We start from the raw sequence: 72,089 nt of genomic DNA, 5'->3' as shown, positions 1-72,089 counted from the left end.
AAATAATAATAAAAAAAATCCGATCCCTGATTTTTTTTCTCCCGATTCCGATCTTTTGAAAATCACGTGATCGGCTCCGATCCACGATCACGTGATCGGATCGGGACATCTCTAGTCGTGACACAGACTGGTTTGCAGACTGGTTTCAGACTCACCTACGCAGACCAGGTCCATGAAGCTGTACATGCCGTAGCAGATCTGGAAGAGCACGTCGCGGCGCTGCCACACGGCCTGCGGGCTGAGAGCCGACCACAGCAGCCAGGAGATGCTGGCCACCAGGAAGAGAGAGCCCAGGAACACGGCGATGATCTGCACCTTCTCCACCAGCGTGATGGTGATTGGCTGCCACTGAGAGAGAGAGAGATACACCTGAACGTCAGCAGGAGAGGACTCTTTAAAGTAGAGACCCTACATACTGATATACACCTGAACATCAGCAGGAGAGGACTCTTTAAAGTAGAGACACTACATACTGATATACACCTGAACATCAGCAGGAGAGGACTCTTTAAAGTAGAGACACTACACACTGATATACACCTGAACATCAGCAGGAGAGGACTCTTTAAAGTAGAGACACTACATACTGATATACACCTGAACATCAGCAGAGAGGACTCTTTAAAGTAGAGACACTACACACTGATATACACCTGAACATCATCAGGAGAGGACTCTTTAAAGTAGAGGACACACATACTGATATACAGACACCTGACCATCAGCAGGAGAGGACTCTTTAACAAGTAGAGACACTACATACTGAATACACCTGGACATCAGCAGGAGAGGACTCTTTAAAGTGGAGACACATCATACTGATATACACCTGAACATCAGCAGGAGAGGACTCTTTAAAGTAGAGACACTACACACTGATATACACCTGAACATCAGCAGGAGAGGACTCTTTAAAGTAGAGACACTACATACTGATATACACCTGAACATCAGCAGGAGAGGACTCCTTAAAGTAGAGACACATCATACTGATATACACCTGAACATCAGCAGGAGAGGACTCTTTAAAGTAGAGACACTACATACTGATATACACCTGAACATCAGCAGGAGAGGACTCTTTAAAGCCAAACAAGCTTAGAGTTAACTCAGAATCAGAACATTGTGGATTGTGAAGCTGCACGGAGAAAACTACTTTTAGGCAGAGGGTGTTTGTTCTTTCTGCCAGTGACTCAAGTTCCATCTGGAGCGAACAGACATGAAAAAGCCTGAATGTTCCTCAGATAATGAACCCATCCAGACATGTTGAGCTGCAGGAGGCTCCGTCTGTTCAGCCTTGGGAGGAAACAAGGACTGAAGGAATCCAAACTGAAGAGGAAACAGAAACACTGAGCGGGCCAACGCCACGCCTCCATCAAGAAAACAACCATCATGACTATAGATAGATGGCTTGATGGAAATGTATTCTTAACAGCATCTTTACTACTGATTTAGTAGAGTCCATTTTGTGCTAATGAAAATGGGGAGGGTCATAATTCAGAGGCGAAGTGCGTGAACTCAGAGATTTTAAACTGATGTCATTTTAAGACTTACATCACATTTAAAAAGGTTGAAATGTGGCGATTTATTTCCACATGTTCTGAGCAGTTAACCATTCAAAAGAAATATACAGATGCTATTATAAGGGTTTTAATGAAGAGGGAAGTTACGGCCGTTACGCAGGAAGTGCTCTGACAGCTCGTTACGGCCGCCGCCTCCCCGCTTAACTCTGTTTGCCTGTGTTCTATGTAAATGAGCTGTGCGGTTGCCCTGATGCCCGTGGCTGCTCATCTCCTGGCCCGCCCCCGAAGATTGTGATTGGAGGATGCCGGGCCCGACACGCTCCAATCCCAGCGCACATCCAGCATACAGCGATCAGTCGCGAGGCTCTGATGTGTGAACAGACGCCTCTCGCTACTTGCTTTTCGTTGTTGTGCTTAACTCGTGTGGTCCGTATTTAGTTGAGTGTTGATTAGATGTGTCTCGAGTAGCTTAGAATGACGTTGACTGTCGTCCTCTAGCTTAGCTGTGTTTTCTTACAGCCTCCTCTTGTTAGCTTGTACCACTTTAATAGTGAGGGTTGTTTTGTTGCTATTGTTGTTTACATTACATGACATGTCACTTACATGGGAAATCCCCGCAGGAGCCATTTGGGGTGAAGACGTCTCGGGGACACAACGACACGCTGACTGCAGTGGGGTTTGAACCCCGATCCGAACACCAACACACAACCCACTGCGCCACACACCTCCCTGTAGTATCTATTCCTTTGTGTTTGATTAGGCTCTCTTATTAGAGTCCTCCCTTTGTTGGTTGCTCCATTTTGTTATCCTAATAAACTCCTTTTCCAATTCCAACTGGTGTGTGTTGCTTTTCCTCTTCCCCTAGTTGGGACGTAACACAGATTTTGTGGCCGGTTTTCCCGCACTGTGAATATTTCTGAGCATAAATCAATGCACCAGAGAGACTGTAAAAACAATCATCTGTTAATGCCTCGATAATAATTCAGAGAGGATGCTCGGTGGGAGACAACGGTAACCTCAAACGGCTGTAAAAAGCCCACAGATCATATAATGGCAATGATTCCTAATTCATTATTTAAACATCCATTATCAACCAACCTGTTCCATGTTAAAGTGCATATTTGTACTTATTTATATAAATGTTTGATTGCATGCTCATTCATCGTAATTGTACATTAAATAAAGTACAATTATTAATGATTCCCCACCCCCCGCCCTCGGTGCTTTACCTGCCAGGGGTTCTTGGTGTTGATGGCGATGACGCTGAAGCGGTAGCAGCAGAGTTCACAGGTCCAGCAGCCGCGCTCGCTGATCCACTTCAGGAGGCAGGTCTGGTGGGTGTAGCGCACCGAGCCGTCGCAGCGGCACGGGTTCAGCAGGGCGCCCTGCAGCCGGTCAGAGGTCAGGGGTCAGATATTAACATATGATGATGGAGAGGGAATGTCTTTAATCGTTAACCTTTGTGTTTTTTGAAATGTGGGTGAACTTTGACCTGGGAAGACCACATATGTTCTGAATTTGGATAAAACACACATAGGTTTTTTGCAAATCTTCGTTTCTGTGGCAACTAAATAAAAGATTAGATGGGAGGACAACAACAAGGGTAACATGTGTATGTCACAAACACATAACAACTGATTAGGAAATGGAAGCTTCAAGACTTGATAAGCAATCAAATACAATCCAATTTACTTTTAGTGGAAGTGCATGTTTTTTAATTGGCAATCTGAAAAGCATTCAACGAACCCTGATTGTGATTTAAAAAAACCTTTATTGATCAATAAATAACAAACAAGTTTAGTCTCAAAAAGTCTGTATGTAAGGAGCCTTGTTCTTATTTTTGTAAATGCTCTTTGTCTTAAACACGCTTGCCTTCATGCCTCAGTTTGGCATTTCCTCCCAGCGGGTCATTCATCAAATAAAATCCACGCCTTGTTCACCAGCGTCGCTCAGATCAATGATCGTTGCTCTGCAGCTACAACACGTCCAGATGCAGCGCGACATAAATCATGAAAAACCATATCTATGCTTTCTTCCTGGAGGCATTCCTCAGGCGGCCATTACTGCCGGGCAGTGAGCGGAGTATTAAAAGTGTATTAAGGTCAGCGGTCAGGCAGATCGTTTTTCACCATGTCATATTAACCTTGTGGGTCGAAGAGCACCTCAGAGGCTTTCACTTGAATTAACTGAGTTAGGGCAGCTCTCCACTGAAGCTGTGAGGCTTTAAAGAGAAGGAGGATTGCAATGCTTCTGGATATCTGAGGGGACATTTGATGAACCATACAATTCCCTGGTTCCCGCCACAAAAAGGAGCCGTATGAGTGTTTCAGAAAATAATCTCAACGTTTATGATTCATAGACGTTTTGTTCAGCAGGAAAATATTCACATGTTAACACCACTTTATGATTTGTGAAGTAACAAGCTAATGTTGGGCTATAAAGAAACTACAGCACGGTCACATGAGTTCACATCACCACCGCTAAGCTAAAGGAGGCTAATGTTGGGCTATAAAGAAACTACAGCATGGTCACATGACTTCACGTCACCACAGCTAAGCTAAAGGTGGCTAATGTTGGGCTATAAAGAAACTACAGCATGGTCACATGACTTCACGTCACCACAGCTAAGCTAAAGGTGGCTAATGTTGGGCTATAAAGGAACTACAGCACGGTCACATGACTTCACGTCACCACTGCTAAGCTAAAGGAGGCTAATGTTGGGCTATAGAGGAACTACAGCACGGTCACATGACTTCACGTCACCACAGCTAAGCTAAAGGAGGCTAATGTTGAGCTATAAAGGAACTACAGCATGGTCACATGACTTCACGTCACCACAGCTAAGCTAAAGGAGGCTAATTTTGGGCTATAAAGGAACTACAGCACGGTCACATGACTTCACGTCACCACCACTAAGCTAAAGGCGGCTAATGTTGGGCTATAAAGGAACTACAGCACGGTCACATGACTTCACGTCACCACCACTAAGCTAAAGGAGGCTAATGTTGGGCTATAAAGGAACTACAGCACGGTCACATGACTTAATGTCATCACCGCTAAGCTAAAGGAGGCTAATGTTGGGCTATAAAGGAACTACAGCACGGTCACATGACTTCACTTCACCACCACTAAGCTAAAGGCGGCTAATGTTGGGCTATAAAGGAACTACAGCACGGTCACATGACTTCACATCACCACCGCTAAGCTAAAGGCGGCTAATGTTGGGCTATAAAGGAACCACAGCATGGTCACATGACTTCACATTAGGGCTGCACGATATTGAAAAAAACTGACATCGCGATTTCCCCCCCCCCCGGCGGTATATATTGCGGGTTTTTTAACCTGTTAAGCCCCAAAGTCCCGGCGGGTACTTTACTTTTTTGTTTCACGACACTGGATCTTAATATTTAAGAACCTATTAATGTGTTATACCAGATTAACGGAAATAATCTCAGCTAACTGACGATACAAACCATTTTTACCAAAACACAAGTCTCATAAGAAGCATCTAAATGACCCCTTAGCGAAAAATGCTAACGCACTTTGGCACAGAACTCAAGATAAAACATACCCTTATTGCTTGTCGTAGCTGCACATACAAGATATCCGATTATAGCTGAGGTTCTACAGATTATTTAGGTATATAGTATCATCACTGAGTGATCCGAACTCGGACAGGGGAAGCAAACACAGACATCACAACACGTACCTTTACGGAGCTTCTAGGGGAGATGTCTCACCGTAGCTGTCAATCTGATCAAAAGACGTGTTCAATGGCATTACAACGAGAAAAAACGCGGCTGAATCGGTTGATCCATAGGTTGATAATGTAGTTGTGGCTTTGAAGCAATTGTCACCAGAGTGGCTGCTGCTTCCGGTCTTGGCTATGCGGCAGTCCAGCGCACACACACATTACCAAATAAGGAGTGAGAGTGACGCTTAGCCAAAACCGGAAGCTGCATACACTCTGGTGGCTACCATTAGCAGCTAACTTTTGTGCTCCGACTTTTACATAAAAGTTGAATTATGGATTATAAACAATTGCTTCAAAGCCACAGCGACATTATCAACCTATGGATCAACCGATTCAGCCGCGTTTTTTCTCGTTTTAATGCCATTGAACACGTCTTTTGATCAGATTGACAGCTACGGTGAGACATCTCCCCGAGAAGCTCCGTAAAGGTACGTGTTGTGATGTCTGTGTTTACTTCCCCTGTCGCGAGTTCGGATCACTCAGTGAAGATACTATACCTAAATAATCTGTGGAACCTCAGCTTTAATCGGATATATTGTATGTCCAGTTTCGATAAGTGATAAGGGTATCTTTATTTAGAATTCTGTGCTAAAGTGCGTTAGCATTTTTTTTTTTTAAATGAATAAAACCGCACTTCCCTGCGGTGTGAATATCGTGCATGCGCATATCGCGGTTATCACCATGACATGGTATATCTTTCAGCCCTACTTCACATCACCACCGCTAAGCTAAAGGAGGCTAATGTTGGGCTATAAAGAAACTACAGCACGGTCACATGAGTTCACATCACCACCGCTAAGCAAAAGGAGGCTAATGTTGGGCTATAAAGAAACTACAGCACGGTCACATGACTTCACGTCACCACAGCTAAGCTAAAGGTGGCTAATGTTGGGCTATAAAGGAACTACAGTACGGTCACATGACTTCACATCACCACCGCTAAGCTAAAGGAGGCTAATGTTGGGCTATAAAGGAACTACAGCACGGTCACATGACTTCACGTCACCACCGCTAAGCTAAAGGCGGCTAATGTTGGGCTATAAAGGAACAACAGCACGGTCACATGACTTCACGTCACCACCGCTAAGCTAAAGGAGGCTAATGTTGGGCTATAAAAGTACTACAGCACGGTCACATGACTTCACGTCACCACCGCTAAGCTAAAGGCGGCTAATGTTGGGCTATAAAGGAACAACAGCACGGTCACATGACTTCACGTCACCACCGCTAAGCTAAAGCCGGCTAATGTTGGGCTATAAAGGAACTACAGCACGGTCACATGACTTCACGTCACCACCGCTAAGCTAAAGCCGGCTAATGTTGGGCTATAAAGGAACTACAGCACGGTCACATGACTTCACGTCACCACCGCTAAGCTAAAGGCGGCTAATGTTGGGCTATAAAGGAACAACAGCACGGTCACATGACTTCACGTCACCACCGCTAAGCTAAAGGCGGCTAATGTTGGGCTATAAAGGAACAACAGCACGGTCACATGACTTCACGTCACCACCGCTAAGCTAAAGCCGGCTAATGTTGGGCTATAAAGGAACTACAGCACGGTCACATGACTTATCATATTCTCAGTTCATCTGCATATTTAAATTAATGACCTTTTTTTGGGTGAAGTCTTCCTTTCCTTCAAGTTATTCAAAACATGACTCCATTGATGCTTATTTGCTGGACTTAGATAACATCTTACTCTGCTCATAAATGAATATTTACATTCTCCCTGATAACAGGTGGAGCTCGGCCTTCAAGATTTAAGATTAAAGGCTTCATCGTTACAGGAGCTACAGTGTAGTTATGTCTAGGGGTGCAACAACTAATCGACTTAATCGATTAAAATCGATTACCAAATTAGTTACCAACTAATTCAGTCATCGATTCGTTGGTGACGTCATCACGTGTGTTTTACACCCCGTTAAACTCTAACTTTATTGGTCTTTGTATCGGTACTGGAGACATTTAAAAAAGATATGTCATGTATTATTGCTACAAAGACATTATATCGCAGTCTTAGTGTCGCCAACTCGTTTCTAATATGCAAAAAGACAAACAAATGATGTATTTTCGATCTTTCTCTCCCCCGCCTGCTTGCGAGGGGGCGGGGCAGTTTACACACGGGCAGCTGCAACATGCAGCAACACACACACGTGGGAGATGGCGGAGAGAACGCGCTCCGAGGTGGTTAAACTTTACCCGACCTCGATGTGGAAAATGCTCGTTACCAAAAGTGGAATAAGAGTTTAGCATGTAAGGGCGGTAACACGAGCTATTTGTCTAAACATTTAGCAAAAGTGCTCCAGATCCAGACGGAGGAATGCACCGGGTTCCACTGTCTCTCTAGCAGCTCTGTAGCCCCGTCCACAGTAACGTTTCCACGTCAGGTGTTATGTATGCTAGCAGCAACACACGGAGCTAACTACATTATACAAACATAATGATTAGAGGTAACAGAGTTATTTGCGGACTTTTGGTGACAGAGCCTTCAGTGTGGCATCCCCCACCCTCTGGAACTCTCTCCCCCCCCAAAATCCGCAGCGCCCCAACCCTGGACATTTTCAAAAAAGCCCTCAAAACGCACCTTTTTACCAAGGCTTTCCCCACTGTATAGTTAGTTTAATAGGTTTATTTGTCCGCTACTTCCCCCCCCACCCCCTTAACCTGTCTGCCTTTTTTCCCCTACTTCCCCCCCTACCCGACTTGTAAAGCGACCTTGGGTTTCCTGAAAGGCACTATAAAAATATTATATATTATTATTATTTAGTTTGTTAAAGTTTCAGCTATTCTTATATTTACAGTTGTGTCATCAGATTATTTAATACGATTTGTTAAAACACTGTTGTTTCTTTTGATGTGAAATATTATTTATTTAATTTGAATAAAAAGCAATGTTAGTTTTGTTCACAATTTAAGTTATTTCAATAATATATTTATTTTGGAATCAAGTATTCATCTTTATTGTCTTCATTGTTAGTTTCCACATGCCTAAAACAACCTCAAGCTAAATCTAAAAGTTGATGGCTAAATAAGAGCGTTTGAGAAATTGTGCAAGGCATACAGTAATAGTCCGAATAGTCGATTAATCGTTTCATTAATCGATAGATTAATCGATTATCAAATTAGTCGTTTGTTGCAGCCCTAGTTATGTCAATGAAAATCTTAGGTCCCAGGCTCCTTCAATAATGCAACATGAATATATAAGACAAACAATATGAAACAGTGCAAGAGAATGTTGCAAGTCACCAATGTGCAGGTAAATGCGTGAGAAGGGATCTCTAAAATCCAGATATTAGTCTGGCCCCGGACGCAGAGATTAGAGTGCTAATAGGCTGTAGCCCACGTTCAGAGGACAGGATATTCACTTAGCGTTTACTGCCTGCTCTCCTTCCTGCAGGACGAGCCGTCCCTCATGCTGTCACCAGACAGAAAAGCACCCTGCAGAGTTTCAGGTTTCAGAGACGCGTGACCGTTTGTCTGTCCGCCGTCTGCAGGAGGACTCACAGACTGATGTTTCACCGAGACCGTGATTCAGGGATTTCCTCCACCTCTCATTGTGAATCCATTGGAGAACTGTAGTGTATGGGTATGTCTACTGTGTATATATCTAATTGTATTTAATTCAGTCCTTTTATTGCAGTCTTCTTGTTTTATTTTATTTTTTATTAGATATTACGTTTTAACTCCTTATGTTAATATAAATATACATTTTTAATTATATATTTTTATTGCGAACATATATTTAACCTCCTTTGTTTAAATATATGTTGTCTTATTGAACATTTTAATTGAATGTCTTGTGTTTATAGAAATATTTTAATTTTTTATTTTACTCCACGTCCAATATATTATTTTAAAAAACTTGTTTTGATTTAAGTTAATTTCACTTAGTTTTATTTCATTGTATGTTTGTTTATATAAATATATACATGTTATTTTAATAATTGCTATAGCATTCTTACTGAAGCTTCTTGCTTTAACTTCTTGTGTGTTTTTATTTAATTCAATCTGTCAATGGCCTTTAAATAAATATAAATTATAATTGTAAAAAAAAAATGTTGTTCTTCTTGTGTGTCAGTCATCCACACCAATCAGAAGTGCTGAGCTCCACATGTACCAGCCATTGTTAACCAATCAGAAGTGCTGAGCTCCACATGTACCAGCCATTGCTAACCAATCAGAAGTGCTGAGCTCCACATGTACCAGCCATTGCTAACCAATCAGAAGTGCTGAGCTCCACATGAACCAGCCATTGTTAACCAATCAGAAGTGCTGAGCTCCACATGTACCAGCCATTGTTAACCAATCAGAAGTGCTGAGCTCCACATGTACCAGCCATTGTTAACCAATCAGAAGTGTTGTGCTCCACATGTACCAGCCATTGTTAACCAATCAGAAGTGTTGTGCTCCACATGTACCAGCCATTGTTAACCAATCAGAAGTGGCCCATGATAGAAGGTGATTGACAGATTGATCCAATCACCTGCCAAGTATTTTTGAAATACTTTTCCAGATGGCTTCCAGTGGAGCTTCATATGGTGAAAGCATCTGAGTCAGGTTAGTGACGCTCCATCACGTGTTTCTATCACAGGGAGAATCTGAAACTGAAGCTCGACTTTAAAGCAACGGAAGTTGCATGTAAGTTTAGTTCTTTCACTCGTATCTCGGGCTGCGGGCTGCTAGAGACAGGAGCACGTTGATGCGACCTTCCTAGCCGGAGACATGGCCGCATTTTACAATAAACTTCCGTTGGGTCGCTTCAAAACAAATATCGCAAATCGAATCGCAATATTTGTCAGAAAAATCGCAATTCGATTATTTCCCCAAATCGTGCAGCCCTAATTCTTAACATATGTTATATATATATATATATATATATAGACCAGTGTTTTTCAAACTTTTTCATTCCAAGGACCACTTAAACCAATAAAAAAACACTCGCGGACCACCTAACTCCACAAATATCCAAAATCACATCGTTTTTCTAGAACAGATTACAAATCGCCTGAAAATAGAACAAACAAGTGGCAACATGTGTGACGAAGGTGTTGCGCTGGACTATATCAAGCAATCGAAAGTGAAACTTAAGCTCACTCTATTGCGGAGATATTCTCGCAAGAGTGCGGACAATTTAAATGTATTTATTTATTTCAAATGTGAAATGTTACCAATATACTCGCGGACCACTAGGGGGCGCTCACGGACCACCAATGGTCCGCGGACCACACTTTGAGAAGCACTGATATAGACGATAAGTGAGTTGTGCAAACATAGATTAAAGGTATACAATTAACACTATACATGTACTTGTACTCGGAACTGCTGTACTTGTACTTGATTACTTTCCACCGGTAGAAGCAGGTATGCTCTGTCCACGGCGCTGAAGTCAGCTCAAGGTCCTTCTCTGCACTTTAGCTCTTAATAACATTACAGATTTACATCTTCACATTCACATTGGATCTGTTCCTATTATTATCCATCCAATCAGAAACGTCTCCAGCATGACGTGAAAGCAGGTGAGTTGCAGCAGCAGCCAATCACCATGCAGCACCTTCATCCAATTAAAGCCAACTTTCACCTTTTCAAATCTTTAGATAAAGAAGTGAATTCAATGTTTAGAATGACTCTGCTACAGGTTAGCAAAGTGGGTTGAGCTGTTGGATTATAATTATTGATGTGTTTATCACTTTAATGTTGCAGCTAGTCGTAGTCGAGTTGTTCTTACTAAATACATATATATATATATCTATATATATATATATATCTATATATATAGAGATATATATATAGACAGGTAGCTTGTGACTTTCACCAAGGATCAATAAAGTTTATCCACACAACTAGCAGCTTTTGCTAAATGTGTGTCACACCTCTAAAGCCAACTACATGCCAACGTATCACTGCGAGCTGTTCTTTGTTCGGTTCTTATGGCCTTTAGTGTCAACAGACCTCATTTATACAAAACGAAAGAACATTGTTGAGTTAAAAATAGCTCAAATGTTCAATGTGTGTGAACATTTTAAAATCAGAGCAGCAGGACACAGACACATGTGGACGTTTAGTCAGGATTTAAATGTATGAACCCATGCATGTTTCCATCCCCTACTTATAACATAGGGATATAAGTGTATCTTGACACGATAAACTACGTGTTGATTATATTTTGTATTCTAAATACAATCTCCAAACTGAATCTGTCAGATAAATGTCCAGTAGTGGAGTTCGAAGTAAAACATGTGAAGTTAAGAGTAGCAGGAAGTACAAATACTCGAGTAGAAGTACATCCACAATGCACTTGAGTATACTTAGCTACTCTCCACCCTTCACACCGCCAGTACTTTGCCTGTGGCAGAAACAGCTGGTTGTACCTGCTCGGCTCCCTGGAAGCAGATCCTGCAGCTGGGGGTCGGGATGCAGGTCTCACTGCTGCTGTTTGAATGCATCGTCTGCTCCTTGCACGATTTCCCCCCCAAAACCCCCACTTCCTCCTCCTCTTCCTCGCGGGAGAAATGCCCCCCGTTGTTCCCCTCACATGCATCCCTGTAGCCCCGGGCCTCCTCTTCCTCACCCGGCTCTTCCTCCTTCTCTTCCCCGGGGTGCAGGCGTCTTTCCCCGCCACCGTGAGGCTCTCCTTCCCCCCAGGTGTGGCTGTGGGGGAGGGTTTCTCCCCCCTTCGCCTCCTCCCCTCCACGCGCCTCTCCCTCCTCTGTGCTCATGATCAAATGAAAAGTGGAGAATATAGCATCGATGCAACCCGACAGAGGATCCAGCGCCACCGCCGATGCTTCTGTGAGATGACGCCTGGGTTTGGACACCGAGCCGAGCCTCCCTCCTGCAGCCGAAGCTATGCTGTCTTTTCCTGGCGGTACAGATGGAAACCCGGACCCCCCCGGCGGTTCTGCGGATTTTGGACCCGCCTCATGAGCTCCGGAGACCCGGGGAGCGTCTCCTCACAGCCTCCGTGCATCGCAGCAGGATTCCCTCTTCCTCACTCCTCTTCCTCCCTCCTCCTCCTCCTCCTCCTCCTCCTCCTCCTCCTCCTCTTTTACCGAATCAGAATCAGAATCATGTTTATCACCAGGTAGGTTGACACGTACGAGGAATTTGACTTGGTGTCATCGTGCACATCAAAGTAAAACGAAAAACACAGATAGCGAACTATTTTAAGAACACTATCATAGTTCGCTATCTGTGTTTTTAAATTGTTGTTTTACTTGTATATGCACCAAGACAGCAAGGCTTTGCTGCCTCTTCTGCCGATGCAGCAATCTGGGGTTTAAGGGGTCCTCCTAAAGGGGTTTAAATGCTTCATCTGCAATATACTATAATTGATATAAATAGTTATCACCGCAATAAACCGTATTGAATTTAGTCTTAATGTACATTATTTAATTTCATATTCTGTTCTTGTACATATCATATTTACATGTATACTTCTTACACTACTTTTCATTTTGTATTTTTGCATTTTATTATATATGTTGCCTTGTTGGAGGAGCTCAGGTCAGAAGAATGTCATTGCCCTTTTACACTTTGAGCATATGATGATAAAACCTTTGAATTGAATGGCCCTGATCCTCCGCTGTCAGGGGTTAAATAAGTGTAAATTAGGTAGATCATTTGTTTATATATAATTTGTAAGTCAATAATATTTTTGTTTATCGATTCGATACTGCTTAAGTTTGTACAGTATCATAATTCTCTTGTTTCAAATCAAAACGCCGGCTTCCTCCTGCAGAGAACGCCTCTCCCCCTGCGGAGGAGGCCATTCTCCCGCATCATTGTCCCTCATCGTGATGGAGGAGCAGATTCACACACACCCACAAAAAGCGTCACCTGCTGGGCTTCAAATGCCATCGTTATGCAGGGCGGTGCCTTTAACCTTTTTCTACCAGCAGATATCAGCAGGACACTTCCCTGATGATCACTTTCTTTAAAGAGACCCTGATGTGCTTTCTGTGGTTTCCCCTCTCCTGTAGTTCTGTCGGTTTTAGTCAGCCCAGTCTCACAACGAAACGTGTAATAGCGACGTTTGTCCACAGGGCAACACGTAGTATAGTCACACATAACCCTCTGAAGACGTGACATGGTTTCCTATTTATTTCGTAGTACCCCTCAATGCAGTGCGCAATGCCTCAACGTCTCAACGTGGGCGGGAGCTCAACCTTTCTCAACTTTTAAGCACGTGACGTCCCGACTCCCGTGTTGTGTACTTACCCAGTCACAAAATTAACATATTATATCTTATATTATTAATATATATATAATGATACCGGTAATATAATGATACCTTGAGGTCTCTGTTACATTTGAGTTGCGAGTGATCTGTCGCCAGGGCAACGGCATTTAAAAATATAAAACTCAACTTAAACACATTAACAGCCTTCTGTTATGAACACGAACACATCATAAGGAGGGGAGGAGAAGATGAGGATTCAAAAAGGAAATGGAGAAAAAGAGAGAGTTTAAAGGGGAACTGATTAGAAGTGGCAAAAATAATACTAAGGGGAGAGATTTTTGGGTTTAGGTTCGGGAGGTAGGAAGATTAGGATGAGGTAAAAAGGTAGGGAGTGGTTGGGTTAGGATGGGGGGGAAGGGAAGGGTTAGATTGAAGGGAGGGAAGAGAACGGCTACCCGGGAAACAGGATGCAACGCGGCATCTGTGAAGCTCCGCCCACATTGAGCTCATTGAGGCATTGCGCACTGCATTGAGGGGCTTCTCTTCGTTTCTCATGCCCAGTGTCCATGTCACCTGATCGCAAACTTTCCCAGTGAGAAAAAAAAACATGGCGGACACTCAATTTATTTTGAGTGGAAAATCCTCAATTGGAGATAGTTTGGCTGTTAAAACGCTTTTTGATTACATTTCTAACTAAGTTTATATTGTACTTTTATAATCTACGTCCAGTGGATGTGTACGATCCATAGTTTGATTACGAAGATTATTTGAGCTCCATGTTTTTTTTTACAAAATATTGTATCCATGTAACGTCTTGAGAGGGTTATTTGTGATTATAAAACGGACAAGTCAAATCAAGCAATCTGATTGGTTATTAGCCGTGATATAATGAGCGTATATCACGGGTAGAATTGTAGTTACTTTTCACAACAAGTCAGTATCCCTCCGCGTCTGAGAAAAGCTACAACATTACGTCCGTTACGAAACGAACTAACTAACGGCCCGTCCACACAGCGGCGTGCGTTGAAAGCTTCACCGTTCACTTTGAATGGAGTGATGTCACTTTTCGCCGAACTGCATTGTGGGAAGCGACGCGGAGCTTTGCTGGCGTGGCTCGCTGCAAAAGTTGAGCAATGTTCAACTTTTGTCGCCTCGGCAGCCAATCTAATCATATGCCAGTACAAGCTAGCCAATCAAACCACTGCTTGTGTGTGTGTGTGTGTGTGTGTGTGTGTGTGTGTGTGTGTGTGTGTGTGTGTGTGTGTGTGTGTGTGTGTGTGTGTGTGTGTGTGTGTGTGTGTGTGTGTGTGTGTGTGTGTGTGTGTGTGTGTGTGTGTGTGTGTGTGTGTGTGTGTGTGTGTGTGTGTGTGTGTGTGTGTGTGTGTGTGTGTGTGTGTGTGTGGACTAGCATTACTATACTTGTGGGGACCTACATATGTTTACATAGTCACGTGTGGGGACTCGCCTCCCTTATGGGGACAAATTGTGTGTGTGTGTGTGTGTGTGTGTGTGTGTGTGTGTGTGTGTGTGTGTGTGTGTGTGTGTGTGTGTGTGTGTGTGTGTGTGTGTGTGTCTCCCCCCGATTGTCTCCCTTTTATGAGAAAGTTGTTTTGGTTTGTCGTAAGTTTGCGAATTGGCTGGTGAGCCCTCTTTACTTTTATTAATTAAAAGACCGTCTTGTGGTTTCACAAATCAGTTTCCTCTCCTATTTTCTCTCTCCTGGTTATTTTACATGTTGTTACTTCCCTTTGGTTCCCCTAGTCCAGGAGGGAACGTAACACATAGCCTACATAAATGATTGCTTTGATTATGTTGCAAGTGCCGGCTGTTTTAAATTGAACTCTTAACTTAATTTGATTATTAAGGCAATTCAAAATGTCTCTCGTTTTGCAAAAAAAATTCGGTTTATTTTTTTTTATTTGTATTTATTATCCAGTCCCGTATGTATCTATTTGGTGTTTAGGAGTTATTTCAAATATTAGTTTTTACTGTATAAATAACGACGTAATAAAGCGTTTGCATTCTGCCGATGGAAGCTAACGGGGTTCAAATGGAGTGAAACATGGCTTTAAAAATGATAAATAAGAGTGTGAAGTATTTCCTTCTCGTCTCTGATGGTAAACTCTGAATCATTTGTCGGAGCTTTTCCAAGTAGAATCTTTTTCTCTTTGAGGATGCTTCTGTGTTTCCGGGGTGCGGGCAGTAATGGACTCTAATGCAGCCGAGGAAACGATCCACTCTCGTCCAATCACCACCTACGAGGCCGATCAATAACCTGCTCCTCGGGGGGGGGGAGTCTGACCTTCTGTCTTAATACAAATAATAATAATACAAAAAGTACTCACTATACAGCAATATATATTCAATGTACTGCAAACAATACTCAGTGTACTTACTGTATGCAAAATATACTCAGTTTACTGCAAAAAACTCCAAATCAAAATATGTGTTACTTATTAGTGCATTCATTTTGATATCCCTCTCAGATTTGGATGTGTTGGTGTCTCATCTTCCCATGACATCATCAGTGATTCATAAATCTGTGACGCACCTGAAATAAACCACAGGGATGAAGACGAGGAGGTGAAATGCAAATGTCTTTTTCATATAGAAATCTGTCTCCAATCTCAGAATTCCAACTTTTTACTCAGCATTTTGTATTTTTTTCTCAGACTTCAAGATATTTTTTTTTCTGGTAATTTTGTGTCAGAATTCCGAATGTCTCCCCAGAATTCAGATTTTTTTTTTCCCTCAGAGTTCTTTTTTTATTCTTCTCAGAATTCTGTCTTTAAAATCAGAATTCAGACACTTCCCCCCCGAGTGCTGATTTTTGTTCTCAGAATTCCAACTTCTTTTCCCCCTCGGAATTTCCGGGAAGAAAAGAAGTCCAAGATCAAAGACAGAATTCCGACTTTTAAAAAAAAAAAATCACTTTTGGACAGATCTAAAAAAATCAAACACTTCCGTAGAAGTAGTTATTTGTGCAAGTCTAAAACATAACTGGAAATTGAACATGTTATGCAAGTTAAGATCAAGGGGAAACTATTTATTTTCACATTTATCAGTTTGATGTATGTCAGAAAAAATGTCACTCGACACCAGGTTGACAGCAAAAAACATCAGGCTTATATCGTCCGAAACACGGAGATAACAACAAAGTCGTAAATCGAGGTGGCGCTAATATCATCCGCGGGTGTCGGAAAGGTGTCGGGATCGTCTGCAACGTCTTCTGGAAAGAGTCACGTACTTCCTTCACGCCTCATAGCCAAGTGATATTGAGGAGACAGCAAGTCTGTCTCCTCATGAATATCAACAACATGAAATGCCCTGCCACCTGCCTCCTGCCTCCTGCCTCCTGCCTCCTGCCTCCTGCCTCCTGCCTCCTGCTTCCTGCCTCCTGCCTCCTGCCTCCTGCCTCCTGCCTCCTGCCTCCTATCACAAGAAGAGGCAGCTGCAAGGTCATACACAGTTCAGAGCCACACATGATATCAGTGCATTAAAACAACCCAAAGAGTGGAGAAAACAGTATTTCTCGAACAATGCATTACATGCAGAGTAGGTTTTGCAAGTGAACAGTCCAAACTATTGTCTTAATATCGATTTACTGCAGCTTTTAGTCAACACATAGTCTAATGAATGTGAGTCATGCACTTTTATCTCCACAGAGTTGTTGATTTTGCACTCGGTTGATTCTCAAAGCAGATTTACGGACAGTATTCAACACAGATTTCACTGAACATTTTATTTAACTGCTCTTGAGTTAAAGTACAGATTCTCCCTCACACACACAACACAGCTTCACTTGTTTCCACGTGTTAATGATGTCGTGCCACAGACCAGCGTTTCTGCAGATTGTTTTCTTGAGAAGAAGCATTTTTTTCTAAAAGTAAAATAGTGGTTACTTAATGTACCATTAATGTATTCAAAAGCTAAAGTGAATCCACCATAATGGTAATTAGTTTATACAAACGACTTCAGATGTGCTCAGATGTATTGGAGTATATTGTCCATCTGTTTTGGGGCATTTTGTTGATTTGAAACTAAAATGGATATATACAGACAACACTAAAGAGAAACCCCTACAACATGTTTAGTTTGTCTATTTGTTCTCCAGTCTCTATAAACTTCTACCAACATTTCTCCCAAATTTCAAATAGAAAATCCGATAATTCAGAGCATTTGTTTTTCAAAGAAGGGCAACTGGACAACATGGCGAAATGATGCATAGAAAACATCATATTCAGTTTAAAACATTTCAATACTTGACTTTTAACGTGAGAAAAGAGTAGGAATTAATATTAGGTGGAACATTCGCATCAATGAAGGCACAAGATAACCCAGCAGCAATGATGTCGTGTGGAGAGGATACCAACAAGCACGGAAGCTCTGATTGGAAATATATATCTATAATATTCCACCAAGATGTTGATCTCTAAACTCTGCCCGAGTTCAAACATAACAATGATGTTGTTTAGAAAATAATATGAGTTTCCTTGGCATTATTCGAGGTCTGAAACAACTGCACCCTTTTAGTTATTTGATTTGTTAATACATCTAAATGACATTTGTATAATAGAGAGAATAGTCAGGGGTCCCTTCAGCAGATCTAACAGGACATTGTTTTCTGATCCAGCTGACCTCCTTTCTGTGCCAACGTGCACTTCTGTAGCAACGCCTTTTGTGTTTCACTTCCTAAGAAAAGAAACTGAACCAGTTCCAGGATAACTCATCCCTAGATGAATGTGTTAACGCAAACTGCTTGTCAATAATTGTCATGCTAACTGTATTGACACAATTGAGATGAGTGCTTTGATGTCAAAAGCTCAACTGCAGCCATTTATTAGGCCAAGTGCTGCGAAACGAAAAAGATCATCTTTGATTTAAAACCTTGAAATACAGCACCCCCTTGTGGCTGTGAGACGGTGGTGAAAAGAACAATTGGAACTGTAACCCACTCAAATAATGCATTGAGTTGTTCACCCTGTAATAACCAGCAGCTCCCACTTGGGGCAGTGCTGGGGCAGCAGAGTCTGCATATGAGGGAGGAGAGGAAGAGCAGGCCAGGTGTGGTTGTTAATGAGGCTCAATGAGTGGCAGCCGGGTGTGGGCCCTGTGTGTGTGAGAGTCGAAGCAGTGTTCGAATTGTTTGATGCTGTGGGGAACCAGGAACTAGCAGAACTGCCGAAAGTTTTGGGAGCTGCAGTTTTTGTCTTTTCCTCTCCAGAGAAAGGACTCTAAAGGATTCCACTCTCCAGAGAAAGGACTCTAAAAGATTCCACTCTCCAGAGAAAGGTCATTGGATTACCAGAGAGAGAAACTACAGACTACCCGGGTTCGATTATTGTTGTTTTGTCCATGATAGCAGATTGGGTTTCACTGGGGTGGATGAGGGGTTTGTGAAAGTGTTGTATGAATGTTTAATAAAATGCCGGCTATATTAATTTGATATTGCTTTTTCTATTTATATAATCTACTACTCCTCATTGAAAGCAACCTAGTACATAGAAGTGTTACATTACTATATTCAGTACAGCATTATTCATAATTATTGAAGAGAAAATACTGACATTTTCAATTATTTCACAACTAGTTTTATTAACCAGACTCTTCTTGAATAGGCATAATATTTATCTGTAGATAGATACCCCCAAAGTTTTTTTCTTATTTAAAAGAAGACCTTAATCTGTTATTTAATGTTTAAATAAAGGTTAATTCGTTTTTCTGTTTTGCACCTCCTCCTATTAATATCTTTGTACATCCGGCACTAAACTGTTTTATTTTAGAGATCACTTATAGTATCTTCTTGATTTTTTATATTCTATATTTCTATCACAGACCTTCTACTTTTCCCCTATAAAAGTATGTACTCTTAATATTTGTTTTATCAAATATAACACATAAAAACAATAATTCAATAACGTGCTTTAACCACTAGGAGGTACACACAAGGTGCACACAGCCATAATAACTTTGTATTATTAGTGTGTATGTACAACATCTGAAGATGTGTAGTTTTATTCATGCTTTCACATAATTTTACAGCATATTGCTATACTATTTCAGACTCAGTATTTACATTCTTACATTAAAAGAAAATCAGTAATATCTTTAAAAACTACATTCCTTTTCTATCAGCTGTGCACCGTTATGGTGTAAATATAACCTATCTATGAATTAGATCAAATGTAAAAGTCAGCCGAATTAATGTTGATACTGCAAGGAGACGTATTGTGTGAAGAGAAATTGAAGATGTTGTTTAATTGTTGATATATTTATGATCCACGTCAAGTATTCAGTTTCGGCGGCATTTCTTCCAGTTTTTCCAAAGGTCTTCTCATCAGGGCTCTCTAAATAAAGAACTACGGCAGATCTGAAATATACAATGCAGCCGAACCGTGTATTACAATGCCGTTATGTGATGACTTTCAAAGAGAAAAGCAAGAGCACTCGGAATTAAGTATTTTATTCTTTTAAAATGTTTTCCGGATTTCATATGATATAAACACCAAATCCCAGCATGCATTGCGGCTGAAAACATCCAATCAGCGAGCTTAAACCATAGCTGAGGATCTTGGGTAATCATTGGAAATGCCTACCTCTGTTTCCGGTTATTTTTATTTTGAAATTCAGTTCCTGACGGACGCCAAAAAAGCCAGAGATTATGGAATTAAACCAATAAATAAAAGCAAGGATAATTGTGTGTTATTTTGAAAAGAATAACAAATTAGAAGGAAAAAAAGATTTAAAAATACAGATTTCAGTATCCCCATTTATTTTCCTCACAGACGGCAACAAAAGTCCGAAATTATACGATTTAAAATAAAAGCAATAACTGTGGCTTGATATTGAGTAAGAACATGTTTTTATGAACCACACAGCTTCCGGTCTTCCACGACAGGCACGAAACACATTACCAGTAGAAATGCATTGCTTTTAAAATCGTGCTGTGCAACACGAAAAAAGGGGGAAATCGTGTTGGTGAACACGAATCAATAGATTAAAAATCTTGTTGGTGAACACGAAATGCCGTGAGACTGGGTTGGAAAAACACACCCAGCACGTAACACGTAGTGACTTAAAACTTGTATTTCCCTGGGTGAAATTCCTGGGGTGGCGTTGTCGGACTTAGTGGTTTAATCAAACTTCATCTGCGGCTGCTGCCACTCAGGGAAGAGACGATATGACCACATCACACCTGTTCTGGCAGATCTTCACTGGCTTCCTGTCAGTTACAGGATCCAGTTCAAGTCCTTACTTGTTGTTTTTAAATCATTGCATAGACTGGCACCACACTACCTGTCTGGAGCTAGAGCATTGCGCTCAGCTCAGCAGAACATGTTGGTGGTTCCTCTGTCCAAGAAAAAAAACAGAGGTGACGGGGCTTTCACTGTTGCAGCCCCCAGACTGTGGAACAGCCTCCCAGTACATATCCGGCCGGCTGAGTCGACTGAACTTTTTAAATCTCAGCTAAAAACTCACCTCTTTGCTCTGGCTTTTAACCTCTTAAGCCCCAAGCCTGTTTTTCAGGTTTCAGGCTCGAAAATGACATGCCCAAAACAAAGGACTATAACTTAACTTCTAAAAGGGTTATATTAATAATTTCTTTTATCAAAGCAAGGTCACATCTGTGAGTTGGATGTAGAAGTGTCAGAATCAATAAAGATGTTTCAGTGTCAGAGTAAATCCAGATGGAACATAGTCAAAAAGTGTAAATTCTTGTCTCCGCCCAAATAAAACCCATTACTTATAGTGAAAACCACCCTTGAATGATGGGTTAGTAGCCTAAAAGCTTTAGGAATCCAAAGTATAACATATAATAAGTACCCTGTATCAAGATTGAGGCAAAACAAGTGAGAATTGACCTCTTTAGAGAGGTTTAGCAAAAAAAGGTCCAAGCGGACTAAGCTTTGGGCACATTTGGGTACATTTGGTTCCATCAGTGCCATTTAACCTTTTTCAGGTACCAGACTGTAAAAATCATTGTATAACATTTAATTATCACTATAGGTATTCATTCCATAAAAAAAATAAAAAATTATTATTATTATTATGAACAGAACAAGTGTAGCCTTTGTTAAATATGTATTCTTTATTTTTCTACATATCTGGTGTTTGACAGATATTATAAGAATGCTTTAAATGTAAAAAAAGGCCTATACAATCAATATTCACACAATTCAACAATAAAGAAACTCAGAAATGAACTAGAATGGAATTTATTTGAAGAAAACAAAAGACAGACGCTTCATGGATATTAACACAGTTACAGATGAGACTTGGATTGATAGCTAACAGCTGTGCTGCCCCTTCAGTGACTGCTGCTGTGTTTTAATGGTGTCACTGATCCAGTTACAGCATACAGTTGAGCGTCATTGTTCAGCTCCCTTTTCTGTCCCACAGTTTTTACAAACATGTGATAGGATTTGATTCAACTTCTTATTCAATGATTGCCTGAAATGATTCATACCCTTGATTGTCTCATCTTGTTATTATTCATGTAGCACCTGTTAATTATCGAGTCCTACTAGACGTTTTAGTCTACGGTAAACGTATAGAATCATCTTTACAACAAAGCCTATTATTATTACACATAAGGAAGGGCTGTTCTCAGCTTCCTTTCCGGCTCTATCATCCTGCTCTTTTTGATTTCCCCTGCTTTCCTCCTCAATTTCCCTTTCGCAGGTTTCATTTAAGTTATTCAACTTCTCCCTGTCTGACTCTGCTTCCTTTATTTGTTGCTCATACTTTTCCGATATTCTCTTCTCCAATTCCTCTTCCTCTTTGCGCATTTCCTCTTCTCTCTCTTTAAGGATTCTCTGTTTCTCCTCTTCTATGGCCCTCTCTGCCATCTGGAACATTGCAGTGGTGTAATGGCTTCCTCCGTTCTTCTCTGCTATGTTTCTGATCTTGTCGAGCAGCTCTCTGACCTGAGAACGATCCTTCAGGGCATTATTGAAGACGTGGTACTGCCCGTTACATCTGGCCACAAGTTCCTGCAGCTCTTTGCTACCCTTCAATAACTTTTCAATAGGTTTCCCTTTAAGCTGGTCACCGTGGGTAAAGAGAACCATGCTGTATCTGTCTGCTTGCTCTCCAAATACTTTCTGAATCTTCTGCACTGTCTGCTTTTCTTCATCTGTGAATCTGCCCAGTTTGATGACGACCAGGAAGACGTGGGGTCCATGAGAAGCAAAAACAACGCTCTGAACAATATATTTTCTGTTCTTCTCTTCATCAGTGCTGGTGTCAATTATCAAGGGTTGAACGTAGTCTTATGTGTGACCAAATAAAATATAACAACACATATCATTCAGTTAATAACCGATTAGTTAGACACCACTTAAACCCACTAAATACTTTTTACATGAATATCTGAGACACTCACAAGGTTATAAACACATGAATTAACCAATAATACATGAAATCACTCCAAACAAGAAAATCCAAAAAGTGACGATAAGGATGTGCAAAGAATCAGTCGGTCAAAGGTTTGGTAGATCTGCTGCAGTCCAGCAGCAGAAGGTCAGAGGCTCTCTCGTGCAATCCAGCGGACATGTTATTCTTTTATAAATAAATCTATAATATTGTACACCGTGATTTATTCTCTGCCTCTCTTCTGGCCCTTTCTTTCTCATCTTCTCTCATTCTCATTTTTTCCTCCTTAATCTCCCTATCGCGATCTTCCATCATCTTATACAACCTCTCCTTATCATCTTTCAAATCCTTAATTCTATCCTCGTACAGTTTCGCTATTATCTTTTCCAGTGCCTCTACCCGTTTGCGTATTTCCTCTTCTCTCTCTTTAAGGATCCGTTGTTTTGCCTCTTCTATGGCCTTCTCTGCCTTCTGGAACATGTTAGTGGTGTAATGGCTTCCTCCGTTCTTCTCTGTTATATTTCTGATCTTGCCGAGCAGCCCTCTGACCTGAGAACGATCCTTCACCTCATTATTGAAGACGTGGTACTGGCCGTGACATTTCTCCACAAGTTCCTGCAGATCTTCACTTTTCTTCAGGAACTCTTCGATAGGTTTCCCTTTGAGCTGATCACCGTGGGTAAAGAGAACCATGCTGTATCTGTCTGCATCTTTTCCAAACATTTCCTGAATCTTCTGCACCGTCTGCTTTTCTTCATCTTTGAATCTGCCCAGTCTGATGACGACCAGGAAGACGTGGGGTCCAGGAGAAGCATAAGCAATGCTCTGGTTAATACTGCCTCTGGTCTTCTCTTCATCAACCTTGGTGTCAAACAGACCCGGAGTGTCAATGACAGCAACTCTCTGTTCCTCCACTTCACCAAAGGCCTTCGCACAGGTAACCGTCAGAGAATCAGCAGAGAACTTTGATTCAAAGAACTCTTTTCCCAGAATGGTGTTTCCTGTGGCGCTCTTCCCAACTCCGGTCTTCCCCACCAACACAATCCGGAGCTCAGCATTATTGTGTGTGTTCGATTCTGATGGGGGAAAACACAACATATATTTTAAGTGCTTTTAGTACTCATATCTTAAGTTAATAATAACAATGGCAAGTGGGAAGAAGCTGTTCTGTTTTCTCCTAGTTGTACAGGTGACTGCATGTTGGTCCGTTAAAAACATTTAAGACTGTAAGTTGCATAATTTAGTTTCCACCTCAGGGTTTCTTAGATATTATTTGTTCTTAAATGTAGAATATGTAATTTGTCCCTGGGGTCTCTCAATCTAAACATTACCAAAAGAAGGAGTTTAGTGGCGTTATAAATATAATCAGTAAAATACTGAATAACGACTGACAATGGAGGCTTTAAGCCGATTGTAGGAGCCATTTTATGGGTGTTGTTGGTGTGTCAGTTTATTTAAGTGATATGTATAGTGCAATATTATTTATGAACACTGGGTGGCGGGGTTTAGCTGCACCGGGTATATATAAAGAGGACAGGAGAGGGAGGGACACAGAAGGAAGAGAGCATACCGATTCCACCAGCCCGGCAGATGCTCATCACAACAATTAGAACTGTACAATTAACCCTGGCCAATTTGCCACCCTAGGCAAGATTTTAGCTGGCGCCCCCCCCCCCCCCCCCCCCCCCAAATGCAGACACTCACTATGATTCACACGTGCATGGTTGTGGCATTACCACAAAAACAAAGATATTGACACAAGATGTGTGCAACTGTATTTAGTTTCCTATCCATTTGAACATGATTTAAGTGGGGGGGGGGGGGCTCCTCTAGGGGGGTCCGGGGGCATGCTCCCCCGGGAAGACTTTTTTTTAATATTGAAGTTAAAAGCATCAATCTGGTGCACTTTGAGAGCAACATTAGGAGATCTATGGATACATCTCTCAACACCCATATGAAACAGAACTGTAAGCAGATTTTCTTTATGGATATTTTACAAATCACTCCCCTTTCAAACTGTATTCTTGTTTATTAATAACAACTTTTTTGTACTGTCAGTATTTTATACCTGTTTTTCACCTGTTCTCTTATTTTTTTATAACTATAATGATCATATAAAGGTGTGCCTTTACCTCACTGAGCTGAGGTTATCAGAGCCTCTCAGTCTTTCAGGAGAGAGCTCTCTAACGCTCTCCCCCCACGGCCGCTTACACAGTAAATTCCAATGTTAATAAAAGCACACAGAAGCTGTGTACGTTTTTTGGGAGTTTGATTTATTTTAAATGAATACAAATACAAAATTAAAACCTATAATTGCACACTAAAACCATTATTTAAAAAAACAAACAATTTCACATAAACCCTTGGTTTTTACTGGGGCTGGGGCAGTTCAACTTGATTTGGGGGGGGGTGCCATAGTTTATGGGCGCTGTACGCAATATAGGCGTAGTTCTGTTAGTATAAGATAATAAGATGTACTTTGTTTGTCCATAAATCGTGAAATTGTGTTGTTATGAAATAAAAAAATATATATTTTTTTTTTATTTCTAACTTCTTTTTTTTCAATTTTCGGCGCCCCCTATGGGTTGATGCGCCCTTAGCATTTATGGGGGTTATTCCCTATCTTTATTCAAGAGCGTGGTATTTAAATTTGAGAGCATACTTTATGTATTTATTTCCCTCAAACTCTGTCCTCGCACTCAAATAGTGTCTGCTTGCACTTAGAGTAACCGCCCTTACGGGACGCTGTAATAAGTAAAGCGAACGCACCCGCAAGGACACCTGGCCTCCTATTGGTTGAGGGATTTTGACAGGATTGTTGCACAAAAGTTTCGAGTGCGCACAGAATAATTCTGAGAGCAGAAAAAGTTTCGAGCGCGCACAGAATAATTCTGAGCAGCAATATGCAAGTGCAAGCGTACAGTTTGAGCACAAGCAGAGCAAATCTAAGTGCAAGCAGCACTATTTGAGTGCGAGGACAGAGTTTGAGGGAAATAAATACATAAAGTATGCTCTCAAATTTAAATACCACGCTCTTGAATAAAGATAGGGAATAACCCCCATAAGCATTCGCCTATACTGCCTATGCCGAGGGCCGGCCCTGCCTGGTATGTAAAGCTGAATAAAACCTAATTATAAACTACAACAAAGGACCGGAAACTCATCTGTTTGTGTCTGCGTCTGGATCACTCTTCAGCCCTTCTGTGAAAGTAACGGCAAAAATATATAGGACATAGGAAAGGAAATTGCCATTACACCGATGCTTCCACCAACGTATGGTACACTTGTTCCTCTGATACTATCCAGTTCGTATGTTATCAAAGGATCTGTTTCTCCTAGTGGAAGCAGGAAGGTGGGTCTTTGAGCCAAAGGCTAAGCTCTGCATGTTTCCAGGCGTCTGATTACTAAAGGTTTGAAGTTAAAAAGGCACATACGATCATTCATATTTAATTCTAAAAAACAGTAAATGAAAAAGGGACTGCAATCCTTTGGTGAGGAGCTAGGAGGAACCCTCAGGAGCATTTTTGCATTGATTCGAGTAAAAAGTGTTTTGATGTTGTTGGAATGATTTCAGATTTGATGTGAATAGAGAAATAAAACAGGCTTTTAATGCTGACAGAGCCTATACCGATTAGACTGGTTTTAATAAAGGACATGATGAAAAGTAAACAGGAGAAATATCACAGATCACGAATAGAACAATTACTTCTATTGTATGAAGACAATTGTTTGTGCTCTTTTTTTGTTGTTGACATTTGAAACATACCTTTAACTAGATCTTAAATCAGAAAACAAATGTATACAATACTTTAGAGCGATGATCTTGAGTTTAACCTCTCATCAGTGTTCACTCCGGTGTGAAACTGCAGTAAGTATCAGATCAGCTGCAGCGTTCAATCAGTAACTGATATACAATAAGAACAATCAAACCGGAGTAGTGCTCCAGTGCTGCCATACTGCCCGCCCAGCAGAACCTTCTCAGATGAAGTTAACAAGGCATTTGGTTTTAAAAAATAATTCTGAAAGATCCACCCCCACCCACCCCTCGCCGATAAAACTGCAACAATATGAATGCAGTTTATTCACTTACCATTTGGGGCGGATATGCTGTTCATAGTTGGTTCTTGAGGAGCTGGTCTGCTGCTCAGCTGAGGAAGTGAAGTTAGTCTGCAGCAACACCTCCTTAAATACAGACTGCATCCAGCTAACCACACCCACACACTGCTGACATCACAGTCCATGGATGCCTTAAAATCAGCTATCAGTGGGATGACTCATAGATTAAAACATTACATTGCATTTAGCTGAGGCTTTTATCCAAAGCGACTCACACTAAGTGCGTTCGACCAACAAGATACAAACATTTCAAGTGCTACTCAACTGGCTTTAGGTAAGCCAGTCCCTTATTAGTATATAAGTGCTTTGTTAGCAAGTCTTTGTTAGTAATTCTATCGCTCGAAGTGGAGTCGAAAGAGATGAGTTCTCAGTCTCAGTTTCAGTCTCAGTAAAAAGCATCAAATCCTTCCTTGGCTTCTTTTATTTACAGACTATATTTTAATTGTAAGAGGCATGAATATTCACCTATTTCAAGGGTTACATTTTAAATGGACTGCATTTATATAGGGCTTTTCTTTGAGAGCCCTCAATGTGCTTTACATATTCAAGTCAGCTTTCACACATTCAACGCTTTATTCGTCCCAGATTGGGATATTATTTTTAAGTCACAGCAGCAGTGTTGAATAGAATTTGTTGTCACGAGTTAAACATATTTAAAATATACATTGAGACACAAATATAAGCAGCAAGTATCTAAATATTCACAATGGAAAGGACATATATCACTATAGTATCTACATAATATACAACATAACGGAAATATGAGTACTTTACAATATACAGTCTCACTAACCTACAGGAATATATAGAAATAGACTCATATCGGCATTGGATTATATATATATACATTTAAACTGACCATCTCTATATTTGTACTGCCATTTCTTTCTCCTCTCGGCGATCACGTTCATGTGATATGATTTTATCCAACCGCTGATTCAGGGACTCAAATGACCGACTCCCTTAATGTCCCATTAGAATGTCTTTTCCTTTCACTTTTAGATACCTGTCCTCAGTTAACCCTGCTCCCCCTCCCTTCAGCATTTACAAGAAATGCACTCTGTTCTTCTAAATGCCACAGAAACCTGCTGACTGTGGTCAGCACTATGAACTGCAGCTCTCAGTCTCTGTTCATAACAGGATGTCAGGTTATGCTCCACTCACAAGCTTGGAAACTTTCAAAACCTTCATCAGGGTTTTGAAATAAACACATTGTTCTTCAATCAACTTGATCTCACCAGAATGCGTGACTCCACCACGACTCCCTTAATGTCCCATTAGAATGTCTTTTCCTTTCACTTTTAGATAACTGTCCTCAGTAAACCCTGCTCCCCCCTCCCTTCAGCATTTACAAGAAATGCTCCCTGTTCTTCTAAATCCCACAAAAACCTGCAGACTGTGGTTAGCACTTGGAACTGCAGCTCTCAGTCTCTGTTCATTACATAAATCAATCAATCAATGTTTATTTATAGCCCAATATCACAAATGTTACATTTGTCTCAGTGGACTTCACAGTTTGTACAGAATATCAGTATGACAATACGACACCCTCTGTCCTTAGACCCTCTGTCCTTAGACCCTCTGTCCTCAGACCCTCTGTCCTTAGACCCTCTGTCCTTAGACCCTCTGTCCTTAGACCCTCACATCGTACAAGGAAAAACTTCCGGAGAAAACCCACAGTTAAAAGGGAACATGGAGAAACCTCAGGGAGAGCAGCAGAGGAGGGATCCCTCTCCCAGGACGGACAGACGTGCAATAGATGCCGTGTGTAAATTGAAAAGATAATACATTTGCAACATAGGTAGTCCAGATGTTTGGAAATGCATGTGTGTATAACAGGAAGATGAATCCACGAGGATATCCATCCAGGACCGATGATCCAGGACCACAGCCACGACTCAAGATCCAGCGCTCGCGATCCAGGACACAGGACTGCAGGACCATCCATGACTCCGGATCCCAGCGTATAGAGACACCAAAAAGAAAGAGATGTGGGGAAGCTGGGTTAATGGGAACATGAGAGTACACGGGTAGAGACAGAGAGAAGGAAGAAGTAAGATGTCCCCCGACAAACTAAGCCTATATCAGCAAAACTAGGGGCTGCATCTAATCAGCCCTAACTATAAGCTTTATCAAAAAGGAAGGTCTTAAGCGCACTCTTAAAAACGGATAGGGTGTTGTTTAGAGTATAGGTGAGGTCCTGATAATTTATTCCGGTAAATTACTCTGACCTCACTAATTGACCTGACCGAAGTTACTGAGTCTATGTAAGTTTACTGCTTGGCTCAGATCCACCAACGTCAGCAAGATCTCACCTCTATTAACTCCCCGAAGAACCAGGTTCAATTAACTGCTGTTTCTATTCAGACAACTCTTTTTAATCTGTTTAAGCGATCCCGAAGGATTTTGGTATCAGTAAATGGGGTGTGTTCCTACCTAAGCGTGTGTGTGGCAGGGTGCAGTCTTACCATTGAAGCAGGAGAGGAGAGCACAGATGTCCTTTAAGTTGTCCCAATCCAAAAGGTGGGATCAGTTTATTTGAAGAAAAATAGGTCCAAACTAATACAGGGTTTTTACCTTCTCTCTTTACAACATTATAATCATACTAAACAAAAAATGATGCTGTGATCATGTTCAAATATGAAACTTTAATTCACAGTCTTACATTTATTACCAAAATGTTTCACTTCAACTGCCCAATTCAGTTGTGACATTTAAAATCTCCCGATAGAATTTAGAGGCATTTCCTCATAAAAAGACCGGTGATAATAAAAAGCACATTCAACTTTTCATTCACGAAATCAATTCACATCGATTCCATACCTTTTTATTTTCCGTCACAGTCGGCGGGTACTAACATTCAAAAACCCATACCTGTCCCGCATGAATTCGGAGGAAGTTCCTCACGGAGGCGGGTACTAATACTCAAAAACCCATACCTGTCCCGCATGAATTCGAAGGAAGTTCCTCACGGAGGCGGGTACTAATACTCAAACGATACTCACAAACGCTTCTTCCATCAAATCATTCCATTCAGCATTCAAAGAAATTCACTCATTCAAAGAAATTCCCTCATTCAAAGAAATTCACTCAGCATTCCAACCAAGAAATTCAAGAGATATTTACCAAGTTTGAGAGAACCTTACCGAGAGCTATTAACCCAGCTCTGAAGGACAGAGCTTACCAGGAGAGAGTATACCAGGGGTTTCCCCCTCTCTCCCCCCCGAAATCCCCAAAAGCTAGTCTTTTTATGCTCAAAAAACCGGATAGAAAACCCACAAACACCTCCTCTATACCCAACCAACATATTCTATTGGCTCTGGCATAAGACACACCTTCCCAAGTTTGTGTAAAACAAAACATGACTAGACATATTCTATGACTATGACATAACCACCTTTTTGAGGCCTCAATGTGTTTCTCCTTAAGTCCGGAGCCCCCCTCCCTGCTGTGAGAGGAGAGGAAAGAACCTGCCTACTCTCTTATCAGAGAGTAAGGCATAAATCATAGGCCTTAAACTCAACTTAACAAACCACTTTGTTTTGTTTATTCTGTAAATATAGAAAAACCTAAAATATGAAGCATTTTCATTGTGGGTTATACAAGAATATAATTGATTATATTTGATTATAACTAACTTTCGTTTTAAGTATTGAACATACTATGAAGATCTCAACACCCTCTTTTTAAAACGCAAAGTTATCAAACAGCAACAACTAAAATTGTAAGCATACATATATATTCAAAAACCATCAAGAAGCATTCTCATTATGGGTTCATACAAGAATATGATTGATCATATATGATTTATAACTAACTTTCATTTTAAGTATTTACTTCATACTATGAAGCTCTCAACAGTGTCTGCCGACATATTCATAATATTTAATAAAGAAGTGCTAATTAATGGAAAAACTTCCTTCAACAGCTTAGTTGGAATTGGGTCTAACATGCACGTTGATGGTTTAGAAGAGAGAATCATTGAATGTAATTGTTCAAGGTTTATGGCTGAAAAGCATTCTAGTTTACTATCTAGTGTAATATTAGAACTTACGATTCCGGGAGCTGTTGATAACACTATACTGGTCAAAGGCAAGAGGTCATTAATTTTGTTTCTAAGAGTAACAATGTTATCGTTAAAAAAGCACATAAAATCATTACTACTGAGTGCTATGGGAATGGAAGGCTCAGTCGAGCTGTGGCTCTCTGTCAGCCTGGCTACAGTGCTGAAAAGAAATCTTGCATTATTCTTATTCTCATCTATTAATGAAGAGTAGTAGGCTGCTCTCGCTTTACGCAGTGCTTTCTTATATTCATTGAGAGTAATATGCCAAATTAAACGAGATTCTTCAAGTTTAGTGGAACGCCATATCCTTTCAAGTTGTCTAGACTTTTGCTTTATTTTGCGGGTTTCGGCATTATGCCATGGAGCATGGAGTATGTTGTTTTATTTTCTTCTTTTTCAAAGGAGCAACAGAGTCTAATTTTATTCGCAGCGCATCTATAGCACTATCAACAACATGATCAATTTGGGGTGGTGTACATTTTGTATAAGTTTCCTCCCCTACATGCAGACATGCTATCGAGTTAAGTATTGGTGGAATCTCTTCCTTAAATGTGGCTATAGCACTAACAGATAGGTTTCTGCTGCAAGAGCTTTTGACTAATGCTTTGTAGTCTAGTAACAGTACTTCAAAAGTTACTAAGAAATGGTCGGATAAAGCAGGATTATGCGGTTCGACTAATAGTTGCTCAATTTCAATACCATAAGTCAGAACAAGGTCGAGAGTGTGATTATAGCAGTGGGTTGGTTTATTTACACTCTGACAGAAACCAACAGAATCTAATATAGAGTTAAATGCAACAGTAAGGCTATTTTTATCATCGTCAACATGAATATTAAAGTCACCTACGATAATTACTTTGTCTGTTTTAAGAACCAAAGTTGATAAAAACTCAGAGAATTCTGATGGACCAATCCTTGGAGCTCCTCACACACCAGGATCCCTTGGCGTCACTATCAAACGCAGTGGGGGGACCTTTAGCGTTGAGCATAGAGCTCCCTGAATGTTGGTAATAGACGAGGTGGTATCGCAGAGAAACACTCACTGACCCCTAGATTCCGACGTGTCCATCTGCGTCGCGTTACGGCCGCGTTACGGCCGCGTTACGGCCGCGTTACGGCCACGTTATGGCCGTGTTACGGCCGCGTTACATCAAAGAATGCGATGCGGCCACTCTGGTCAATGGATGCTATTCCACCAGACGCGCTGCGGTACGGCTCAGAAGCGTCCCAGAAGCGTCTCGGCGCTGGGCTCTGCTCAAAATAGGATGCAAGTCCTATAGGTGGGGCTGTGGAAATGGTGACCAAACAATACTAGGGGGGTCTGGGGGGATTCTCCCCCGGTAAATACAATTGAGAAATTACCCCTTAAATGATGACTTCTGGTGATGTTAGAGGGGGGGGTAAGGACAAATTGAGGCTTAAAAATATGAGAAAACTGATCAATACCTCCATAATCTTCAGTGTGGTTAGCTATGAATCTTCCAAAACTTCCATTTAACCTGTTAAGGGACTTTTCCCCCCGTTTTTTTTCTCACGAAACTGTGTCTCAGGGCTTCTTAAAATGTAAAAAACTATTCATGTGTCATACACATTTAACGGGAAGAAACTCAGCTAACTGATGATATGAACAATTTTTACCGAAATAAAACACAATTCTCACAAGAAGCTAACCTTTTGCTAAATGAGCCCTGAGCGCAAAAATGCTAACGCACTGTAAAGATCGATCGATATACTTATCGGATATGCACAATCAAGCTTATGCTAACAACCTGAGATTCCACAGATTCTAGAAATATAAGCATCATCACTGAGCGATCAGAACTCGTGACAGGGGAAGCAAATACGGACATCACACGACGTAGCTTTAGGTAGCAAAACATGGGGATATGCTCACCTTAGCTGTTTTTCTGATCAAAAGTTGTGTTCAATGGAATTAAAATAAGAAAAACGTGGCTGAAGGTTAATCCATAGGTTAATCCAATGTGTCTGTTACTTTGAAACAATTATTGATAATCCATAATTCAATTTTTATGTCAAAAACTGAATTTTCATATTAGCTGCTAATGATAGCTTCCAGAGTGTATGACAGCTGCCTGTGTTGTCTCCTTGGATACGAGTCAAAACAACTCACAGACTGCCTTGGGACGGGCGCTGACATTTTAGCCCTTGGACCATCAGATCTGACGACGCTGATTGGCTGAAATTATGTTTCGGCGGCATAGTACTTTTCAGGTAGCAACAGTCAGCACTTGGTTGGCTGCTGTTGCACTTAGGGCTCTTTTCTTACCGCCCAGACGAGAGAGGGTAATGATACACGGGCAAAGATTTCTGCGGCCAGGCAGGAAACACATGACTTATCAGTAACTTTGGACATCGTAACACCATTTTAAGCGAGATTTTATTGTAGATTATACATTTTTCTGATACCAACTATATAATATGCACCTTGTTTATTAAAAATAAAAATGAAAATAAAAAATATATAATTTTTAAAAAATATATAATTTTTAAAAAATATTTTATTTTATTTTTAATGACAATCTAAAATGTGGGAAGAGGTGGGGTGGCGCCCCTAGTGCCCCTATGGGCCGGCAGCCACTGACCCTAACCCTAACCCGAATATCTAACACACCGCAAAGACTTCAGCCGACGGCCAAGTAGCACGTACGCACTGTGCATGCGTGAGTCGCAATAACTCTCCTTACCAGCAAGCGGCGGTAGTGTGTATTCGCCATTCAAAAGAGGCAACCAGAAGACAGACTGGTTAGTGCTAGATCATATAGAGAACCGCAGTGATGCGTCCTAAAACCCGGAAGTAAGTTAGCATTTTTACCACTTCCGGTTCCTTCGATAAAAAGCAATGCAATCTCTCCATAGGATTTTGGAAAATAGTTCCAAATAATGTCTGTGTTTGACACAAATGTAAGAGACGGATCACGTTTTGTTCTACGACATTAAATACATCAGCAGTGACCCCGCTGGTGATTTTTGAAGAGTTGACGTATCTGAAAAACGATGGTTGTTACCAAGTGGCTGAATAGGACTACAGAAGTTGTCCAGGCCGTTTTACGTCATTACACCGAACACGTAAAACACTCCCGCTACGTTTGTTTTCCCTGTTCAGCTTGAAAGCAAGTACCTGCCTCCTGCAAATTGTTAAAACAAACGCTTCAACTCGTTCCATTTAGAATCTATGTGTTTGAATATGGATCTTAAGTTGGCGTGACATTGAAGCAGTGACCCTGCTATAGTTCGTTGATAGCATAACGTTAGCATTTTGCTTCTGGCGACTAGATTTATGATTCGAAAATTATAAAAGTAGGGTAGACATGTGGATATTATCCGGCTGAACAAAACGTGATCCGTCTCTTAAATGTGTTTCAACCACAGACCTTATTTCCCGCTATTTTCCAAAATCCTATGGAGAAATCGCATTGCGTTTTTGAAGAAGGAACCGCAAGGAGTTTACATCCGGGTTTTAGGACGCGTCAATGCGGTCCTCTATACCTCCTGGGTTTTAGGCGGAAGTGACGTAACCTGCCATCCAGGACAAGAGACTAGCATGAATACATAATTTTTCCACAGAAATATCATAAATATAATATTTTGAGAATTCATAACTTTGGAGGACAGCAGGCTATTACTAATATTTAAAAAAAAATGACATCTCACAAGAAGAAAAGCACAGATGGGATTTAACACTCAGAAAGCCACGAGTGCGTTTGATTTCGGATTACAGTGACACACAGAGTACGAGGTTTATTTAAAAAAAGGGGGGAGATTTCTTTAGGAGTGTGCTCCCTCTCACTCCTGTTCACTGTCCTCCGGATGCCTGCAGGACTCCAGAGTCACGCAGAGCCCATGCTAAATTAAATTAAATGTGTCTACTTTTTTACCCTCTCTGAAGAACCAGCACCTTACCGTGGTAGAGAGGTTTGTGTGCCCTGATGAACCTGGGGGCTGTGTTGTCTGGAACCTTGTGTTCCTGGTAGGGTCTCCCATGGCAAATTGGTCTCAGGCAAGGGGCCAGACTAAGATTGGTTCAAAAGACCTCATGAAAGGAAAAACAAGAAGTGAGGATACCCGGCCCGGAGGAAGCCCGGGGTCCCCTTCTGGAGCCAGGCCCAGAAGGAGGACTCGTCGGCGAGCGTCTGGTGGCCGGGCTTGCCACGGAGCCCGGCCGGGCCCAGCCCGAAAAGGCAACGTGGGCAACACCTCCGCTTCTCCGTCCCGTGGGCCCACCACCTACAGGAAACATCGATGGGGTCGGGTGCGCTGCCAGACGGGTGGCAGTGAAAGCGGAGGGTCTCGACGGACCAGACCCGGGCGGCAGAAGCTGGCTTTGGGGACGTGGAACGTCACCTCTCTGGGGGGGAAGGAGCCGGAGCTTGTGCGGGAGGTGGAGCGGTACCAGTTGGATCTGGTTGGGCTCACCTCTACGCACAGCGTCGGCTCTGGAACCTTACTTCTGGATAGGGGTTGGACTCTATTCTTCTCCGGAGTTGCTCAAGGTGTGAGGCGCCGGGCGGGTGTGGGGATACTCACAAGTCCCCGGTTAGGTGCTTCGTTGTTGGAGTTTACCCCAGTGGACGAGAGGGTCGCCTCCCTACGCCTGCGGGTTATGGGGGGAAAACTCTGACTGTTGTGTGTGCTTATGCACCCAACAGCAGTTCAGAGTATTCGGCCTTCTTGGAGACCCTGGAAAGAGTCCTGTATGGGGCTCCTGAAGGGGACTCCTTAGTCTTGCTGGGAGACTTCAACGCACATGTGGGCAATGATGGAGACACTTGGAGGGGCGTGATTGGGAGGAACGGCCCCCCTGATCTGAACCGGAGTGGTGTTTTGTTACTGGACTTCTGTGCTAGTCATGGATTGGCCATAACAAACACCATGTTCGAACATAAGGATGCTCATAAGTGTACGTGGTACCAGAGCACCCTAGGCAGAAGGTCCATGATCGATTTCGTTATCGTATCATCGGACCTGAGGCCGTATGTTTTGGACACTCGGGTAAAGAGAGGGGCGGAGTTGTCAACTGATCACCATCTGGTGGTGAGTTGGGTCGAGTGGCGGGGGAAGCCTCTGGATAGACCTGGTAAGCCCAAACGTGTAGTTCGGGTGAACTGGGAACGTCTGGAGGAGGCCCAAGTTCAGGAGGCCTTCAACTCACACCTCCGGCGGAGCTTTTCGGGCATTCCTGTGGAGGTTGGGGACATTGAACCAGAGTGGTCGGTGTTCAAAGCCTCTATTGCCGAAGCCGCGGTGGGGAGCTGTGGTCTCAAGGTCTTAGGTGCCTCAAGGGGCGGTAACCCTCGAACCTCCTGGTGGACACCGGTGGTCAGGGAAGCCGTCCGACTGAAGAAGGAGGCCTTCAGGGATTTGTTATCCCGGGGGACTCCCGAGGCAGTTGCAAGGTACCGACAGGCCCGAAGGGCAGCAGCCTCATCCGTGGCCGAGGCAAAGCAGCGGGTGTGGGAGAAGTTCGGAGAAGACATGGAGAAGGACTTTCGGGCGGCACCAAAGTTGTTCTGGAAAACTGTCCGACACCTCAGGAGGGGGAAGCAGGGAACCATCCAAGCTGTGTACAGTAAGGATGGGACGTTGTTGACCTCAACTGATGGAGTGTTGGGACGTTGGAAGGAACACTTTGAGGAACTCCTGAACCCGACAACTCCGCCCTCTATGTTAGAGGCAGAGCTGGAGTATGACGAGGGATCAACACCAATCTCCCGGGGGGAGGTCACTGAGGTCGTCAAACAACTCCACAGTGGCAAAGCCCCGGGGGTGGATGAGATCCGCCCGGAAATGCTGAAGGCTCTGGGTGTTGAGGGACTGTCATGGTTGACACGTCTCATCAACGTTGCGTGGAAGTCGGAAACAGTACCGAAGGAGTGGCAGACCGGGGTGGTGGTCCCCCTTTTCAAAAAGGGGGATCAGAGGGTGTGTGCCAATTACAGAGCTATCACACTACTCAGCCTCCCCGGGAAAGTTTACTCCAAGGTACTCGAAAGGAGGGTCAGGCCGATTGTCGAACCTCAGATTGAGGAGGAACAATGCGGATTCCGTCCTGGTCGTGGAACGACGGATCAGCTCTTTACTCTCGCAAGGATCCTGGAGGGGGCCTGGGAGTACGCTTATCCGGTCTACATGTGTTTTGTAGACTTGGAGAAGGCGTATGACCGGGTTCCCAGGGAGTTACTGTGGGAGGTGCTGCGGGAGTATGGGGTGAGGGGGTCTCTACTCAGGGCCATCCAATCTCTGTACTCCCAAAGCGAGAGCTGTGTCCGGGTCCTCGGCAGTAAGTCGGACCCATTTCCGGTGAGGGTTGGCCTCCGCCAGGGCTGCGCTTTGTCACCAATCCTGTTTGTAATATACATGGATCGGATTTCGAGGCGTAGTCGTGGGGGGGGGGGGTCTGCAGTTCGGTGGACTAAGGATTGCACCACTGCTTTTTGCAGATGATGTGGCTTCATCGGTCTGCGACCTTCAGCACTCACTGGATCGGTTCGCAACCGAGTGTGAAGCGGCTGGGATGAGGATCAGCACCTCCAAATCTGAGGCCATGGTTCTCAGCAGGAAACCGATGGACTGTCCACTCCAAGTAGGGAATGAGTCCTTACCCCAAGTGAAGGAGTTCAAGTATCTCGGGGTCTTGTTCTCGAGTGAGGGATCAATGGAGCGTGAGATGGGCCGGAGAATCGGAGCAGCGGGAGCGGTATTGCAGTCGCTTTACCGCACCGTTGTGACGAAAAGGGAGCTGAGCCGGAAGGCAAAGCTCTCTGTCTACCGGGCCATTTTCGTTCCTACCCTCACCTATGGTCATGAAGGATGGGTCATGACCGAAAGAACGAGATCGCGGATACAAGCGGCCGAGATGGGTTTCCTCCGCCGGGTGGCTGGTGTCTCCCTTAGAGATAAGGTGAGAAGTTCGGTCATCAGGGAGGGACTCGGAGTTGAGCCGCTCCTCCTTCGCGTCGAAAGAAGCCAGTTGAGGTGGTTCGGGCACCTAGTTAGGATGCCACCTGGGCGCCTCCCTAGGGAGGTGTTCCAGGCACGTCCAGCTGGGAAGAGACCAAGGGGTAGACCTAGGACCAGGTGGAGGGATTATATCTCTTCGCTGGCCTGGGAGCGCCTTGGGATCCCCCAGTCAGAGCTGGTTGATGTCGCCAGGGAAAAGAAAGTTTGGGGCTCTCTGCTGGAACTGCTACCCCCGCGACCCGACCACGGATAAGCGGGAGAAGATGGATGGATGGATGGTGTCTACTTTTACTACCAGATGTGCTGTCAGTTGCTGCAAAAGTTGCCGACTTCTCATCCACGATTACGTCACTTCCGCCGCCTAAAACCCAGGAGGTATACGATCTAGCACTAACCAAGACAGACTGCGTGATATATACAAACAACAAATAGCTACATGCTACAGCTCGAGCCAAGCAGCACAGGGATGAACTACGCCAATATTTTTAACAGTATCGGTGCAATGCCTTTTCAGTGGGGCCAGATATAGCAAATATGTGTGCCTATCCTGCTATTTGTGTTTATTATTTTAATCACACAGCGTTAAGAACAAATAAAAATGTGCCTACATAACTGTCAGTTGCAGCCGTAGCATTATTATTGGTTTAACCACGAACAGTATATATTTAAAACATTTTAAAATGACCATCTTGAACAGCTACAACATTAAAATACTTCTAAGCAGATTGTGGACAGTAACAGAGTAAATCAGAGTGATTTCTATTGCCGACAGCCTCCGCAGCAGTGGCGGCCCAGTTTACTCATTGGCCCGCCCTGGTTAGGGAAAGCTTCGGTGTAACCTTAGAAAATCTTGAAATCTTGAAAGGGATGTGAAAAATAGTCATTATATACAGTCTTTAATTAACTATTAGTAGAGAATAACGAGTAATGAATATAATTTATAGGGATTCTATTACTATCTAATAATAAAAATAATAAAAATGCAATAACGCGCTATAACCACTAGGTGCCCGTTTCTTTCAGCTGTGCACCGTTATGGTGTAAATACAGTCAATCTACCAATTGGATCAGCCGAATTATTGTTGATACTGCAAGGAGGCGTATTGTGTGAAAAGAAATGTAAGATGTTGTTTAACTGCTGATATATTTAGGATCCACATCACGTTTTCAGTTTGGCGGCATTTCCTCCTGTTTGTCTCTACAAAGCCCTCATGTTTCTCATCAGGGCTCTATAAATATACAACCAAGGCAGATATTTCATATTTAATGCAGCCGAACCGTGTATTACAATGCCATTATGTGATGACTTTCAAAGAGAAAAGCAAGCACACTCGGAATAATGTATTATTTTATTTTTAAAATATGTTTTCTGATCTCATTTCACATCTTATAAACACCAAATCCCAGCGTGCTTTGCGACTAAATCGAGCTGAGGATCTTGCCTACGTCTGTTTCTGGTTTCGTATTTCGTAAGGATGTATTTTGTTATACACATATTCCTTCACATTTCAATTTTAATTTACATTAAAGTATTTTGTGAGGCCTTCTAACATGTTTTTAAATATAACTACGGTTGTAGTTGAAGAGTTTGTAAATTAACATGAACCGAAGCTGTTGCCTGGCAACGCAATCACACAACGTCACGTCCGTTAATTCCACATCCACCTGGATTAACAACGATTTAATACATTAATGTAGCCTTTGTTTCTGCTAAAAGAGGCGTCGACCAGCTGGGGCCACAAGAAAATGTTCACAAAACCTATAAATGTCGTTTAATCAACCAGTATAATCTGGTGTTTTTGAGTCGATGAGTAGTGCAGATATCACTGTCAAATCAATTGACAGTAAGGGGAATACTTACTTCCTGGTGTACAATTCTCCGTTATCCAATGGGAATGGACGCTCACATTGCCTTTAACTGCCTTTAACAGCTGCCGACCGAAACGGATGCTGTGGTTCCACGAGCGTCAAATACCGACGCCGATGGGAATACATTGCAATCAGTTGAAAGCTATTTGCGTCCCTTTATGAAGCTGAAGGAGCCTCAGAGCGTCCCAACTGCATGCCACGGGACCCTGACCGATTTTTACAACAAGTCCTCCAACTCATACGACCAAATGGGTCGATTGTTTAAGCCCATATTACGACCAAATATGTCGTTTGTTCAAGCGCTTAATACGACCTATAATTACGTTTGAAAATTGTTGGCCTCGAGTGCTCCCGTTGAATGCAAACGTTACAGAGGGTTGTTTATTCACAAATAACCCTCTCTGTAAAATCCTAAATTGTAGGATAGTTTGGCCATTAAAACGCGTTATGATTAGATTTCTAGCGAGAAGTATATATTGTACTTTTAGAATCCACGTCCAGTCGATATGTAGGATCTATAGTTGATGATTTGAGATTTCGTCAGGAGAACGTGTATATGCGGCAAGCTTCCATGTAAAGTTACGGGTTGAAAACAGTATTTCCGGTCTCGCCGTTTTCATAATAAAACCAATGATCAAATGATTTAACAGTGATATCTACACTACTCATCCACTAAAAAACATCAGTTTATCCTAGTTAATTATACGACATTAATTGGTTTAAATTGTGTACAATGCTTTTGTGTTTTTCCCATAGGTTTTTCTCTTTCGATTCTGAGACACGTTTCTTTTTTCAGAGGTTTTGATAGGCTAAAATCACGCCGCAATGCACGTCGGGATATGGTGTTTATGTTATATGAAATCGGAAAACATTAAAAAAAAAAATAATAATACTTTATTCCGAGTGTTCTTGCTTTTCTCTTTGAAAGTCATCACATAACGGCATTGTAATACACGGTTCGGCTGCATTAAATATTACATACCTGCCCTAGATATGTATTTATAGAGCCCTGATCAGAAGACCTTTTGACAAACTGGAAGAGATGCCGCCAAAACTGAAAACGTGACGTGGACCATAAATATATCAACAATTAAACAACATCTTCCATTTCTTTTCACACAATACGTCTCCTTGCAGTATCAACACTAATTCGGCTGACTTTTATATTTGATCCAATTAGTAGATAGTCTGTATTTACACAGCTGACAGAAAGGGACTTTTTTGTAGTTTTTAAAGATATTACTGATTTTCTGAACTACCTTTCCAACTCCTCATGCTGTTACAGGTCTATACAGGTTCATGGTACAATGCATAAGCTTCACATCGAGAGAATGAAACTGTATTTTCCTTTACCGTTCTGTTTTAAACTCACAATAAAGTGAATAGTCATATTATGTACGATATTATTATGTTTTATTAACTAGACCACTGGTCTAAACCGCACCTCCTAGTGGTTAAAGCACGTTATTGAATGTAGTTGTTGAATAAGTTATATTTATTTAGTTATTGATGAAAACATTTAAATATTAAGAGTAGCCTACATACAAAATAGGCGTCAATGATAGAAATATAGAATGGAAAATATCTAGAAGATACTGTAGTGATCTCTACAATAAAACAGTTTAGTGCAGGACGTCCAAAGATATTAACAGGAGGATGTGCAAAACAGACAAACTGATAAGGCTGCATTTTACTCAGGTGTAACTAAAGTCTTATTTAAGGGTTGTTTATATTTCACATCATTAATCAGAATCTGCAAAGTAACACAAATAAATGTAGTAGAGTAAAAATACCAGGTTAACCTCTGAATTGTAGTGGAGTAGAACAAAGTAGTACATGCTGCTGTAACAAAAACATTTCCCAACTTGGGATCAATAAAGTATCTTATCTTAAGATGATCGATGGCTACTGCCATATTTGCTAAATGTGCATCTGAACCTTGACAAGTGCATGTTTCAGGCTTATCAATTAACAACAGACATAAGACCATAAGACACAGACATAAGACCAGCTGGCATGTGGTATTAATGACAGCTGGTCATTAATACCACATGACCCTGTATTAATGACCAGCCGTAAACCTCCAGGGATGTATACAGTTTAATACTGGCAACTTCTAATTGTGGGAAATACGAAAACGTCTTTTAAAACTACATTTCCCAGTAGAGACGTGCCATAGAACATGTTGCGAAACACACAATAGCCAGCAAGTGTAATTCTGGGGGGGAGGGCCGGGCTGGACCCGTCCAAGTCCAGTTTTGGATAGTCTGGCGTGGTTCCATTCCATTTCAAAGAGCTTTGACGCTCAGCGTAACCTTGTCGCACTGCCACTCCAATATCCAATCACAGAGCTTGAGGGCTAATCACGGGGTTTGTAAAGCAAGGCGGATGTTGTAGTCCCAAACGATAGCTGGGGATTCTGGGTAGTGTAGTGTCTTCGGAAACTCTGTAGTGTCTAAACTCCGAAAAAACAATTTGTTTCTCCGAATCGAAGGTTAAAAACACAAAAGCATTGTACACAATTTAAACCAATCAATATTGTGTAATTAACAAGGATAAACTGATGTTTTTTAGTGGATCAGTAATGGAGATATCACTGCGTAATCATTTGACAGTGTGGGGAATACTTCCGGTTTTATTATGAAAACTTCGAGACCGGAAATACTGTTTTCACCCACGCTAACTTTACATGGAAGTTGCCCCATATACAGTACACGTTCTCCTGGCGAGACCTCAAATCATGTTCGTATATCTATCAAACTGTAGATCCTACACATCCACTGGACGTGGATTATAAAAGTACAATATACACTTCTCGCTAGAAATCTAATAAAAAAGCATTTTAATGGCCAAACTATTCCACAATTTAGGATTTTCCAGAGAGGGTTATTTGTGAATAAACGACCCTCCGGAGCGTTTGCAATCGACAGGAGCATGTTGTTTCTTATACGACCACTAGAGGCGCTACACTTTAAAATGTGTCTCTGGCTCGTATTTAGCTGCTGAACAATCGACCTATATGGTCGTTTTTTGTAGGAGGACAGGCTGCATTTTTAAATGATTTTTGGTCGAGCCAAAGTGCTTTACATATAATAAAAATACCCTACAGTAAAGACACTTTACAGCAAATACAACAGCACAGTTTGTGTGGAATATCAGTATGACAATACGACACCCTCTGTCCTTAGACACTCTGTCCTTAGACCCTCACATCGTACAAGGAAACACTTCCAGAGAAAACCCACAGTTTAAAGGGGAACATGGGATAAACGGCTGAAGTCTTTGCGGTGTGTTAGATACTCCGGTTAGGGTTAGGGTCAGTGGCGGCCGGCCCATAGGGGCACTAGGGGCGCCGCCCCACCTCTTCCCACATTTTAGATTGTCATTAAAAATAAAATATTTAAAAATATATATTTTTTTTTTTTTCATTTTTTTTTTAAATAAATAAGGTGCATATTATATAGTTGGTATCAGAAAAATGTATAATCTACAATAAAATCTCGCTTAAAATGGTGTTACGATGTCTAAAGTTACTGATAAGTCATGTGTTTCCTGCCTGGCCGTAGAAATCTTTGCCCGTGTATCATTACCCTCTCTCGTCTGGGTGGTAAGAAAAGAGCCATAAGTGCAGCAGCAGCCAACCAAGTGCTGACTGTTGCTACCTGAAAAGTACTATGCCGCCGAAACATAATTTCAGCCAATCAGCATCGTCAGATCTGATGGTCCAAAGGCTAAAATGTCAGCGCCCGTCCCAAGGCAGTCTGTGAGTTTTTTTGACTGGTATCCAAGGAGACAACACAGGGAGCTGTCATACACTCTGGAAGCTATCATTAGCAGCTAATATGAAAATTCGTAACGCGGCCGTAACGCAACACAGATGGACACGTCGGAATCTAGGGGTCAGTGAGTATTTCTCCGCGATCCCACCTCGTCTATTACCAACGTTCAGGGAGCTCTATGCTCAACGCTAAAGGTCCCCCCACTGCGTTTGATAGTGACGCCAAGGGATCCTGGTGTGTGAGGAGCTCCAAGGATTGGTCCATTTGGACCAATAGGGCCAAGGGGTCGTCGTTAGGTCACTTGGTTCCCGGAAGAAACAAATGGAAAAAGAGAAATCCCCAACGAGGCGTTCTGGGGCAGAATAGACAGGTCTTTTCTGTGTTTTACTCGCTACAGGGTGTACTTTGAGGGTTTTGACTCTGCAGACCGTTTTCATGCAGAAAAACCTTCATAACACACAAGGGGGCGGGTAATAACCAGAAAAGCATGACATGGGAACACATTTCCAGCACCTAGATACAAATTCTGAACTCTTGCATGATCTGAAATAGTAATGGGATCAATTTCACATTCTTTTACCCTATGCATGTATTTTTGAGGGAATACAAAAATTATATATTCTAGAATAAGAGTTGTGGACATTTGAAAAGAAAGTATAATCTTTGACATCCTGATTTAGTTGACGCCATACATCAATAAGGCCACATTCTGCACAAAGACCCTGAAGGACCTTTGAGGATTTAAGATTATGGCTCTTGGACTGGTTCGATTTATAACTCCCTCTGTTTAGTTATTATTTCCTTCTCTGGATTTAAACTATTTAGTTTACTTTGTTTTTTTGTATTAATAGTTTATTTTGTTTATTCCAGTGTGCATCTAGACCAGGTGACGACACTACCTATTGACGCAGCAACCACTGCAAGTTATATTCTTGTTTAATTAGACTTCTCTGTTTCATTTATTCTACTCTGTATAATTGTTCTGTAGTTATTGTAGCTAAAACGGCGCTTTTGAGAGATTTTAAATCTCAGATCTGCTCAAGTTAACCTGTTACACAGCTCTGAGTGGGGGCACTCAACCCTGCATTACAATATAGGCAGGGACACTCTGCTGTCGCCCATCAGCTGTAGAGAGGTAACTAATTAGAGGGGTGTGGCCCCAGAGCTGTGAGAACTCAGCAAACAGGCGTCCATTTTAGGTAGCTCTTTCCCGGAGCGTCAGCTTCAGTGTCAGACAGCTGAAGACAATAGAGTCCTGCGGGAGTCACGAGGGAGGCAAAGAGGAGGCAAATCCTACTCTGATTGCGCTAATTACCGCTGGTGTTTTATTTTATTTTATTTAGTTCTCTAGCCCCTCATGCTATAATCATGTATATTTTCCCCATTCCTGTTCATGTGTCTTCTCGCAATTATCACTCGCGCCGTGGATCTCCTAATCGCTATAACCGGCCTGCTCTCGTCTATCCCACGTGCTCTACTGAGATCCAACATCTAGTTTCAGGTGGCCTGTGGAACTGCCAGTCAGCTGTTCCTAAGGCTGACTTCATCTCTGGCTCCGCCTCCCTGCAGACTCTGGATCTCCTTGCTCTCACTGAGACCTGGATTACTCCATCCAACACATCCACCCCAGCAGCTCTCTCCACAGCATATTCCTTCTCCCATACACCCAGACCCACTGGCAGAAGAGGTGGCACTGGTCTCCTGCTCTCTCCCAAATGGAGCTTCTCTCTCTTCAAGCTACCTAACTTCACTCCTTCCACCTTTGAATTCCATGCCGTCACAGTAACCCATCCTATACAACTAACCATTGTTGTTCTCTACCGTCCACCAGGCGCCTTGGGGGACTTCTTGGAGGACTTAGATCATCTCCTCTCACACATCCCTGAAACTGGCCCTCCCGCTGTACTTCTCGGAGACTTCAACCTCCAGACAGGGAAGATAGACGAACTAACATCTCTGTTAACCACCTTTGCTTTCTCACTGTCTCCGTCCCCACCAACTCATAAAGCTGGCAATGTCCTTGATCTCATATTCTCAAGGAACTGCACTACTTCTAACCTCTCTGTAAACCCGCTCCACACCTCCGATCACTTCTTCATTTCATTCTCTTTACCCCTTTCCAAACATAACGAACTAATCTCTTCTCATCCTGCACCTGTCCGCCGTAACCTCCGTTCCCTCTCCCCCTCTACCTTTGCCTCATCGGTGCTCTCAGCCCTCCCTTCCTCTGACTCGTTCCAACTCCTGCCTCCAAACTCTGCTGCCGATACTCTCCTCTCTACTCTCTCATCCTCTCTGGACTCTCTCTGTCCTCTCACATCTCGGCAGGCTCGTCAGTCCCCTCCTGCTCCCTGGCTAAATGACACACTGCGTGCTAATAGAACCGTGCTTAGGGCAGCAGAGCGGAAACGGTGGAAATGCAAACACCATGACAACCTCCTAACCTATCAGGCTCTCCTCTCCTCTTTCTCTGCTTCGATCTCTCAGGCAAAAAGCACTTTCTTTTAAGAGAAGATCCAATCTTCCTATTCCAATCCCAAAAAACTATTTTCCATCTTCTCCTCCCTCTTGGACCCCCCCAAAGCCCCTCCCCCTCCTCCCTTCTGTCAAGCGACTTTGTTAACCACTTTGAAAAAAAGGTGGATGATATTCGCTCTTCTTTTTCTGACTCACCTTTACTCACCGCTGGGTCACCAGACCCTCCTTTCACCCACACACTGACCTCCTTTTCCCCTCTCTCTCCAAGTGAGGTTCTTACCCTCATTACCTCTGCCCGCCCTACCACCTGTCCTCTGGACCCTATCCCTTCAAACCTCCTTCAGACTATCGCTCCTGATATTCTACCGTTTCTCACCCATTTCATCAACACTTCTCTAACTTCTGGTCACTTTCCAAACAGTCTCAAGGAGGCGAGAGTAAACCCTCTCCTAAAGAAACCCACTCTCAACCCGTCTGATGTTATAAACTACAGGCCTGTCTCTCTCCTCCCGTTCCTGTCTAAAATACTTGAATGCGCTGTCTTTAAACAACTCTCCTGTTATCTCCATCAGAACAACCTTCTGGATCCGCACCAGTCTGGTTTCAAGGCAGGTCACTCCACAGAAACTTCCCTCCTTGCTGTCAGTGAGGAACTGCACACTGCTAAAGCAGCCTCCCTCTCCTCTGTCCTCATCCTGTTGGACCTGTCTGCTGCATTCGACACGGTGAACCATCAGATCCTCCTTCGCACTCTCCAAGAACTTGGAGTTTCAGGCTCTGCACTTTCCCTCCTCACCTCATACCTCAAAGACCGTACCTACAGGGTAACTTGGAGAGGGTCCGAGTCCGACCCTTGTCAATTAACTACAGGGGTCCCTCAGGGCTCTGTTCTTGGTCCCCTCCTCTTCTCCCTGTACACAAACTCGCTCGGATCAGTCATTAGCCCGCATAGTTTTTCATACCACTGCTACGCTGTCGACACCCAATTAATTCTGTCCTTTCCCCGCTCAGAGACCCAGGTCGTCGCACGCATCTCTGCTTGTCTAGCTGACATCTCTCAGTGGATGTCTGCTCATCACCTCAAGCTCAACCTTGACAAGACTGAACTGCTTTTCCTTCCAGGAAAAGATTGTCCCACTCTTGACCTGACTATCAACATCGGCACCTCTGTTGTTTCCCCGACTCAGACTGCAAGGAATCTGGGTGTGACCCTAGATAACAACCTGTCCTTCACTGCAAACATCGCTGCTACAACCCGCTGCTGCAGATACACGCTTTACAACATCAGGAAGATACGTCCCCAGCTGACCCAGAAAGCCACGCTGGTTCTGGTCCAGGCTCTCGTCATCTCACGCTTAGACTACTGCAACTCCCTCCTGGCTGGTCTACCTGCATGTGCCACCCGACCTCTGCAGTTCATCCAGAATGCAGCGGCTCGTCTGGTCTTCAACCTTCCTACATTTTCCCACACCACGCCGCTCCTCCGCTCCCTCCACTGGCTTCCGGTAACTGCTAGAATCCACTTCAAGACACTGGTACTTGTATACCATGCTCCGAATGGATCTGGCCCTTCCTATATCCAGGACATGGTTAAACTGTACACCCCAGCATGTGCACTACGCTCTGCATCAGCCAAACGACTCGCTGCACCCTCGCTGCGAGGGGGACCCAAGTTCCCATCAGCAAAAAACACGTGGGTTTGCTATCCTGGCTCCAAAATGGTGGAATGAGCTCCCCATTGACATCAGGACCGCAGAAAGCTTACACACCTTCCGGGGCAGTCTGAAAACTCATCTCTTTCGACTCCACCTCGAGCGATAGAATTATTAAACAAAGAACTGCTAACAGAGCACTTATATACTAATAAAGGACTGGCTCCTCTAAAGCCAGTTGAGTAGCACTTGAAACGATTGGCTCTATGAAACCTGATGTACTTTATGATTCTGTTTTCTTCAAGGTTGTGTCTTCCTGGTCGAATGTACTTATTGTAAGTCGCTTTGGATAAAAGCGTCAGCTAAATGCAATGTAATGTAATTCCTATTTTCTTTCGTGATTTGCTTTCTTTACTTTTGGCTTATTTACATCTAGTGTCGATATATCTTTGGTTAATTCATTTTTGTTTATTGATGAAAACTGTTTTGGTTTAGGTTTTCATCCTTTGCTTTTTTTATAGCTTTCTTTATGCCGCATGATTGCCCGCACGTCTGCGGCTAATATTGCTTTATTTAATTTTGAGTTATTCTGTGCTTTTGCCCCCGACTCATTGTGTTTTCACTTTTTCCCTGTTTTAGTTACTGAGAGCTGAAGGTGGTGGTGTTGGTGTCCGAGGTGGTGGCTCCCCCGGGTTTTTGGATCTTTTCTCCGTGTGAATGTGTGAGTGTGGAACACGTGTGACCAGGGTGACTGAGGTTTGTTTTTGCAGGATCCCTCCACTCATTCGTTGACCCTCTCCCTCAGTAAGCCTCAGCCCCTTGTTAGTTTTCCCCTTTGGATATAGCCCTGTGTAACTGTTTTTAAATTGCATTTTTACTATTGTACAAAATAAACTGTTCTATTTTTGATAATTGAAACACGTCTCTTGTTCCATTAGTAACCGAACCTGTGTGTCGTAGTGACTTAAATCTTGTTGTATTTCACTGGGTGAAATTCCTGGGGCGGCGTTGTCGGACTTAGTGGTTTAATCAAACTTCAAACTTCACCTTACAGGATGCAGTTCAAGTATTTACTTGTTGTTTTTAAATCATTGCATGTACTGGCACCACACTACCTGTCTGGAGCTAGAGCATTGCGCTCAGCTCAGCAGAAGGTGTTGGTGGTTCCTCTGTCCAAGGAAAAAACCAGAGGTGACAGGGCTTACCCAGTACATATCCGGCCAGCTGAGTCGACTGAACTTTTTAAATCTCAGCTAAAAACTCACCTCTTTGCTCTGGCTTTTAATCCTAGTTGAACATAACGTTTTTACATTTGTATGTGTTTTTATATGTCTCTAGTTATAGTTATTGTGCTTTTCATCGTGTTTTTAATTATTGTTTTATTATTTTACTCCCATTGAGTTATTCTATATTGTATGTGTTCCCTGTTCAGCACTTTGGTCAACTGAGGTTGTTTTAAATGTGCTATATAAATAAATAAAGATTGAGATTGAGATTGATGATACTCCTAGTAGCAAAGCAGCCCTCAGTGTATTTGCAAACAATAATCATGAGTATTATATTTATTGTTTAAAATGAGGATACTGCTAACCTATGTTAGGGATGTTATTTTTTTATTTCTGTATTTGTTGTTGTTGTCAGCTATCATGTGTTGGGTTAATTTGACCCCAGCAGTAGCAAAGAGGGCAACATGTGAACAGAATACAGGGGTTGCATTAAGTCTTTACACTGTAACCTAATCATTTACATTGTAGGGATTATAATTTGTAGGGATTATAATTTTGTCTCTAAAGAAAAGGCAAGTCCCCGCGTGTGACTCTCTGTACTCATGGGCCCCACAACATCACTAATACAGGTACACAGACACACACTGATTTGAAAGAAATAGAGCCACAGACTGAGCTAAAATATTTGAACTAAATAAAAGTACATTTTGTAAATGCATTTTTTTACGTTTAGTTAAATGCATGGAAATGACTTATGGAATAAGCCTGAACTCTTTTTCAGAGGTTGGAACATTTCTTTGTCACATTCAGATATTAAATGTGAGCTCATCATCCATTTCTTTTTTCACCATCCGCCCTCTGGAACATTTCAGCTTCTTCCTTCTTCTCTGTTTTATTTCTGATCTTGTTAAACAGATCGTTGAGGAGTTTATTATCCAAGCTCACGAGACTGCTGGAGATTTGAGAAATGTTCAACTTGTTCTCTTTCCCCGTCACTACGCTGTTTCTATCTGTTCATTGTGAGCTTTGAAAAGCTACATATCTTTATATAAATATGTCATTAGTTGAATTGCACTCAACACTAGAAATATGAATTATTGACCCAACATTTTTAGCACATTTTCTCCTCAAATACAGACTTCATGCAACAAACCTCACCTTCACCACTGCTGACATCGCAGTGTATTGATGTCTTACGTTAAGCTACAGTGCGACGCTTCATCAACTAAAAGCTATGACAAATCCCCTGCCTTGAACAGATCAAGTGTAGCCTTTGTTAAATATGTATTCTTTATTTTTCTACATATCTGGTGTTTGACAGATATTATAAGAATGTTTGAAATGTAAAAACGGCCAATTCAATCAATATTCACACATTTCAAAAGTGACCATAAAGAAACTCAGAAATGAACTAGAATTCACGAATGGAATTTATTTGAAGAAAACAAAAGACAGACGCTTCATGGATATTAACACAGTTACAGATGAGACATGGATTGATAGCTAACAGCTGTGCTGCCCCTTCAGTGACTGCTGCTGTGTTTTAATGTTGTCACTGATCCAGTTACAGCATACAGTTGAGCGTCATTGTTCAGCTCCCTTTTCTTTCCCACAGTTTTTACAAACATGTGATAGGATTTGATTCAACTTCTTATTCAATGATTGCCTGAAATGATTCACACCCTTGATTGTCCCATCTTATTTTTATTCATGTGCATGTTGATTATCGAGTCCTGCTGCAGGTTTTCGTTTACTGAAATAGTTTTGAATCATCACAAAAAAGTCTCTTATCTTTTCAAATATGGAAGAGCTGATCTCAACTTCATGTCTGGCTCTCTCCTCCTGTTCCCTTCTAATTCCCCTGCTTCTCTCCTCAATTTCCCTTTTGCAGGTTTCATTTAAGTTATTCACCCTCTCATTGTCTGACTCTGCTTCCTTAATTAGTTTCTCATACTTTTCCGATATTTTCTTCTTCATTTCCTCTTCCTCTTTGCGTATTTTCTCTTCTTTCTCTTGAAGGATTCTCTGTTTCTCCTCTTCCAGCTCCCTCTTTGCCTCCTGGAACATCTCAGTGGTGTAATGGCTTCCTCCGTTCTTCTCTGCTATGTTTCTGATCTTGTCGAGCAGCTCTCTGACCTGAGAACGATCCTCCTCCTCATTATTGAAGACGTGGTACTGCCCGTTACATCTGTTCACAAGTTCCTTCAGCTCTTCACTTTCCTCCAAGAACTCTTCAATAGGTTTTCCTTTGAGCAGATCACCGTGGGTAAAGAGAACCATGCTGTATCTGTCTGCTTGCTCTCCAAAGATTTCCCGAATCGTCTGCACTGTCTGCTTTTCTTCATCTGTGAATCTGCCCAGTTGCATGACGACCAGGAAGACGTGGGGTCCAGAAGAAGCAAAAACAATGCTCTGAACAATAGATGTTCTGTTCTTTTCTTCATCAGTTCTGGTGTCAAACAGACCTGGAGTGTCAATAACAGCAACCTTTTGTCCATCCACCTCACCAAAGGCCTCCTTGCAGTCTACAGTCAGAGGATCCGGAGAGAACTCTGATTCAAAGGACTCTTTTCCCAGAATGGTGTTTCCTGTGGCGCTCTTCCCAACTCCGGTCTTCCCCACCAACACAATCCGGAGAACCTCGTTATTGTATGTGTTTGATCCTGATGAGAACAAATATATATATATTTTTAGCTCTAGGTATTTATAACATGGTGCAACAACAAGATGGCTTTACAAATCTAGTTCATAAAATGATCAAGTCATTCATTATTATTATTGAGTTCACTTGTGTAGACACTATGAGAGTCCCCTGACTAACCCTAACCCACTGAGCACCAGACCAAGCATGTGTTAGTTGAATGGCAGGTTCAGTTAAAAAGGTAGTGGCTATGTAAATGTTAGGTGCACCACAAATAGACATTTTACCAGAGCAAGAGAGAGGCATTATGACGAACAAACATGTTTGCTTTTGAACTGGAAACTACAATAAACTAAATGTTAATCTTGCCTGGATGTTTGACTTCTTAACAGCCTGTCTATCAACTTTGGTTCTTAAAACAGACAAAGTAATTATCGTAGGTGACTTTAATATTCATGTTGACGATGATAAAAATAGCCTTACTGTTGCATTTAACTCTATATTAGATTCTGTTGGTTTCTGTCAGAGTGTAAATAAACCAACCCACTGTTATAATCACACTCTTGACCTTGTTCTGACTTATGGTATTGAAATTGAGCAACTATTAGTCGAACCGCATAATCCTGCTTTATCCGACCATTTCTTAGTAACATTTGAAGTACTGTTACTAGACTACAAAGCATTAGTCAAAAGCTCTTGCAGCAGAAACCTATCTGTTAGTGCTATAGCCACATTTAAGGAAGAGATTCAACCAATACTTAACTCGATAGCATGTCTGCATGTAGGGGAGGAAACTTATACAAAATGTACACCACCCCAAATTGATCATGTTGTTGATAGTGCTATAGATGCGCTGTGAATAAAATTAGACTCTGTTGCTCCTTTGAAAAAGAAGAAAATAAAACAACATAGATTAGCTCCATGGCATAATGCCGAAACCCGCAAAATAAAGCAAAAGTCTAGACAACTTGAAAGGATATGGCGTTCCACTAAACTTGAAGAATCTCGTTTAATTTGGCATATTACTCTCAATGAATATAAGAAAGCACTGCGTAAAGCGAGAGCAGCCTACTACTCTTCATTAATAGATGAGAATAAGAGTAATGCAAGATTTCTTTTCAGCACTGTAGCCAGGCTGACAGAGAGCCACAGCTCCATTGAGCCTTCTATTCCCTTAGCACTCAGTAGTAATGATTTTATGTGCTTTTTTAACGATAAAATTGTTACTCTTAGAAACAAAATTAATGACCTCTTGCCTTCGACCAGTATAGTGTTATCAACAGCTCCCGGAATCGTAAGTTCTAATATTACACTAGATAGTAAACTAGAATGCTTTTCAGCCATTAACCTTGAACAATTACATTCAATGATTCTCTCTTCTAAACCATCAACGTGCATGTTAGACCCAATTCCAACTAAGCTGTTGAAGGAAGTTGTTCCATTAATTAGCACTTCTTTATTAAATATTATGAATATGTCTTTATTATCAGGCTATGTTCCACAATCATTCAAAGTAGCAGTGATAAAACCGCTTCTTAAAAAGCACAACCTCGATCCAGAGGTTTTAGCCAACTATAGACCTATTTCTAACTTTCCGTTCCTCTCAAAAATTCTTGAGAAAGCGGTCGCAAAACAGTTGTGTGATTACTTAAAAAACAATGATTTATTTGAAGATGTTCAGTCTGGCTTTAGAACACATCATAGCACAGAGACAGCTCTGGTTAAAGTCACAAATGATATTCTAATAGCCTCAGACAAGGGACTTGTCTCTATTCTTGTTTTGCTCGATCTTAGTGCTGCATTTGATACTATCGACCATGATATCCTATTGCAAAGACTAGAGCACTTAGTTGGCATACAGGGAACTGCTTTAGGCTGGTTTAGGTCCTATCTATCTGAACGCTCTCAGTTTGTACGTGTTAACGATGAATCTTCCACGCAAACCAAAGTTAGCCATGGAGTGCCACAGGGCTCAGTGCTCGGACCTATTTTGTTCACATTATATATGCTTCCGTTAGGCAATATTATAAGGAATCATTCTGTAAACTTTCATTGTTATGCGGATGATACTCAACTATATTTATCAATCAAGCCTGATGAAATTAATCATCTAAATAAAATTCAAGACTGCCTTAAGGACTTAAAAACGTGGATGACCTTAAACTTTTTGATGTTAAACACGACCAAAAGTTATTGTACTTGGCCTGAAGAATCTACGAAACAAATTATCTAAAGACATACTAACTATGGATGGCATTAATTTGGCCTCCAGTAAGACTGTAAGGAATCTTGGTGTTATATTTGATCAGGATTTATCCTTTAACGCCCACATAAAATCAATTTCAAGGACCGCCTACTTCCATCTACGTAACATTGCAAAAATCAGGCATATCTTGCCTCAAAACGATGCAGAGAAACTAGTCCATGCATTTGTTACTTCTAGGCTGGATTATTGTAACTCTTTATTATCAGGGAGTACTAAGAAGTCAATCAAGTCGCTTCAGCTGATTCAAAATGCTGCGGCTCGTGTACTAACCAGAGTTAGGAAAAGGGACCACATTACTCCTGTTCTGGCTACCTTACACTGGCTCCCTATCGAACACAGGATAGAATTTAAAATTCTTCTTCTCGCCTACAAAGCCCTTAATGGGCAGGCGCCATCTTACCTTAAAGAACTCATTATACCCTACTGTCCTACTAGGGCATTGCGTTCCAAGAATGCAGGGTTGTTGGTTGTTCCTAGAATCTTTAAAAGTACAATGGGAGCCAGAGCCTTTTCTTATCAAGCTCCACATTTGTGGAATCAGCTTCCAGTTTGTGTTCGGGCGGCAGACACCCTATCCGTTTTTAAGAGTGCGCTTAAGACCTTCCTTTTTGATAAAGCTTATAGTTAGGGCTGATTAGATTCAGCCCCTAGTTTTGCTGATATAGGCTTAGTTTGTCGGGGGACATCTTACTTCTTCCTTCTCTCTGTCTATACCCGTGTACACTCATGTTCCGATTAACCCAGCTTCCCCAAATGTCTTTCTTTTTGGTGTCTATATACGCCGGGATCCGGAGTCATGGATGATCCTGCGGTCCTGTGTCCTGGATCGCGAGCGCTGGATCTTGAGTCGTGGCTGTGGTCCTGGATCATAGGTCCTCGATGGATATCCTCGTGGATTCATCTTCCTATTATACACACATGCATTTCCAAACATTTGGACTACCTATGTTGCAAATGTATTATCTTTTCAATTTACACACGGCATCTATTGCACGTCTGTCCGTCCTGGGAGAGGGATCCCTCCTCTGTTGCTCTCCCTGAGGTTTCTCCCATTTTTCCCTTTAAACTGGGTTTTCTTTGGAGGTCTTTCCTTGTACGATGTGAGGGTCTAAGGACAGAGGGTGTCGTATTGTCATACTGATATTCTGTACACACTGTGAAGACCACTGAGACAAATGTAACATTTGTGATATTGGGCTATATAAATAAACATTGATTGATTGATGATTGATTGATTGATTGATTGATTGATTGATTGATTGATTGATTGATTGATTGATTGATTGATTGATTGATTGATTGTCTACAAGCTGAACAGACATGGTGCAGCAGTGGCCTCTAGCTGTACATTTATTTTAATGAGAAAACCTTTTTGACAACAAGTCACAACAACATGTTTAGTTTATATCTTTCCAGCTTTTCTCCATTGTGGGCCTAAACAAATTGTTTACGGGTATACCGGTAATTTTCCTGTTTATTGATTCTCATCTGCTGCTACATTATGAACCATCCAGAACTCTCAGGTCTTCTGGTCTGCTCTCTGTCCCCAGAGTCAGACCTAAACGCGGTAAAGCAGCGTTTAGTTATTATGCTCCAAACATCTGGACCAAACTCCCAGAAACCTGCAGGTCCTTTTAAATCCAGGCTGAAGACTTTTCTTTTTGCCGCTGCTTTTAATTGAACTATTCATATCTTACACTGCACTCTTTGATTCATTTATTTTATACATGATCTTGTTTTATATTTATTTTATTCTCTTCGCTTTTCAGTGACTGCTTTTAAATGTTTTATACGTCATTTTATATTGTGATTACATTGCACTTTTGATGCTCTTAATGTTTTTTATTTTTGTAAAGCACTTTGAATTGCCTTGCGTTGAAGCATGCTTTATAAACAGACTTGCCTTGCGTAAAGACATGATCCCACACAAACCTTCACGTAGCCTTTTGAATAGATAATAAAATCAAGTAAAAGTAATGTTGAATCCCCAACATTGGGAGTGTATCACCGAGGCTCTCAAAATGTATTGGAATTTAAGAAATATCATTTTTGTATTAACTTTTTCCCTTTCTCTTTTACTGGACTGTTTTGATCTGTTCATTATTATTATAACATATGGAAAGCCACCTATCCATCTATACATATGTACAGGGTTGGGTTGTAACGGAATACATGTAACGGCGTTACGTAATCAGAATACAAAAATCAAGTAACTGTATTCAGCTCGCGTTACATTTGAAAAACGAGTAATCTGTACGGTGGCCCTGAAGTGCAAGACACCACAGCATTTCAGAAAACACCACAGCATTTCACAAAACGCCGCAGCATTTCAGAAAACACCACAGCATTTCACATTGGACGGAAAGGGTATTCCTTTAGGGAGAACACTTCTTGTTTGTGATTGGACAGAGCCAGCCAGAGAAGCACTGCTGTGATTGGTTGTTTTTGCTGCCAGTCAAGAAATGACGCTTCGTGATTAGCCCAACACATCAGCCGTTAGCTGTTAGCATGGTGAATACAGTCGCTGCTTTATTTATGTCTGTATGACGTTGTTGTGAGTGTGGACGGAGCAGCTACAGGTTAGTTTAGCCTGATGGATCCGATTCCGATAGGATTTACATGGAGATACGGCCCGCCCCCTCTCCAGCGTCTTGTTTGAATGACAGGAGTAAACACAGAATGAATGCTTTATTAATTCATGGTTTTTAAGGGGCTTATCTCCATGTAAATACTATGGTAGACCACCCAATATTCGCATCGCTCTAATCGCTCGAGTTTCACCGCGGCTGTCAGCTGTGTTTGCTCCTGTCAATGCTGTCATTCAAACAAGAGGCGCTGGAGAGGGGACGGGGCGTATCTCCATGTAAATCCTACAACAAAATGAACATATTTGACCGTGATTTAATTGTAATACACGTTTCAAAGTGGTGCCGAAGTAACTACATACTGATAGCAGTTAGTAAAAACCATGAATTAACGCTTTGACAAGTCTGCAGACAAGACGACAGGCGAAAAGCTTTTAAAATGCGTGTTTTCTGAATCGGACCCATCAGGCTAAACTAACCTGTAGCTGCTCCGTCCACACTCACAACAACATCATACAGACATAAATAAAGCAGCGACTGTATTCGCCATGACATAGACAGTCTGTGGTTTGTACATGTTTAACTTTTGTCCAGTTTCTGAACAGATATGAGGAGCTGTGAGATCTGAGTGTGTGCTAACGGCTGATGTGTTGGGACCATACGTTGTGGGACCATGGTTGGGACATATTTCGCTGTCAGGTGTTGACCAATCACGAAGCGTCATTTCTTGACTGGCAGCAAAAACAACCAATCACAGCAGTGCTTCTCTGGCTGGCTCTGTCCAATCACAAACAAGAAGTGTTCTCCCTAAAGGAATACCCTTTCCGTCCAATGTGAAATGCTGTGGTGTTTTGTGAAATGCTGTAGTGTTTTGTGAAATGCTGTGGTGTTTTCTGAAATGCTGTGGCGTTTTGTGAAATGCTGTGGTGTCTTGCACTTCAGGGCCACCGTAAATCTGATTACAGTTACTTTCGTAAACCTGAAGTGAATACATTTTGGATTACTTATTGGAATTATTGGTGGAAGATTTCCTCTCAACATTTAATATTCATTACTAAAGGTACAGACGAATCATCACAGTGCACAAAACCTATTACCGCGCAGATGGACCAAAAAAGCGTTTGAAAAAAAATCGCGGGTCCGCTCGCTCTGAAACAATAACAACGAAACATGGAGGAACACAAGTCTGCGTTTAAATCGCGTGTGTGTGTATATATATAGGTGTGTGTGGTTAAAACATCAGCCTGCGGTCGCTCTTTCGTCTTTAGCCTTACTAATGATTATTTCTGAAGGTATACACAGTGAAGGCGGTGCGAAAGGCGGTGCGTGAAAGGCACTGCGCGGCACGCTCGTCTTCTCAGAGGCTGAGTTAACCCTCCCGCTGCCTCCTGGCGCTGCAGAGAGTTCATGAAGTGAAGGAGGTTTTCCTTCTATAAAACAGCTGCGGGCAGCAGACACTGTGAGTGTCCCGGACATTCATAGATCAAGGCAGACTGCTGCACACACTCTCCTGTTTTGCCAATCCGGTGCTTAAACTATAGCTCTACACCCCTGGACGAAATGTCCTTAAAATGAAGTCCGAGTTCGACATTTTAATTCATGTCCTGCCGACACTGGCAGGACAGAAGGCGACACGCCCGTTCTAAGCCGTGTCCCTCACTCCTCACATCCCAAGCTGCATCCCCAACAAGTGTATTATGTTGTTACATCGTTTCAGATGTGATGTTTCAGTTGTGCTCTTGATAAGCCATTAAAACAGTAAAAACACGTTCAGTTTCCTTTTGCTTTTTGTGTCTCCTGTTCACCAAAACATACCCAGGAAAAAGAAAGTAATCCAAAAGTAATCTAAAAGTAATCTGATTACGTTACTTTTTTAAGACACGTAACTGTAACTGTATTCGGATTACTTTCAGAGCCATGTAATCAGTAAGATCAGTAAAATCAGTTTTTTAAGACACGTAACTGTAACTGTATTCGGATTACTTTCAGAGCCATGTAATCAGTAAGATACCTGTAACTGTATTCGGATTACTTTCAGAGCCATGTAATCAGTAAGATCAGTAAAATCAGTTTTTTAAGACACGTAACTGTAACTGTATTCGGATTACTTTCAGAGCCATGTAATCAGTAATGTTGTTGTAACTGATGTTACATTTACAAAGTAACCCTTCCAACCCTGCATATGTATTTAGATAAGTCATCATTAACAATAAAGTTTATTCACTTACCATTTTGGCCGGATTTGCTGGCCATAGTTGGTTCTGGAGGGAGGAGCTGGTCTGCTGCTGAGCTGAGGAAGTGAAGTTAGTCTGCAGCAACAGCTCCTTAAATACAGACTTCATGAAGCAAACCACACCCACACACTGCTGACATCACAGTCTGAAGTCCAGCTCCAGTGGGAGGATTCATAGATTACAAAGTATAAAATCCTTCCCTTAATAAACAGAACAAGGGGAAATACAGCCTGTGTGTTCAGATTTGTTTTTAATTGAACAGATTATATATTTTAGATATAAGCCCTCAATGCTCTTTACATATCAACATTCAGCCGTTCACACACATTCATAGAGGCAGAGGCTGCCATGCAAGGTGCTCAGGGAGACTAACATTCACACACACTCACACCGTTTAAGCAGCTTTGCGGACATTTCTAAGTTTACTTGTTAACAACAATAGCTTAATTTTATATTATTAAACATGTTTTATAAAGATCTATATCTCCCTTCAACTACATAATTGATTGCTTTGATTATGTTGCAAGTGCCAGCTGTTTTTAAATAGAATTCTTAACTTGTGTTTATTATTAAGGCAATTCAAAATGTCTCTAGTTTTGCTCTTTTTTTAGTTGTTTTGTTTTGTATTTATTATCAAGTCCTGTCTTCATCTATTTGGTTCCTAGGAGTTATTTTAAATATGTCGGTACCGTCTCTACTTGATGTATTTCCGAATCAAGATACAAATGTAATGACTGTATAAATAACGACGTAATAAAGCGATTCAAATGGAGTGAAACATGGCTTTAAAACTGATAAATAAGAGTGTGAAGTATTTCCTTCTCGTCTCTGATGGTAAACTCTGAATCATTTGTCGGAGCTTTTCCAAGAAGAATCTTTTTCTCTTTGAGGATGCTTCTGTGTTTCCGGGGCGCGGGCAGTAATGGACTCTAATGCAGCCGAGGAAACGATCCACTCTCGTCCAATCACCATCTACGAGGCCGATCAATAACCTGCTCCTCGGGGGGGGGGAGTCTGACCTTCTGTCTTAATACAAATAATAATAAAAATACACAGGATTTAGCGCTTTTCCTAAAAAGTATTGTAATGCAAATATACTCACTGATCTGCAAAATATATTCACGGTACTACAAAATATACTAATATAATTTAAAAAAGTTGAAATATGTCCAACCTCGCACACTAATATTTGCATACTGAGAAAACAGAGATGTGGTCTGCCAATTAAGTATTAAACATATGAGCCATTGATCTGCAGAATCTCACAGGAAACATCTGCAGTAGAATTGGGACAATATAAATATTGAAACTCTGTACTGTACGGGCAGAGAGCCACAAACACTCTGTCAGAGGAAGTGGAGAGGCTGGGAGAGGCTGAGAGAGAGAGGGAGAGAGAGAGATAGGGAGAGATAGGGAGAGATAGGGAGAGAGAGAGAGAGAGAGAGAGAGAGAGAGAGAGAGAGAGAGAGAGAGAGAGAGAGAGAGAGAGAGGTGAAAGTGAATACATGCAGATGTTTTTTTCATAATTTCCCAAAGTGTTGATTTTCTCTGAATTCTGACTTTCTTCAATTCAGAAACATTTTTTTCTCAGAATTGATTTTTTTTCTTAGAATAAAAAAACAAAGTCAGGATTCTTTCTACAAATTCCAAGAACAAAGCCAACGTTTTTTTTAAATACCGATTTTTCGTCTCAAAATGTTCTTTTCAAAGAATTCCAAAAATTCCATATTCTTTTCTCAAAGTTTCGACTTTTCAAAAAGTAATTCACTTCTGGTCAGACCTTGTTTTGGTGTCTCAGCTTCCCACGACCCCATCAAGGATTCATGAATCTGTGACGCACCTGAAATAAACCACAGGAAGACGAGGAGGTGAAATCATTCGCTTTGCTGACAGTGAAGAAAAGCAGATGTCTTTTTCATATATGTGTATCATCAATAAAGCATCAAAAATCACCGGCAGTCCCCTTCCATCACTCGAATCACTTCACCACCAACAAACTGTCACAAGGGCAAAGAAAATCATTTCTGACCCCTCCCACCCAGCTCACCATGTCTTCCAACTTCTGCCCTCAGGGAGGCGCTACAGGTCCACCAAAACCACTCGCTTCAAAAACAGCTTCTTCCCCTTTGCAATACGGACACTAAATGGACTCTAAATAACCCCAATGAACAATCACAATCCACCACACCTTGAACTTTATGTATATATGTCATGATGTATGTCTTTGCCCTGTGCTGTGTGTTGTACTTTTTATTGTCTGTCTATTGTATGGAACAAGCTGTAATACTCTGCACTGAACACGAATCCCACCAGCCTGGCTGTGTGGTCATTAAAGATTCTAATCTAATCTAATATGGAAGAACATGTCTCTAATCTGTCTCTAATCTCAGAATTCCAACTTTCTTCCCAGAATTCTCTTTTTTGCTGTGACTTTATTGCATCTCCATTCGATGGTAGCAGTTCATGTTCTCTGCTCAGAACGATGAGGCGAGATTGATGATGAAAAAACAGCTGAAATGAGATCAAATCTTTGGGACATTTTTTACAAATATCATAAAAACGAATCAAACCATATCCTGTGAACCACGTGACAGTGATATGCCCCTCTCATGGAATCTGTTTCTTTTATATGAACAAACTCACACAATTTCATAAATGCGCTCTGTGGGAACAAGGGGAATTTATAAAATAATGGCATGTATTAAAGTATCAATGTCTTTTACTTTGCTTCAAAAAAAAGGATTGTCGATCATTAAATTGAAAACATTGAGACAGTTAAATGTGCCACAAATGTACATTTTCAAAGATTAACTGATTCATTATGACATCTCAAAATACTTTTTTTAGCTATAACTCAATATTAAACAAGCTAATTATAATATTTATAAACAAATATCTATTAGCATAAATTGAAAAGTGATCACATTTTGCACAAATATCAATGTCAACGGATCAGCTTTTTACTCTCGCAAGGATCCTGGAGGGGGCCTGGGAGTACGCGTATCCGGTCTACATGTGTTTTGTAGACTTGGAGAAGGCGTATGACCGAGTTCCCAGAGAGTTACTGTGGGAGGTGCTGCGGGAGTATGGGGTGAGGGGGTTTCTACTCAGGGCCATCCAATCTCTGTATTCCCAAAGCGAGAGCTGTGTCCGGGTCCTCGGCAGGAAGTCGGACCCATTTCCGGTGAGGGTTGGCCTCCGCCAGGGCTGCGCTTTGTCACCAATCCTGTTTGTAATATGCATAGATCGGATTTCAAGGCGTAGTCGTGGGGGGGGGGTCTGCGGTTCGGTGGACTAAGGATTGCACCACTGCTTTTTGCAGATGATGTGGTTCTGATGGCTTCATCGGTCTGCGACCTTCAGCACTCACTGGATCGGTTCACCACCGAGTGTGAAGCGGCTGGGATGAGGATCAGCACCTCCAAATCTGAGGCCATGGTTCTCAGCAGAAACCGATGGACTGTCCACTCCAAGTAGGGAATGAGTCCTTACCCCAAGTGAAGGAGTTCAAGTATCTCGGGGTCTTGTTCTCGAGTGAGGGAACAATGGAGCGTGAGATGGGCCGGAGAGTCGGAGCAGCGGGAGCGGTACTGCAGTCGCTTTACCGTACCGTTGTGACGAAAAGGGAGCTGAGCCAGAAGGCAAAGCTCTCTGTCTACCGGGCCATTTTCCTTCCTACCCTCACCTATGGTCATGAAGGATGGGTCATGACCGAAAGAACGAGATCTGCAGAGTATTATCATCTGATATTTAAGAAGTGTGTTACATTTGAAATGGCAGAAAGTCTTGTTGCAATTTCCAGATATTAAAAGAGGTCCCTTGAGTTTCTCTGGTAATTATCAATAGTAGCAGTTAAGTGAATACTGTTCAAACAATACCCGTGTTTGTGTTTTATATTGATTTCTCTGTTTTATCCTTTCATAAATGTGAGGACTAAAATGGCTATAAACAAAGGGCTAGTTGGAGTAAACAGGGTTTTATTGCTCTATGGGGAGGTGTAGGTATGCAGGACAGGGTGCTAAGTGGATGAGAGTATATTCTGCTTAAGATCTCTAGCATGTCATGTTTCAGGGAAGTCTACATATCTTGAATAGTATATGTGTGGGTTTAATTACTTTGTATTAATAATAAGCAGTCAGAAGTTGGAGATATGAGAGATGAAATCGTTGTGTTATCTTTGTGAGCAAGACCCCACTGTGGTCTCTAGAATGTGGGGGGATGTGTGTGTGTGGAGGCTGCAGAAATATGAGACAGTGAATGCCAGAGGTGTTTGTTTGAGATGACCGGAAAAGACGACCAGTTAAACTCCACCCCTTCCTGTCTCTGTTGGTATTGATAGCCTGTGCATCTTTTTGTTCTGCCTCTCTTCTCGCGCGGCCCGGACCGGAGGGTCGGGGCAACACGTGAACAAGGCCAGGAGTAGGCATATTCCTGACATTACGCATATGATATGGTTTTGTATGGTAATGTATTGATTGTATTGCATTGTCATATTACCATTAAAGTAGATTATTGTTTAACGGTTACTTGTATGCTCTGGATTCCTTCCTGTATGATAACCAGCTTGTTACGGACGCACGGAGATTTGAAAAGCGGACTAGTAATCCCTCAAAATCTCTATCAAATGGTGACCCGACGTGCCTGATAAACAATGCTGAAGAATAATCCAGACGACCGGAATGGGTCGGGAACAAACGCTTTTAAACATCTCAGACAATCAGCAGGGCCCTGCACAACTAGACAAAATAAGGTGCGCAGACGCCTGCTATGAAAATCAACTGTCTGTAATTGGATATGCTAAAACTTTAGGTGTCTGTAGGCGTTTCACAGTGTTTTTAAAGTTTAAATGGAATATACAATGCATATTTTACTATGTTAGGAAAGTTATATACAAACCGTAAAAACGTTGATCGCCAGGTAGACAGAAAGTCCTGCGTAACGTAAATAGAGCAGTTTGGCGTGGATCTACAGGTAGCTTATTCTTGAGTGGCGTGGAGACGGTGCAGTTTGTTGGCTGCGAGGTTTGATTACTGCACAACAAAACCTGGAAACTCGATATTTTAGATCGGGTCGCCGTTTAAAACTGGGGTTAAATTACAGACCAAGGCTGAAAGCTAAAAGCCAGAGGTCTGATATATGTTCAATCGAGGGAGAGAACGCGAACCTCACCGAAATTGTGACGGGACCGGCTCTCGTTTCCCTTTGTCTGTAAACTTGATTTGAAAAGCTAACGTGTGATAAAGGGCTCGTTACGACCTGGCTTTTATGCCCCATGGAATGGTCACATTCTTTAAGAGTGTCGAAGCATCATTCGAGGTCTACTTGTCTGTTGAAATAAACATCACATTATCAAGCTGGACAAACTGTACGGGGAATAAATCTGTGTGATTTTTACCTAAAATACCTGTGTGAGCAATTGTCTGTGAAACTCAGACAATGCACTCAGAAGAGTGAAGCTAATTTGTGGTCTGCTGCTGCCATCTAGTGGCTGAAAGGGGGTAACACACCCTTGACATTTTTTATCAAGCTTAGAGTTTAATCATTACATTGCTGGCCGGTATTGAAGAAGGGAAGCACGTTAATAGTAACAACGACAATAGCCCAGTATATTAATACAAGTGAACACATTAATTAAGTCAGATAAATAAAAGCGAAGTGAATATGGAACGTCAGAATGGTTAAGACAATTCTGAAATTCCAGGGAGTTACCGGGAGCAATGGGAACAGATTAAGAGATTGATTTTAAGTGGAATCAAACAGAGGGCTAAAGAAAAGGCTTGTACATTTAAATAAATAAGAAACATTGCATTGTGAATTTCGTGGTATTCGTCATTTACTGAGAATTTTACTTATATTTCAAAGCAATTAATTGCATACAGTAACGTTGAGGGGAAGTAAGAATGGGTGTTGCTGGGTATATGAAGTACATGCAGGTTAAAGTTTGATTCAAATTGAACATAATAGTGGATTATTCCACCTAGATTGGACATGGAGAGATGATAATTTGTTGGGCATTGGATGGCGAGCTCACTGTGAGAAATATATATTGTCATGCAACAGTGAGGCTAAACTAGTGGGCCAGCAAGTTGGCATATTGAGGGTGGAACGAACAATGAGAGTAGATTAAGTTGTTTTGTCTTTCATGCTTTTCACCAAGGCTCATTTGAGTGGTTATTGTCTTAATGTAGTGTTGTTTTGTGTTATATTGTGTAAAATATAATGTACCCACAAGCATGTGGTTTATTTGTCACAGTTCATTTTGAAGTCAGCCACCTCAGGGCTAGATCTCATCTCTGAGAGTCCATTGGGTTAATGAGTAAGAGATCCTTTTGTGCTTCAAGCCACATGCTCAGGATGAGCAGCATCCAAGTCATTTGACCCCATGAGGTCAGGAGTCATTCTGTTAGACCACAAGCTTGTGTAAGACAAATCATTGTTCTTTTGTCACATTTTGAATTACATAACATTTCATTTTGCTAAATCAATTTATCTATAAATGTTGTAGTTGGAGTTTGCTAACATTTTTAAGAACGACATGGTCCTACACTTGGGTCAAATTACATTACTGTGATCGGATTAGTGTGCTCTGCAGGTTTACTATTATTCTAAGTAACAGTGGGATTTAAAATATGAAGATGTTCTTTCGTAGTGTGTGGAATATGTGATGCTGGAAACATGTCAGTTTTTCAATTTATAGGAGAAAATGGTTTCCTGAAAGAGTTATGTTGGGTAAATATGTAGCAATGGATGAAACAATTTTTGGAGTGAGTTTTTGTAATATCGTTAGTAAACATCAGTTATGTTGTTTAGATGGCATTTAACAATTAAGACAGATAGTATGATTAGAAAGAGTCAGAGTGGAAAGGGTTGGAGGTAATGCGTCCCGAGATCTGGACTCCGCCTCTGAGTTAGAAAAGCCAAGAACCCGACCCTCCATTCCGGGGGCCAGAGCGGGCGACGTTGAGGCGCATCTTAAACTGCTGGCTAAAGATAAACGTAAATACAGTAGGATTGTTATTCACGTCGGTGGTAATGATGTTCGTTTACGCCAATCAGAATGCACAAAACTTAATGTGGAGTCGGTGTGTAGTTATGCTAAAACAATGTCGGACACCGTAATCTTCTCTGGTCCCCTCCCCAATCTGATCAATGATGACATGTATAGCCGCATGTCATCATTTCAGCGCTGGTTGTCTTGGTGGTGCCCAGCAAACAATGTGGGCTTCGTAAATAATTGGACAGCCTTCTGGGGAAAACCTGGTCTGATTAAGAGAGACGGCATTCACCCTACTTTGAAAGGTGCAGATCTCATTTCGGCAAACATTTCAGGGCTTTGTGGACGTAATCCATGACAAACTGGAGTTGAGACCAGGAGGCAGAGTCGCAGTCTTACACGCTTCTCTGCGCTCTCTCCTAGGCAGTCATCCATAGGAATCCCGAACCCAATAAAATACCCAATATTAGCGGTGTGTGTGTCTGCCCAAGGACAATTTAAGGTAAAACCTAATAGAGGTGTCATACATAATAACCTAATAAAAGTAAATGTAACAACTACTACAGTGCAACAAAACAGGAAGATTAAATGTGGTCTCTTAAACATAAGATCTCTAGCATCTAAAGCAATATTGGTAAATGATTTAATATCAGATTATAATATTGATATATGCTGTCTCACTGAAACTTGGTTGAGACATGAAGAATATGTCAGCATAAATGAGGCCACTCCACCCAGCCATGTCAACACTCATATTGCTCGAGGCACGGGCCGAGGAGGTGGAGTTGCAGCAATCTTTGACTCAAGTTTACTTATCAATACTAAACCAAAATGTAATTATACCTCTTTTGAAAGCCTCGTTTTTAGTCTTACGCATCCGACCTGGAAAACTTTGCAGCCAATCTTATTTGTTACAGTGTATCGTGCACCAGGTCCTTATTCAGAATTCTTATCAGAATTCTCTGAGTTTTTATCAACTTTGGTTCTTAAAACAGACAAAGTAATTATCGTAGGTGACTTTAATATTCATGTTGACGATGATAAAAATAGCCTTACTGTTGCATTTAACTCTATATTAGATTCTGTTGGTTTCTGTCAGAGTGTAAATAAACCAACCCACTGTTATAATCACACTCTCGACCTTGTTCTGACTTATGGTATTGAAATTGAGCAACTATTAGTCGAACCGCATAATCCTGCTTTATCCGACCATTTCTTAGTAACTTTTGAAGTACTGTTACTAGACTACAAAGCATTAGTCAAAAGCTCTTGCAGCAGAAACCTATCTGTTAGTGCTATAGCCACATTTAAGGAAGAGATTCAACCAATACTTAACTCGATAGCATGTCTGCATGTAGGGGAGGAAACTTATACAAAATGTACACCACCCCAAATTGATCATGTTGTTGATAGTGCTATAGATGCGCTGCGAATAAAATTAGACTCTGTTGCTCCTTTGAAAAAGAAGAAAATAAAACAACATAGATTAGCTCCATGGCATAATGCCGAAACCTGCAAAATAAAGCAAAAGTCTAGACAACTTGAAAGGATATGGCGTTCCACTAAACTTGAAGAATCTCGTTTAATTTGGCATATTACTCTCAATGAATATAAGAAAGCACTGCGTAAAGCGAGAGCAGCCTACTACTCTTCATTAATAGATGAGAATAAGAATAATGCAAGATTTCTTTTCAGCACTGTAGCCAGGCTGACAGAGAGCCACAGCTCGATTGAGCCTTCTATTCCCATAGCACTCAGTAGTAATGATTTTATGTGCTTTTTTAACGATAAAATTGTTACTCTTAGAAACAAAATTAATGACCTCTTGCCTTTGACCAGTATAGTGTTATCAACAGCTCCCGGAATCGTAAGTTCTAATATTACACTAGATAGTAAACTAGAATGCTTTTCAGCCATTAACCTTGAACAATTACATTCAATGATTCTCTCTTCTAAACCATCCACGTGCATGTTAGACCCAATTCCAACTAAGCTGTTGAAGGAAGTTTTTCCATTAATTAGCACTTCTTTATTAAATATTATGAATATGTCTTTATTATCAGGCTATGTTCCACAATCATTCAAAGTAGCAGTGATACAACCGCTTCTTAAAAAGCACAACCTCGATCCAGAGGTTTTAGCCAACTATAGACCTATTTCTAATCTTCCGTTCCTCTCAGAGATTCTTGAGAAAGCGGTCGCAAAACAGTTGTGTGATTACTTAAAAAACAATGATTTATTTGAAGATTTTCAGTCTGGCTTTAGAACACATCATAGCACAGAGACAGCTCTGGTTAAAGTCACAAATGATATTCTAATAGCCTCAGACAAGGGACTTGTCTCTATTCTTGTTTTGCTCGATCTTAGTGCTGCATTTGATACTATCGACCATGATATCCTATTGCAAAGACTAGAGCACTTAGTTGGCATACAGGGAACTGCTTTAGGCTGGTTTAGGTCCTATCTATCTGAACGCTCTCAGTTTGTACGTGTTAACGATGAATCTTCCACGCAAACCAAAGTTAGCCATGGAGTGCCACAGGGCTCAGTGCTCGGACCTATTTTGTTCACATTATATATGCTTCCGTTAGGCAATATTATAAGGAATCATTCTGTAAACTTTCATTGTTATGCGGATGATACTCAACTATATTTATCAATCAAGCCTGATGAAATTAATCATCTAAATAAAATTCAAGACTGCCTTAAGGACTTAAAAACGTGGATGACCTTAAACTTTTTGATGTTAAACACGACCAAAACTGAAGTTATTGTACTTGGCCCGAAGAATCTACGAAACAAATTATCTAAAGACATACTAACTATGGATGGCATTAATTTGGCCTCCAGTGAGACTGTAAGGAATCTTGGTGTTATATTTGATCAGGATTTATCCTTTAACGCCCACATAAAATCAATTTCAAGGACCGCCTACTTCCATCTACGTAACATTGCAAAAATCAGGCATATCTTGCCTCAAAACGATGCAGAGAAACTAGTCCATGCATTTGTTACTTCTAGGCTGGATTATTGTAACTCTCTATTATCAGGGAGTACTAAGAAGTCAATCAAGTCGCTTCAGCTGATTCAAAATGCTGCGGCTCGTGTACTAACCAGAGTTAGGAAAAGGGACCACATTACTCCTATTCTGGCTGCCTTACACTGGCTCCCTATAGAACACAGGATAGAATATAAAATTCTTCTTCTCGCCTACAAAGCCCTTAATGGGCAGGCGCCATCTTACCTTAAATAACTCATTATACCCTACTGTCCTACTAGGGCATTGCGTTCCAAGAATGCAGGGTTGTTGGTTGTTCCTAGAATCTTTAAAAGTACAATGGGAGCCAGAGCCTTTTCTTATCAAGCTCCACATTTGTGGAATCAGCTTCCAGTTTGTGTTCGGGCGGCAGACACCCTATCCGTTTTTAAGAGTGCGCTTAAGACCTTCCTTTTTGATAAAGCTTATAGTTAGGGCTGATTAGATTCAGCCCCTAGTTTTGCTGATATAGGCTTAGTTTGTCGGGGGACATCTTACTTCTTCCTTCTCTCTGTCTATACCCGTGTACACTCATGTTCCGATTAACCCAGCTTCCCCAAATGTCTTTCTTTTTGGTGTCTATATACGCTGGGATCCGGAGTCATGGATGATCCTGCGGTCCTGTGTCCTGGATCGCGAGCGCTGGATCTTGAGTCGTGGCTGTGGTCCTGGATCATAGGTCCTGGATGGATATCCTCGTGGATTCATCTTCCTATTATACACACATGCATTTCCAAACATTTGGACTACCTATGTTGCAAATGTATTATCTTTTCAATTTACACACGGCATCTATTGCACGTCTGTCCGTCCTGGGAGAGGGATCCCTCCTCTGTTGCTCTCCCTGAGGTTTCTCCCATTTTTCCCTTTAAACTGGGTTTTCTTTGGAAGTTTTTCCTTGTGCGATGTGAGGGTCTAAGGACAGAGGGTGTCGTATTGTCATACTGATATTCTGTACACACTGTGAAGACCACTGAGACAAATGTAACATTTGTGATATTGGGCTATATAAATAAACATTGATTGATTGATTGACTGTATGGATAATGTTAAAGGGAGAGCTAGTGCCAAGCCAGATATAGTATTCCAATCTAAAGAATTGATTTCACCATTGTGGCATAGTTATTACCATAGGAGGGCTTTAAGATGGAAATATGAAATGACTTCTGTTTTTAAATCCTTGATAAAGGAGGGAGTAATTGTTGCATGTTCGGACACTCAAGGTTCCACACACTGCTGAAGAGTTTAACATTGATTTTTAGGTGGACCAGAATTGAAGATGAGCTGTGAAATGCATAGCAGAGCTACACAGATCCTAGTAATGTTTTGACACAAGATAATAGTTATGTCCACAAGTTTCTGAAATAGATCTATTAGTCATTTTAATACTAATTAGGTGTAAATGAATTGCAGTAGTAGTAGTAGTACTCTAAGGAAGTGACATTTTTTGGCTAGACACTTTTCAGGGAATGTGGGAAACAGCTGTTCCAATGAGGGGTTGGAGATATCTTGAACATTATAGTTGTAATTGTGAATTAATAAATGATGGCGCTCCATATATACAGATTTTTTTAGACGGAGGATGCTGGCCTGTGCTGGAACATCAAAGTCTCTGCAGAGCACGACACATGGCCAGAAAGACTGAGACCAACTGACCTTTGACCCTGACCGACAGGGTAACTTGATAAGGCACTGTCAATGACTGACTCTGAGGTGTACCTGACCAAACTTGACTTTACAACCTGACAGTGTGAGTGTGAGTGAGTGTATGTCTGCATCTGATCAGTGCAACTGCATGATTTAAAACAATGGCTAATCAAGCATGTTTTTGGACTAACACATTATTTCTGGGGCTCTGTGTGAAATGAGAGGTTTCCTAACATTCCACAAAAGGGGAAACCGCACATGTGACCCATTTCTAACCTACTTGATATTTCACTCCCACAGGAGGTGGCAGTTTGCAGAATGTGAAACTCAAACTAAAACATGAAGATTCTGTTTCTTTTAGGACTTAAAGAGGGAGAGAAACACTTCATTTCACTGAAGTGTTTACTGTGGAAATGATGGATGTACATTTGGGGGAAATGTTTGGTATTTTCTTATAATCCATTATTACCTGAAGGATTTCTTCCCATACAAGATTTTGTTACACATGAATTAATGTGTAAAAAGGGGGAGTGTAAACTTCACAATGTAAATTTTTTATTGAGGGACTGAAAGGAACCTGCTGCCCCAACTCGATTGTTCAATCTGACCATTGATTTGACAGTTTTATAATTGACCTGCTCCATATCTGGGGATAAGATACTGTTTGATGAATGTTGACATGTCTCTAATATTGATTGAGTTATAGCAGGTAACACCGATAAAGAATCAGTGGCCAAGGGGCTACCAGAGAGATGTAAGTCCAGAATGGAATACTGAAGAAGTTGACCTGTGAGTAATGTTTCAACTAATGTTTCAACAGGTATTAAAGTAACTGAGGTTTGAAATGTAGAAAGAACATATTTACAGTTAAAGCTAAAACATAGTAATGTAATGAGACACAATTTAATTTAGACAACATCATGTAACTAGCCTGGTAAAGAAGTAAAAGCCATAGACTTTATTGTTTAGGTCATTATGGGGATATACATTTCATCTACATTTATAATAGAAAGACATTTGATGACAGTTTGTTGGAATTCTGTATTGATTTTTTCAGTGGGATAATATCTAAGCACTGACGGGTAGAAGCAGTATCACCAGGAAGGCATTCACTTTGTAAGGCAAATGTCAGCCTTATGGACAGAGGTACCATGGTACTTGCCCTTCAAATGTACGCGTGTCCGCTCAATGGAAATGCGATGTCAACTTCCGATGTCAAGTCCCTGCCAGCGGCTGGACAAATGTTACCAGTGTTTACCAGTGTTGCCAGGGGCACGAGAATACCCTCCACTGGAGGGTGGGTACTGCTGCTGTGAAGAAGGCCGAATATCGGAGCCGATGAGCGGACGATAAAGCACCGCAAAATACACCCCCTTTAAGTGTTGCCAGGGGCACGAGAATACCCTCCACTGGAGGGTGGGTGCTGCTGCTGTGAAGAAGGCCGAATATCGGAGCTGATGAGCGGACGATAAAGCACCGCAAAATACACCCCCTTTAAGTGTTGCCAGGGGCACGAGAATACCCTCCACTGGAGGGTGGGTGCTGCTGCTGTGAAGAAGGCCGAATATCGGAGCCGATGAGCGGACGATAAAGCACCGCAAAATACACCCCCTTTAAGTGTTGCCAGGGGCACGAGAATACCCTCCACTGGAGGGTGGGTGCTGCTGCTGTGAAGAAGGCCGAATAT

At 41.7% G+C, this 72,089-nt stretch overlaps 4 protein-coding genes across 4 annotated transcripts in view; all 4 read right to left on the bottom strand.

The window, feature by feature from the left end:
* marchf11 (membrane-associated ring finger (C3HC4) 11) overlaps nucleotides 1-12,261 on the bottom strand; it is a 16,509-nt gene extending 4,248 nt beyond the window's left edge. Inside the window, exons 1-3 of the mRNA XM_034105104.2 lie at nucleotides 11,649-12,261; nucleotides 2,753-2,908; nucleotides 156-348 (exon numbers count right to left, since the gene is read on the bottom strand). Of these exons, the coding sequence (XP_033960995.1) occupies nucleotides 156-348; nucleotides 2,753-2,908; nucleotides 11,649-11,996 (697 nt within the window). The 5' untranslated portion in view covers nucleotides 11,997-12,261. The remainder of the gene's footprint in view (nucleotides 1-155; nucleotides 349-2,752; nucleotides 2,909-11,648) is intronic.
* A 9,398-nt stretch (nucleotides 12,262-21,659) lies between these two features.
* LOC117462369 (GTPase IMAP family member 4-like) lies at nucleotides 21,660-23,014 on the bottom strand. The gene is made up of 2 exons (XM_034104574.2): nucleotides 22,963-23,014; nucleotides 21,660-22,730 (listed from the first exon to the last, which is right to left on the bottom strand). Exons 1-2 carry the CDS (start codon nucleotides 23,012-23,014, stop codon nucleotides 21,967-21,969), a joined length of 816 nt encoding a protein of 271 aa, XP_033960465.2. The 3' UTR covers nucleotides 21,660-21,966.
* On the bottom strand, nucleotides 22,629-27,026 carry LOC117462368 (GTPase IMAP family member 4-like). The gene is made up of 2 exons (XM_034104573.2): nucleotides 26,925-27,026; nucleotides 22,629-23,910 (listed from the first exon to the last, which is right to left on the bottom strand). The coding sequence occupies exons 1-2, from the start codon at nucleotides 26,947-26,949 to the stop codon at nucleotides 23,036-23,038; spliced, it is 900 nt and encodes a 299-aa protein (XP_033960464.1). The 5' UTR covers nucleotides 26,950-27,026; the 3' UTR covers nucleotides 22,629-23,035.
* A 23,384-nt stretch (nucleotides 27,027-50,410) lies between these two features.
* Nucleotides 50,411-58,811, bottom strand: LOC117462997 (GTPase IMAP family member 9-like). The gene is made up of 2 exons (XM_034105396.1): nucleotides 58,719-58,811; nucleotides 50,411-51,661 (listed from the first exon to the last, which is right to left on the bottom strand). The coding sequence occupies exons 1-2, from the start codon at nucleotides 58,741-58,743 to the stop codon at nucleotides 50,703-50,705; spliced, it is 984 nt and encodes a 327-aa protein (XP_033961287.1). The 5' UTR covers nucleotides 58,744-58,811; the 3' UTR covers nucleotides 50,411-50,702.
* Nucleotides 58,812-72,089: the final 13,278 nt, after the last annotated feature.

Source organism: Pseudochaenichthys georgianus, chromosome 17 (assembly GCF_902827115.2).
Source record: "Pseudochaenichthys georgianus chromosome 17, fPseGeo1.2, whole genome shotgun sequence".
Taxonomy (NCBI): Eukaryota; Metazoa; Chordata; class Actinopteri; order Perciformes; family Channichthyidae; genus Pseudochaenichthys; species Pseudochaenichthys georgianus.
This window is presented reverse-complemented; position numbering and strand designations above follow the sequence as displayed.

Excerpts from the sequence above, each read along its gene's own strand:
- LOC117462368 (XM_034104573.2), bottom strand. The coding sequence starts at position 26,949 with ATGAACAGCATATCCGCCCCAAATG. Across the intron at positions 23,911-26,924 it reads CAGCATATCCGCCCCAAATG|AATCGAACACACACAATAAT; the intron begins GTAAGTGAATAA and ends TTCCCCCATCAG.
- LOC117462997 (XM_034105396.1), bottom strand. The coding sequence starts at position 58,743 with ATGGCCAGCAAATCCGGCCAAAATG. Across the intron at positions 51,662-58,718 it reads CAGCAAATCCGGCCAAAATG|GATCAAACACATACAATAAC; the intron begins GTAAGTGAATAA and ends TGTTCTCATCAG.
- LOC117462369 (XM_034104574.2), bottom strand. The coding sequence starts at position 23,014 with ATGTCCGCTGGATTGCACGAGAGAGCCTCTGACCTTCTGCTGCTGGAC. Across the intron at positions 22,731-22,962 it reads CCTTCTGCTGCTGGACTGCA|ACTACGTTCAACCCTTGATA; the intron begins GCAGATCTACCA and ends GTCACACATAAG.